The 60431-nt window shown below is 61.6% G+C and overlaps 2 protein-coding genes and 1 long non-coding RNA gene across 11 annotated transcripts; 1 reads left to right on the top strand and 2 right to left on the bottom strand.

Moving 5' to 3' along the window:
- Nucleotides 1-8948: 8948 nt before the first annotated feature.
- On the bottom strand, nt 8949-23174 carry LOC101177895. The gene is made up of 2 exons (XR_178687.2): nt 23074-23174; nt 8949-9401 (listed from the first exon to the last, which is right to left on the bottom strand). It is a non-coding gene; the product is annotated as an uncharacterized LOC101177895 (long non-coding RNA).
- On the top strand, nt 21607-35117 carry EGFL7 (EGF like domain multiple 7). 9 transcript variants are annotated; one of them, XM_030818214.1, is made up of 10 exons: nt 21607-22371; nt 27453-27546; nt 30996-31117; nt 31312-31428; nt 32375-32490; nt 32686-32781; nt 32941-33102; nt 33728-33792; nt 34399-34561; nt 34725-35117. In XM_030818214.1, the coding sequence occupies exons 3-10, from the start codon at nt 31038-31040 to the stop codon at nt 34745-34747; spliced, it is 822 nt and encodes a 273-aa protein (XP_030674074.1). In that variant the 5' UTR covers nt 21607-22371; nt 27453-27546; nt 30996-31037; the 3' UTR covers nt 34748-35117. The 9 variants fall into 9 exon arrangements, 4 of the variants coding, with proteins under 4 accessions (XP_030674074.1, XP_030674073.1, XP_030674075.1 ...); XM_030818213.1 differs by lacking the exon at nt 21607-22371 and adding an exon at nt 25691-25877; XR_004031477.1 differs by lacking the exon at nt 21607-22371 and adding exons at nt 25699-25877; nt 27211-27303 and having other exon boundaries at nt 32941-33792.
- A 453-nt stretch (nt 35118-35570) lies between these two features.
- Nucleotides 35571-49569, bottom strand: AGPAT2 (1-acylglycerol-3-phosphate O-acyltransferase 2). Its single transcript, XM_030818216.1, has 6 exons — nt 49282-49569; nt 39563-39696; nt 39095-39270; nt 38761-38856; nt 37170-37242; nt 35571-36347 (listed from the first exon to the last, which is right to left on the bottom strand). The coding sequence occupies exons 1-6, from the start codon at nt 49461-49463 to the stop codon at nt 36172-36174; spliced, it is 837 nt and encodes a 278-aa protein (XP_030674076.1). The 5' UTR covers nt 49464-49569; the 3' UTR covers nt 35571-36171.
- Nucleotides 49570-60431: the final 10862 nt, after the last annotated feature.

Below are 60431 nucleotides of genomic sequence, written 5' to 3' on the forward strand. Positions count from 1 at the left end.
TGTCCTGTGTCTTGGAAGCCAGGTGTCTGCATTTTGTCTGGTTTTGTTTTGCTTTTTGGCTGTTTCAGGAAGGAGGGTAAGTCCATAACATCCCACCTCAGCTGGACGGAGAAGCTTTTCCTAGAGTAATGGAAATATTCTCAGTGTGGTTTTGGATGGTGGCTCTGCAGGGTCTGCAGCGGACACACTCGCTGATCTCATACAATCCGGCGATTCTGCTGCAGACCCTGGGACTCGTGGGACTCCACCATCGCGGGAGCCAGTCCCTGTAATAAACCGCTTTCTCGGCTTGCACACCTCCTATTGGCTCTGCTTGTCTGCAGAGCTCTGACAAATACAATGAGGTCCCCAGAGGAGGGAAGGTGCTGGGCTGGGGCGGGGTGTGGGGAGCTGATGTTTTACGGGGACAGGGCTTCAGTTTGTGAAGATGGAGGCGTTCTGCAGATGAGCGGTGGGTGACACAGCACTGGGAATGTGCTTAGTGTCACTGAGCTGTGCGCTTAAAAATGGCCAAAATCGTAAGTTATGTGTATTATTTCCGTGATTTTACCACAGTAAGAAAACACTCAGCTGGGCATGTTGGCTCACGTCTGGAATCCCAGCACTTTGGGAGGCCAAGGCAGGCGGATCACCTGAGGTCAGGAGTTCAAGACCAGCCTGGCCAACGTGCTGAAACCTTATCTCTACTAAAAATACAAAAATTAGCCAGGCATGGTGGCAGGTGCCTGTAATCCCAGCTACTTGGAAGGCTGAGGTGGGAGAATCGCTTGATCCCAGGAGGCGGAGGTTGCAGTGAGCTGAGTTCGCGTCACTGCGCTCCAGCCTGGGCAACAGAGCGAGACTCTGTCTCAAAAAAAAAAAGAAAAGAAAGAGAGAGAGAGAGAGAAAGAGAGAAAGCAAGAAAGGAAAGACTCACTGCTCACTGGTCTGAACTCCTTGGCTCCTGGGGCTGGGCCGGGGTGGCTAGGGAGAGACCACACTGGGCCTCAGCCACATCTGGGGATCAGGAGGTCTCTCCACTGCAGCCGGAGCTGCCTGCTGAGGTTCGTGAAGTGGCGAGTGCCTAGTGGATGCTGCTGCAGAAGCGCCAAGTGTCACGGCAGCCGGCGAGATGGCTCCGTTCTCCTCATTCTCCCACAAGGCTGTGCATCTGGCTGCCTGAGCTATCCTGGACTTGAGCTCTGGCTGCAAGCGAGGTTGATAAAGGGCGTACTTAGCATGCCAGACTCCTCGGTATGAGAAGGGGCTCCAGGAAGGGGTGGGGCAGGTGCTGAGCGTGGAGTCCCTGCAGCTGCTCTGTGGCTCCAATGGCTGGGTGGGGAGACCAGGGCTTAGTGAAAGGACACACGCCAAGGTCAGAGTGCTGATAAGATGCAACCCCAGGATTTTTCCCCTGGAGCCAGGGGCTCAGCCACTGCCGCCCAGAGAGCAGCAGCAAGGGGGCTCAGCAGGTGATAATTTTCTGGAGAAAAGAAAGAAGTGGCCTGATTGGTTCCTCATGCCTAAGATTGGGCCTCCAGGCCCCTCAGCCTGGTGCCCTTGAGCATCGGTCCCTGCCTGACCTGGAACTGTCACTCACCCACCAGCTCCTGTCTGCTGGGCTGCACAGGCCTACCCCACACACCAGACAAGACCTCCTCTTTTCCCCATGTTTCCCGTGGATGTTTGCATACAAAGGCTCAATTCAGGGCCTATTAACTAAAAATTTTTAATGTTTATATTTTTATTTTTATTTTTGAGAAAAGGTCTCACTCTGTCACCCAGGCTGGAGTGCAGTGGCACAAACACGGCTCCCTGCAGCCTCCTCCTGGGCTCAAGTGATTCTCCCACCTCAGCCTCCCGAGTAGCTGGGACTACAGGCAGGTGCCAGCACACTGGCCAATGTTTCAATGTTTTTGTAGAGATGGGGTCTTGCTGTGTTGCCCAGGCTGGTCTCAAACTCCTGGGCTCAAGCGAGTCTCCCCCCTCAGCCTCCCAAAGTGCTAGGATTACAGGCATGAGTCACCACACCTGTCTGTGTTTTTTTAAATTTTAAAAGCAATGTGTGCACTTAGTTTAAAAGTTTCCCCAAGACATAGAGAAAATAGCAACTCCAACTCCAGAAGTGATCACTTAAAATTCTTTTTTTTTTTTTTTTTTTTTTTTTTTTTGAGACAGAGTCTCACTCTGTCGCCCAGGCTGGAGTGCAGTGGCGCAATCCCGACTTACTGCAAGCTCGGCCCCCTCCAGTTCATGCCATTCTCCTGCCTCAGCCCCCCAAGCAGCCGGGACCACAGGCGCCCGCCACCAAGCCCGGCTAATTTTTTGTATTTTTTAGTAGAGATGGGTTTTCACCGTGTTAGCCAGGATGGTCTCGATCTCCTGACCTCGTGATCCACCCGCCTTGGCTTCCCAAAGTGCTGGGATTACAGGCGTGAGCCACCACCGCGCCCGGCCCACTTAAAATTCTTTTAGCCAACTTAGCTCTTCTAGCTGGCGTTACCTCCCTATTTTGAAATAATATGCTCATCGTGCAGGTCCTTGAAGCTTCCTGTTGACTTCCTACCAGAGATGAGGATCTCACTTTCCCGTCTCTCCCAGCCAGTGCATGCACTTCTCCCCTCCCAGCTTAAAACAGACGATGGAGCCCAAATTCTTCACACAGGTAGTCAGCACTTGCATTAATATAACTCTGTAATTGTTCACTCTTGAGCCAAGTACTATATGATAAATGTATTTCCTTTTTACAACTTTTTGGTTTTCCTGGAATTCATAATTGCTTCCTTTTTCACTTGCTTAGTTAGAATATTGGTTAAGTTACTGAGGCAAAGAACCAAAACAACAGGAATCTAAACATGATAGAGTTGGTTTCTCACATGAAAGTCCCAAGGCTGATGGGCTTTCCTGCCACTCTCTTTTTTTTTTTTTTTTTTTTTTTTGAGATGGAGTCTTGCTCTGTCGCCCAGGCTGGAGTGCAGTGGCGCAATCTAGGCTTACTGCAAGCTCCGCCTCCCAGGTTCACGCCATTCTCCTGCCTCAGCCTCTCCGAGTAGCTGGGACTACAGGCGCCCGCCACCACGCCCAGCTAATTTTTTGTATTTTTAGTAGAGACGGGATTTCACCGTGGTCTCGATCTCCTGAACTCGTGATCCGCCCGCCTTGGCCTCCCAAAGTGCTGGGATTACAAGTGTGAGCCACTGTGCCTGGCTTTCCTGCCACTCTCAACACGCAGCTTCTGGCTCAGGACCCAAGGGGCTACTCCACCTCTCACCATCTCCCTGCCTGCAGGAGGGAGGGAAGGGTCAACAAGAGAGTGACCCTGGTGGGGCGCGGTGGCTCATGCTTGTAATCCCAGCACTTTGGGAGGCCGAGGCAGGTGGATCACAAGGTCAGGTGTTCGAGACCAGCCTGGCCAATATGGTGAAACCCCAACGCTATTAAAAATACAAAAATTAACCAGGTGTGGTGGCGGGCACCTGTAGTCCCAGCTACTCAGGAGGCTGAGGCAGGAGAATCACCTGAACTTGGGAGGTAGACCTTGCAGTGAGCTGAGATCACGCCACTGCACTCCAGCCTGGGCAACAAGAGTGAAACTCCGTCTCAAAAAGAAAAAAAAAAAAAAGGAATAAAAGAAAAAATAAATAAAAACCAACCACCTTCAATCTGATAATTCTGGGCAGAAAACTGAATATAGTTTGGACCAAATCTTCAAGAAAAATTCATATACACCAAATTAACTAGTTCTGTTAAAAGGCTGCTATAAAAATACACATCATCACGAGATATACAGAACTTTAGAATCCAGCTAAGAGTAGAGAAATACTGAATTTCTTAATTTATCTGGAGGGGGCTGTAAATCCAAAGGTAGAAGGGCATTTCAGCGTTCTGGCATGTTCAGAGATACTAGGGTATAGGACCTCTCATACACACAGAGAGCATTTTGAAGATGGCTATGGCCAGGACACCTCGGGGTGGGTTATCCCGGAGAATGACCCTTTCTTTTAATGGGAAGATCTGGAAGTGGCACCTCCCACTCCTGCTCTGGTCCCACTGGCCAGGACTTGGTCACAGGCTAAGTTAGAGGCTGCAAGGAGGCTGGGAAACATGGTCTTTAGCTGGAGAGCCTTGAGCCTGGTGAAACTCCTTTTACCGTGAAACGGGAGGGCACAGCTTGGGTAACAATCAGAGGTCGCCGCGGCACAGGTGGTCCTCACCCAAGCTCTCCCACGGAGCTGCAAGCCTCGTCCCCGTATTCTCACACGCATCAGGTCATCACTCCTTTCCATTGCTTTTCTTGAAGGCATCTCCTCGCCTCCTGGAGACCTTTGCCCCACCCGTCTCCTCTGGACTGGCCACTCTGGTCACTCTGAGAGCCTTCCTTCAGCTGTGACTCTGCCACTTCTTCTTTCAGTCATCACGGGAATGCCCCGTGTGGGTTTTCCACGTTCGAATCCCAGATATTCGGGAGCCGGCCCCTCCCCAGAAGATCGCAGGGACCCACTGCCCCTGCGGAATCCCTTGGCCAGCCCCAAAGCCGGCAAGCAAACCCTCGCCCCAAAGCGTCTGGCATTCCCTGGTCACCTCAGGACAGCCCAGCCTGCCACCCTCCCCAACATGCAGGCCCTGCCGCCGTGTGACTTGAAAGATTCAGGAGTCAGGGGGCCGGAGTCAGGGAGCCAGAGTCAGCGGCCAGGCTTTCCCTGGAGGCTGTGCCCAGAGCTCCCCAGAATGTGAAATGTGGTGGCAGCGGTGCCCGCTGGCTGCTTGCAGGACCCTGGCAGTGACCCCGCGGGCAGGGCCCCCCGGACGGCTCCCTGGGGAGGGCGCAGCCTTGCAGGTGGGGCCAGAGCACAGGGTCCCAGGGTCCCAGGCCCCACTTCCCAACCAAGCCAGGTCCTCTCTCTGCCCTTCTCCTCGAATCTTAAGCGCCTTTGGAGAGAAGCCACGCAGGGCGGGACGCACAGGCTGTCAGGGTGGGAGGGGTGCGTGTCCCACGCGCGGGGAGCCCGGCCCAAGGCTGGCAGCAGCAGGGAAGAGACCACTGGTCCAGGGCAGCTGCCGCGGGGAAACACCGCCTCGCTGTGGGCATTGGGGGAACTGCAGCCGCCGCCCCATCTGCTGGCTGTGGGTCGTGGGGGGAGCCCCATGCCAACGGCCACGGAGGCCAAGGACCCCCGGAACCCCTCAGCCTTTGTACCAGGAGAGGCTCCTCACACCCCCGGTGCCAGGGCCCTGGGAGCCCTTGAGACCAGGGTCCTCCCTGCTCAGACTCTTCCTCTGGCCTGGAGGGGACAGTGGGGGTGACGGGCACTGACCACCAGGCAGGCAGCAGCCGGGCGGAGCGTGGGGTGCGAGGACACAGAGGTGATCAGGTGCTGAGTCCCTCCCTGATGAGCTCAGCACGGAGGTGGGAGCCCCTGACCCTTTCCCAGGGCTCTGAGTCGGCCTTGGAGAGTGGCGTTGAGCCTGGCCAGAGGTCAGCAGATGGCGGGCGGCTGGTGCTGGGGCCCCGGCTCTGCAGAGGGTCAGGCCCCGGCACACCCGGGCATTTCCTGTGCAGCCCCAGATGGGTGAGGTCAGCTGAGAAGGGGAGAGGCCACAGGGGACTTCCTCCATCCTCTCAAATTAGCGGAGGCAGGGCCCCAGGCCAGGCCAGGGCCTAGGGCGGACGTGCTCTGGATGTGGCAGCCTCTCCTTTCCCACCCCCCAGGGAAAGGCCACTCAGCAACAGCCTCAGCCCCGGTTGATGGGTGGAAAACTGAGGCACGGCCAGATCCACAGATGACAATGGGTCCGGTCGGCGACTGCGGGTGGCCCTGCGCTCTCTGGCCTGCAGGTCACAGACTCCAGCCATGGCCAACAGAAAAAGACTCTCACGGCCTGGCTCACCCACTCTCAGTCAGGGATGCAAAGGTCCCTCCCACAGCAGGGCCAGGACCTGAACCACTGGGCTCAGGATGCTCCCTGGGAGGCAAGCGAGAGCCCTGTCACCACAGAACAGGTTAGAGGGGCACAAGCCCCTGTGGGCCTCTCCCATGCCCCCAACCCCCCACCCGCCGTGCTTCTGCAGAAGTGGGGGCCTGCAGGGGCTCTGGCACCTTCCCACAGCGGGTGTCATCAGGGCAGGAACACAGTCCCCACTGCCTACCCACGGGTTTCACGTGCTGGGGGCAGTCATCACCCCAACCTCAGCAAGCCAAGAGCACCGGATGTGGCCCCAGCACCCCGCCAGCAGCCATGTCCTCCCAGGGAGGGAGCATGACTTATGCCTGCTGGGAAGCCATCCCCAGACCCCAGCTCAGTCCTCCGGCAGATTCACTCCGAGGAAGGTAGCACCGGTGACCTGGCCGGTGCTAGGTCCCCAAGCCCTCCCGCCAGCGTTCTTCAAGTCTGCACGTCCGAGGGCGGGAGGGAGCATGGACCCCGGCAGCACCGCCCTGACTCGGTGGCCGCACATCCACCAGAGGGCAGCTGGGCCCAGTCCTGGCCATTCCCTTCAGAAGCCAGCACAGCAGGAGGGCCCCTTGTCAGCCAGAGCCTGGGTGGATGGCAGAGCCCCAGGGGCCGCCTCTGGACTGAGTTTGTGTCTGGCTCCTCACCTAGCTGGGGCCTGACCTTGAGAGGTCACTGTCGCCCTGGGCCTCAGTTTCCCCATCCGACAGGTGGGGAGAGTGTTAGCACCCACATCATGGCAGCCCCACAGAGCAGTGCAGCGTGAAGTACTCAGCTAACCCTCCAGACCCCAGAGGCCGGGCCTCCCACCCGGCTGCCCCTGCCCCATCCTGCACATCTGCCCCCACCTGGCTCCCCTCGCTCCCCTCGCTTCCCTCAGCGTCCTGTCCCGCTGGGTGGGGGCCTCCAGCGCCTCCGGGCTTCCAGGCAGGAAGGCGGCAGAGAGGAGCGTTTCCGCGCAGGCTGCTGTGCTGGGAGTGCAGCCCCTGATAAGGACACACATGGCCAGCTGCACGTCCGCCTTTTGTCCCTGGCTCCCGCCAGCCCTTCCTGCTCCGGCCTGTAGGGTGGGGACTGTGGGCCCAGCTGCAGCCCTCCCCCGAGCCCCCCTCCACTCTGCCCCTGGCTCCACAGCCCCTGGGGTCCTGGCTGCCCTGGGGGAGTTTGAGGCCCCCAGTAGCAGCTATGGCTGGGGCCCCGGACACACTGGGGGTGTGGGAGCTCTGGGAAATCAACCCCAGGGGCGCTGCTGAGGCTAAGAAGAAGCAGCAGCCCCAACCCAGCAGGGCCAGACGTTCTGCTGTCCCTCCCCCAGTTTTGGCTGCCGGGAGGGTCCCCACCGAGGGTCCCCCCACCCGACTCCTGCACAGGCCTAGCCACAGGCTCCCTCCCGGGCTGGACCGACCACTCTCCTGCTTGAGGTCCCAGAGAGGCGCTGGCCTGGCCCGGCCCATGTGCCCCACAGACACCCCTGGCTGCTCCTCTGGCATCTGTCTTAAAGTGCCAGCCCAGCGTGAGCCCAGCATCAGCGACCGAGGGGCATCCATCCTTACCCCCGACTGCCCATGGTGCCCACCCGGCAACCTCACAGCCCGTCTGCTGAGCTGGGCTGAGGGGAGGTTCCACCCATCCCAGAAGGAATCCACTCCCATCCCCTAAACTCCAGGAGCTGCCCTTGGCCGAGGAAGGACTGCAGAGGGCACGGGGCAGGCTGAGCCCAGGATGGCAGGGGCTGCACGGTGCCCGGGATGCCTAGCAGGAGACAGACTCGCAGTTCAGAAGGCTTCCTCTCCAGGACTGGGGGCCCCTCAGTGCTCACACCTCCCACTGGCTCCCAGCATCCCCTACAACATGGCCCACGTCTCAAGGGACTGGAAAGACCCCCCGCAGAGGCCATCGGCATGGACTAGAGTGCAACCCAGTGGGGCATCCACCGATGTGGTCAGACGCTCAGCCGAGATGGTGGGAAGCGTTCAGGTCTGAGGCATTTCTTCTTTTTCTTGAATAACACCTTTATGGCTGGCCGCGGTGGCTCGCGCCTGTAATCCCAGCACTGTGGGAGGCCAAGGCGGGCGGATCACCTGAGGTCAGGAGTTTGAGACCAGCCTGGCCAACATGGTGAAATGCTGTCTCTACTAAAAATACAAAAATTAGCTGGGTGTGGTGGCAGGCGCCTGTAATCCCAGCTACTAGGGAGGCTGAGACAGGAGAATTGCTTGAGCCCAGGAGGCAGAGGTTGCAGTGAGCTGAGATCGTGCCACTGCATTTCAGCCTGGGCGGCAGAGTGAGACTCCATCTTGAAAATAAAAATAACAGCTTTAGTAAGAAATCATTTATATACTATACAATTCACCCATTTAAAATGTACAATTCAGTCCGGGCTTGGTGGCTCACACCTGTAATCCCGGCACTTTGGGAGGCTGAGGTGGGTGGATCACCAGGTCAGGAGTTTGAGACCAGCCTGGCCAACATGGTGAAATCCCGTCTCTACTAAAAATACAAAAATTAGTCGGGCGTGGTGGCATGCACCTGTAATTCCAGCTACTCGGGAGGCTGAGGCAGGAGAATCACTTGAACCTGGGAAGCAGAGGTTGCAGTGAGTTGAGATCGTGCCACTGCACTCCAGGCTGGGCGACAGAGGGAGATTCCATCTCAAATAAATAAAATAAAATAAATAATAATAATAGGCAGGACGCAGTGGCTCACGCCTGTAATCCCAGCACTTTGGGAGGCCAAGGCAGACGAATCACCTGAGTTCAAGGCCAGCCTGACCAACATGCAGAAACCCCTATCTCTACTAAAAATACAAAATTGAACGGGCGTGGTAGCGAATGCCTGTAATCCCAGCTGCTAGGGAGGCTGAGGCAGGAGAATCACTTGAACCCCGGAGGTAGAGATTGCGGTGAGCCGAGATCGCGCCATTTCACTCCAGCCTGGGCGACAAGAGTGAAACTCTGTCTCAAAAGAAAAAAAGAAAGAAAATAGTAATAATAATAATAAAACGTACAATTCAGTGAGTTTGAGTAATAATTACATCATTCATTCTTTAAAATTATCAAATTATACGTAACATAATTTGCCATTTTTTCCATTTTTTTCCAGACAGAAGTAACTTTTAAAACATTGCTAGGGAAATCCTCTGACATCATCCGCAGAGGTGAAAAAGCACAGGCCTGACTCAGGTGGCCCCGAGTTCAAGTTCAGCCGCAGGCTCTTCACCAAGGTGCTGGTCTTCGCAGCAACCCCTTGCAGGAGGCTGCAAAGAGCAGCACGGTGCGCACGCACAGGGTCTGGTTGGCGTCTGGCCAGAGCGAGGGAACAGTAAGTGTGTCCTGGAGGCACTCGCCACGCACTCACACGCCATCTGTGGATTCGGAAGTGACTTCCCCCTCGGTTGATGAGGGTTCTCTGCGTCCGGAGAACACAGGACATCCACAGGAAAGTTCTCCCTCCTGCACTCCCGGCTGGCTCTGAAAATTATGAAATAAGTTGAATGCTCTGAGGGCTTAATTCCATCTGCCCAACTTTTGCATAAAACAAGGAAGTTGAGCCCGGTTTAGGGGAAGAATGTACGGAGCACCAGGGGGCAGGGTCTCCTCCGAAGTCTTTTGTTGGACCGAATTTCACTCTGTGGCTCAGGCTGGAGTGCAATGGCGTGATCTCGGCTCACCACAGCCTCCACCTTCCGAGTTGAAGCAATTCTTGTGCCTCAGCCTCCTGAGTAGCTGGAATTACAGGCATGGGCTACCATGCCCGGCTGATTTTTATATTTCTAGTAGAGATGGGGGTTTCACCATGTTGGCCAGGCTGGTCTCGAACTCGTGACCTCAGGTGATCCACCCACCTCAGCCTCCCAAATGCTGGGATTACAGGCATGAGCCACTGTGCCCGGCCTCTCCTCTGAAGTCTTATTGCCTACCATTTTTTTTTTTTTTTTTAACAATTTGGCATTGTATTTTATATTCTTTTCTTTCCCCAGTGCACTGACTACTTATTTTATTTATTTTTTTGTTATTGTTGTTTTTCAAGACAACATGTTGTTGTTTTTTAAGAGTCCCACTCTGTCACCCAGGCTGGAGTGCAGTGGGGCAATCTCGGCTCACTGCAACCTCTGCCTCCCAGGTTCAAGTGATTCTCCTGCCTCAGCCTCACGAGTAGCTGGGATTACAGGCATCCGCCACCACGCCCGGCTAATTTTTGTATTTTTAGTAGAGATGGGATTTTGCCATGTTGGTCAGGCTGGTCTTGAACTCTTGACCTCAAGGGATCCGCCTGCCTTGGCCTCCCAAAGTGCTGGGATTACAGGTGTGAGCCGCCGCTCCCTGCCTGTTTGTTTATTTTTTAATTGACAAACATGGTACATATTTATGGTGCATGGCACGTTATGGTCTGTGTGGATGTTCTGGAACGGCTCCGTCGAGCCAGTTCACACCCACATCACCTCCTGTGCTTGCCTTTGTGGTGATGAGGAAGACTCTCTTGGACATTTCAAGAACACCGTTGCCTTTATTCACTCAAGTCGCTGGGTGTCCCATAGATCTCACCGGCTCCTCAACTGAAACTCTGTGTCCCATAGATCTTGCACCGACTCCTCAACTGAAACTTTGTGGCCTTTAGCCAACATCTGCCCACCCCGCCCCCCGCAGCTGCTCCACTTTCTGCTTCTAAGCTCCACTATTTCACACTCCACATATGAGTGAGAGCATGTGGGATTTGTCTTTCTGTGCCTGGCCTATTTTATTTAAGATTGTGACCTTAGGCCATGTGCAGTGGCTCACGCCTTTAATCCCAGCACTTTGGGAGGCCAAGGCAGGAGGATCACCTGAGGTCAGGAGTTCGAGACCAGCCTGGCCAACATGGTGAAACCCCGTCTCTACTTAAAAAACACCAAAAAATTAGCCGCGTGTGGTGGCGGGCCCCTGTAGTCCCAGCTGCCCAGGAGGCTGAGGCAGGAGAATTGCTTGAACCAGGAGGCGGAGGTTGCAGTGAGCCGAGATTGTACCACTGCACTCCATCCTGGGTGACAGAGTGAGACTCTGGCTCAAAAATAAAAAGATCGTGACCTCCAAGTTCACACATGCGATCACAGTGACAGGTCTCCTTGCTGAAGGGTGAAAGTGCCCCGCTGTGTGTATCTGCCACACTTATTTATCCATGCGTGCGCTAACTTCGTTTCTTGGCTATCATGAACAGCGTGCGACGCCCGTGGCCTGCCGCGATCTCTTAGACACATCAATTTCATTTCCTTTGGGTCTATACCCAGAAGAGGGATTGCTGGGTTACATGCAATGTTTAATGTTTTCAGGAGCCTCCACATTACTGTGCCATTTCAGCCATTTTTAGGTGTCCCTCGGGGGAATTCTATTCACAATAGATGCAATCACCACCACTTTCTATGTCCAAAACATGTTCATGCTCCCAAATTGAAACTCCACGCCCCTCAGGTGTGTATCCCTTCTCCCCTCCTGCGGCCCTTGGTAACCACTAAGCTGCTTCCTGTCTCTATGGCCCGGCCCGCTGCTGACATCTCTTGTCAATGGAATCACTCAGGGCTCATCCAAGCCGCAGCTCCTGCCAGGGTGTCATTCCAATTTTTTTTTTTTTGAGACAGAGTCTCCCTCTGTTGCCCAGGCTGGAGCACAGTGGCATGATCTCGGCTCACTGCAACCTCCACCTCCCGGGTTCGAGCAATTCTCGTGCCTCAGCCTCCCAAGTAGCTGGGATTACAGGTGCGAGCCACCATGCCCGGCTAATTTTTGTATTTTTAGTAAAGACGGGGTTTCACCATGTTGGTCAGGCTGGTCTTGAACTCCTGACCTCAGGAGATCCGCCCGCCTCGGCTTCCCAAAGTGCTGGGACTACAGGTGTGAGCCACCGCGCCTGGCTTAGTGTTTTTTGTTTTTTTTGTTTGTTTGTTTTTTGCTTTTTTGTTTTGAGAGGGAGTCTTGCTCTGTCGCCCAGGCTGGAGTGTAGTGGCGCAATCTCAGCTCACTGCAACCTCTGCCTCCAGAGTTCAAGTGATTCTTCTGGCTCAGCCTGCTGAGTAGCTGGGACTCAAAGCACGCACCACCACACCCGGCTAATTTTTGTATTTTTAATGGAGATGGGGTTTCACCATGTTGGCCAGGCTGGTCTCAAACTCCTGACCTAAAATGATCCTCCCGCCTCAGCCTCCCAAAGTGCTGGGATTACAGACGTGAGCTACCGCCCCGGGCCTCATTCCTTTTTTTTTTTTTTAATACTTTTTTTCCCTTTTTTAATATTTGAGACAGGGTTTTGCCAAGTTGCACAGGCTAGTTTTGAACTCCCAAGCTTAAACAATCCACCCTCCTCAGCCTCCCAGAGTGCTGGCATTACAGATGTGAGCCACGGCCCCTAGCCAGAGCTTCATTCCTCTTTACCGCTGAGCAGTGTCTCACTGTACGGATGGGCCTTGGCTTGTCAATGCACTCATCCGCGGATGGGCATCCGGGCGTATCCACCTCTCGGCTCCTGTGAGCACGCTGCTGTGTGTACGTTGCACGTCTGTTTGAATCCCTGCTCTCGGGGAATGCACCTAGCAGTGGAGTTTTGGAGAGTGTGGTAATCCTACATTGAGTCTTGTGAGAACTGGGGAGACTCTTTCTTTGTTTGTTATTATTTTTAAAATTTTTTCCAAAATCTTCTCTCTGAAATTAAAATGTGTTCATATAAACTGTGGCCCTAGAGTTGGGTGTGGTGGCGTGTGCCTGTTATCCCGGCTACTCGAGAGGCTGAGGCACGAGAATCACTTGAACCGCAGAGGTGGAAGTTGCAGTGAGCTGAGATTGCGCCGCTGAACTCCAGCCTGGGTGACAGAGTGAGACCCTGTCTCAAAAAATAAATAAATAGGCCGGGCGCGGTGGCTCACGCTTGTAATCCCAGCACTTTGGGAGGCCGAGGCGGGCAGATCACGGGGTCAGGAGATCGAGACCACAGTGAAACCCCGTCTCTATTAAAAATACAAAAAATTAGCCGGGCGTGGTGGCGGGCGCCTGTAGTCCCAGCTACTCGGAGAGGCTGAGGCAGGAGAATGGCGTGAACCCGGGAGGCGGAGCTTGCAGTGAGCCGAGATTGCGCCACTGCACTCCAGCCTGGGTGACAGAGCAAGACTCCATCTCAAAAAAAAAAAAAAAATTAGCCAGGTGTAGTGGCGGGTGCCTGTAGTCCCAGCTACTTGGGAGGCTGAGGCAGGAGAATGGCGTGAACCCGGGAGGCGGAGCTTGCAGTGAGCCGAGATTGCGCCACTGCACTCCAGCCTGGGTGACAGAGCGAGACTCCATCTCAAAAAAAAAAAAAAAATTAAAAAAAAAAAATTAGCCGGGCGTGGTGGCGGGTGCCTGTAGTCCCAGCTACTTGGGAGGCTGAGGCAGGAGAATGGCGTGAACCCGGGAGGCAGAGCTTGCAATGAGCCGAGATCATGCCACTGCACTCCAGCCTGGGTGACAGAGCCAGACTCCATCTCTAAATGAATGAATGAATGAATGAATGAATGAATGAACCATGGCCCACTCAGACCGTGGACTCCTAGGAAGCAGTACCGAGTCACAGACACACACAGCACAGACCATCCCTAACCCATCGCAGCCACGTGCAGTGGCTCACGCCTATAATCCCAGCACTTTGGGAGGCCAAGGCAAGCGGATCACCTGAGGTCAGGAGATCGAGACTGTCCTGGCCAACATGGTGAAACCCCATCTCTACTAAAATTAGCCGGGCATGATGGTGTGCACCTGTAATCCCAGCTACTCAGGAGGCTGAGGCAGGAGAATCTCTTGAACCAGGGAGGCAGAGGTTGCAATGAGCCAAGATTGTGCCACTGCACTCCAGCCTGGCTATAGGGTAAGACTCAGTCTCAAAAAAAAAAGAAAAAAAAAAGCCATCGTGCTGGGCACAGGGCACTCACTGGGCACTCGGCTCCCACAACACAAATCTCCCAGGAGCAGCAGAGAGCACGTCGGGGCTGCCGGGGGCCAGGCAGAGTGTGAGGGGCCTCGGAGGGATGGGAAACGTCCTATCCATCCTTGGTGGTGAAGATTACACAGGGGTGCTCATTTGCCCAAATGCATTAAACTGTCTACGTAAAGAGGGAGCCTCTCAGAGGACTTTAGGGCAGAGACGTCTGTGCCCGATACTGTCCTGGCAGCCACGTGCCCTCATACACTTGCCCAGACCCTGACTGTGCTACACTGAGTGACCTCAGTTACACCTTGGGCCCCGGGTGACTGCGACATGTGAGCGCAGGTTCACCCACGTCACAGACGAACCGCCCCGGTGCGGGGAGAGCTGCGCACGTCGGGGCGGGGCTGTGGCGTGGGACCTCTGTACCTTCTCTCAATTTGGCTGTAAGCCTACAACTGCCCTAAAAATAAAGCCTCTTTATTTATTTTTTATTTATTTTTATGCAGCTCTCTTTTCCTTAAAGGCTCTAAAAATGTGTGATTCCACCTCCCTGAGACTGAGCGAAAGCGCCGCATCTGTCCCTGTCCTTCCCAGGGGCCGGCAGGGAGTGGGTGCCCGGCGGTGACTCAGCCCTGCAGCCTCCCAGCCCTTCCCCGTATGCGGGCAGGTGATGCGGATGCCTCCGTCCCTCGTGGGGTTTGTGGAGAGCGTTGATCAGCGCTGCCATCAGAACAGGACCTGTGCGAGGCCTCGCAGATGCCGGGAGCCGGGCGGTGCTCTCGGTGCCGCTTCTCATCAAATCCACCGGCTCTTGGAGAGGAAGTACATGTCACAGCCCAGCTCAAACAACAAGCAAGAAAATCACTCTTCATTTTGGAATTGTAAAATAAAATAGAAATTATCCTCAGGCTAGAGTGACCTTCCTGTCCTGCCCCAGCCACCCCCCACCTCCCAGCACCTGCCGGTAACAGCCCTGCACACACCCCCCAGACCCGCCGCCGAAACCCAGCCCACCGCCCCCGGGAGGGCTGCGGAAGAGGCCGGAGAGCGCATCCCCCTCTCTTGCTCCTGGGGTAGAGGCCTGTTGTGGGTTGGCTGGAATCAGCCCCCCTCCCCCATGTCCTGGGTCCCTGCAGCCCTGCGAGGCGGACGCCTAGCCACCCCTCATCCCAGGGAAGCCAGGGCCAGGGAAGGGCCCAGGAGGGGAGGGTTCGCCCTTCCTGCTGGATGTCGTTCCTTTAAAAATCCCTGCTGCTGGCCTGGCGGTGGCTCACGCCTGTAATCCCAGCGCTTTGGGAGGCTGAGGCAGGCAGATCACGAAGTCATGAGATCGAGACCATCCTGGCTAACACAGTGAAACCCCGTCTCTACTAAAAAATACAAAAAAATTAGCCAGGTGTGGTGGCGGGTGCCTGTAGTCCCAGTTACTCGGGAGGCTGAGGCAGGAGAATGGCGTGAACCCGGGAGGCGGAGCTTGCAGTGAGCCGAGATCGCGCCACTGCACTCCAGCCTGGGCGACAGAGCAAGACTCCATCTGAAAAAAAAAAAAAAAAAAAACCTGCTGCTGGAGTGGTGGGGGGAGCCGACCGGGGGTGCGGACTGTGGTGCCACTGTGGCCGCCGCCATCATTGTCACCATCATCAGCATCACCATCATCAGCTGCCATCCCTGAGCCCTCAGGCTTTGCTGGTGGCTGGGAGGGAGGCCGAGGCCGGCATGGCCTGCTGCCCTGACCTGCTTCCTGAACACTCCGGCCACCCAGGCCTGCGTGGAGTAGGGTCCACAGGCAGACAGATGGGCAGGCCCCTCAGGCAGAGCAGCCCTCCCCATCCCGGCAGTGTGGGGCCTGCAGGGCAGCCTGAGAGAGGAGTTTCCAGTCATTGTCCAGGCAGGGGTGGCTCAGGAAGCTGCAGTTCCCCCCGAGAGGCCTGATGGTGCTGGGCGGGTTTGCGGCATCGCGGCTGAGAGTCTAGCTGGTGTCACCTGGGCCAGGATGGTGGCCAGTGGCCGCAGCAAGGATACAGGCATGGGGGTGATCCCGCCTGATGCAGAGTCACTGCCAGGGCCTGGGGAGGGACCTGCCCCGTGTCCCCTCCCTGCCTGGGGAAGGGCCCCGACCACCTTCACACGGTCACCCTAGGGCACAAGTGGGGAGTGAAGGAGACGCCCCCCACAGCAGGACAGGGAGCTGGTGTGGAGACACGCAGGACAGGGTGCTGGGGTGAAGATTGCAAGGTGCTGAGGTGGGGAGGTGCAGAGTGCTGAGGGGGAGAGGTGCGGGGTGCTGGGGTGGAGGGGTGCGGGGTGCTGGGGTGGAGGGGTGCGGGGTGCTGGGGTGGAGGGGTGCGGGGTGTTGGGGTGGAGGGGTGCGGGGTGCTGTGGTGGAGGGGTGCGGGGTGCTGGGGTGGAGGGGTGCGGGGTGCTGGGGTGGAGGGGTGCGGGGAGCTGGGGTGGAGGGGTGCGGGGTGCTGGGGTGGAGGGGTGCGGGGTGCTGGGGTGGAGGGGTGCGGGGTGCTGGGGTGGAGGGGTGCGGGGTGCTGGGGTGGAGGGGTGCGGGGTGCTGGGGTGGAGGGGTGCGGGGTGCTGGGGTGGAGGGGTGCGGGGTGTTGGGGTGGAGGGGTGCGGGGTGCTGGGGTGGAGGGGTGCGGGGTGTTGGGGTGGAGGGATGCGGGGTGTTGGGGTGGAGGGGTGTGGGGTGCTGTGGTGGAGAGGGGCGGGGTGCTGGGGTGGAGGGGTGTGGGGTGGAGGGGTGTGGGGTGCTGGGGTGGAGGGGTGTGGGGTGCTGTGGTGGAGAGGGGCGGGGTGCTGGGGTGGAGGGGTGCGGGGTGTTGGGGTGGAGGGGTGTGGGGTGTTGGGGTGGAGGGGTGTGGGGTGCTGGGGTGGAGGGGTGTGGGATGCTGTGGTGGAGAGGGGCGGGGTGCTGGGGTGGAGGGGTGCGGGGTGTTAGGGTGGAGGGGTGCGGGGTGCTGGGGTGGAGGGGTGCGGGGTGCTGGGGTGGAGGGGTGCGGGGTGTTGGGGTGGAGGGGTGCGGGGTGTTGGGGTGGAGGGGTGCGGGGTGTTGGGGTGGAGGGATGCGGGGTGTTGGGGTGGAGGGGTGTGGGGTGCTGTGGTGGAGAGGTGCGGGGTGTTGGGGTGGAGAGCTGCGGGGTGTTGGGCTGGAGACGTGCAGGGCACTTTGGGGAGGCTGGAAGCCAAGGTTGAGGCCCAGCACCCGGCTCTCCTCTGGCCACTCAAATTCCAGCAGCAGGGACAGGAGGTGGGGAGGGCGGGAGCCAGGCCGACTCAGAACGACCCAGTTGCCCTTCTGCTCTGCCATGGGCCACTGTGGGGGTGGGCAGCATGAGGCCTGTCTGAACTGCAGCTCCCTCCTGGAGCAAATGGCCCCACTCCCCAGCGGGGTGCAGACGTCCTGGACGGAGTCTGGGCACAGCCTAAGGTTTAACAAGGAGGACAGAGGCCCGGAGAAGGTGGGGGCTTGCCTGAGTCCACCCAAGAAGCTGGGACCCATTTCCTGGACCCCAGGAGAACCCGGACACTCAGCCCAGGCCCGAGCACGGGTGTCTACCATGCTGCCTGCTGGCCCAGGCTGGTGGGCAGGGCCTGGCCCTCCTGGGCCTGGTCCAGTTGGGGGCTGGGTTCATTTGGGGGCGGGGGCAGGAGGAGGAGGCCTGGCTGGGGCTGCAGGTGCTTCCCAGGCATGGAGGACAAATGAGGATGTCCCAATGGGCGGGCAGCTGCCTGCCCCCTGCCCCATCTGCAAGGCCAGCACCCCCAGGAGGAGGACACAAGCCCCCCCGGGATCTGACCCCTGGCTGGAGTCTGCAGAGAGGGGCGTCTCGCCTTCCGTGGCCCCTTGGACAGAGTGGCAGAGGCCGGCACGGCTCTAGACCCCTGCCAAGCCTGCACCCCAGGCCCTGGCCCTGATGGCCCCTCAGAGAGAAACCGGGCAGCCGCCTCAGGGGCCGCGAGAGGATGGACTCTGGCCTGGGCCCCTGCCCCCATCTGCCGGCCCAGCCGGGGACACTGGCTCCTCAGCGCTGTCACTCCCATCCGGCCACCGGCCACTTAACCTCCTCACTCCACCTGCGGCCTCCTATCTGGGGAGGGCACAGGTCTGGCTCTGGGGTCAGACAGGCTGGGCTCCAATCCCCACTCTGCCTCTCACTGCTGGGGGGCCTCCGGCACCCCCAACAAAGTGCCCTACCTGCAGAGGGCCAAGGGACCTGCCCACAGGCTGTGCGAGGGCCCAGGAGAGCCTAGGGGTGCTGAAGCGGCACCTGGCCCAGGACACAGAAGGTCCCTCGAGTTCACCACTGCATCCTCCTGTGCGTGGGGTCCTGGCAGGACTCCGGACGTCTCTGCCCCTCCCCACCAGCTCCTCCAGCCTCCCTGGGGTTGGAGCAGGCGTGTGAGCAGAGAAGGTAAATGGAGCAGCCGCTGCGGAAAACGGTCCACAGCTCCTCCAATGATGAAGCACCCGAGGACCACACAACCCAGAAACCCCTGGACCAGGTGTGCACCCGAGAGGAGGGTTGCACGTCCTCATAGACACATGTACAGGCATGTTCGCGGCAGCACCATTCACAGCAGCCAAGAGGCACACACATCCCTAGTGTCCGTGGACAGATGAGTGGGGAGAAAGGACGTCTCTCCATGACATGAAATGTTCAGCTGTAAAGAGGCGCAAAGTTCCAGCACACATCACAACACAACTGGGCCGCAGACACATGCTAAGTGCAAGAAGTTGGACACAAAAGTCCACGCGTGGTGCGACCCATCTACGTGAAATGTCCAGACCAGGCGAATCCAGAGACTGGAGATAGGTTGGTGATGGCCAGGGCTGAGGACAGGGGCAGAGGGTGACGGCTAGGGGACGGAATCTTTAGGAGGTAGGAAAACGTTCTAAAATGCACTGTGGCAATGGTCGCACAGCCCTGCGGCTCCACAGAACCCGCTGAGCTGTGCACCTTAAATGGGTGGATTACTGTCTCAGTTACAGCTCAGTAAAGCTGTGACATTAAAAAGAAGCACCCTGGCTGGGTGCGGTGGCTCACCCCTGCCATCCCGACACTCTGGGAGGCTGAGGTGGGCAGATTGCTTGAAGTCAGGAGTTCGAGACCAGCCTGGCCAACATGGAGAAACTCCATCTCTACTAAAAGTACAAAAAATTAGCCGAGTGTGGTGGCACACACCTGTAATCCCAGCTACTTGGGAGGCTGGGGCTGAAGAATTGCTTGAACCTGGGAGGCAGAGGTTGCAGTGAGCTGAGACCACGCCATTGCACTCCAGCCTGGGCAACAAGAGCAAAACTCTGTCTCAAAAAAAAAAAAAAGAAAGAAAGAAGAAAAGAAAGAAAGAAGGAAAGAAGGAAAGAAAGAAAAGAAAAGAAAAGAAAAGAAAAGAAGCCCCGGCCGGCCCTCGGTTCTCTCCAAGCCTCGGCCTGGCCCCTCCCGGTGCACCTGCAGGAAATGAGACCCCCAACGCCGCACACCTGGCAGGGCTGGAGGGAGCACGGGCTGGTGGCAGCCTTGCCTCTCAGGCTGCTCCGGGCCAGGGTGACTTGGGAAAGCCAGGCTCAAGAGGTGAGGCGTTGCCTGGGGTCACTCGGCTGGCAGGAACGGCCAGGGCTGGCTGCAGGGGCCCACACTGCCCTCCCGCCTCCACCAGAACCCACTATGTTTATTCAGGGATGTGAGGGGGTGCCCAGGTCCAGCAGGCTTTAAGCCTAGCAGAGCCTGCAGCCACAACGAGACAGCCATGGGAGCTCGGCACCCTCAGTCCCCCAGACAGGGCTCTTCCCCTCTCTGGGCCTCAGTTTACCCATAGGTGAAAGGAGGGCACAGTTAGATGGTCCTAAGGCCCCAGGGACCCAGGCCAGCCTTGCCCTGCCCCCCAGCCCCAACAGTAGGGCATCTGAGCCTTTCATCAGGAAAAGGAGACTAAATTTATGCCTCAGGCCCCCTCTGCGCTTGGCGGGGCAGAGGTCAGGCTTCCGGCGGCCCCCACCCCTTGACGCAGTTCCCCTTCCCCTCTGGGGGACTCTGGGGGGCTCTATTGTTCTCGAGGGCTGGTTCCCAATCTCCCCGAACACTCACTTCCTGTTTCCTGGCTGAGAGGAAACAGAGATTCCTGACCAGGCAGATGCCTTTTTATCCCTTTCTCTCTTTACATATTTTAAGGGTATTAAATAATAGTAATAATATGACGGCAGCCTTGGTGCTGAGAAGCGTGGACTCGGGGACTGGAGGAAGCCCAGGGCCACCTGCATGGGGCTCTGTTGACCCTCCTTCAAGAATCTGCTGGAAGCTATGGACCCCTCCTCCCTCCCCACCAGGGAAGGGCCTGGGCACAAACTGTCTGCCCCGTGACTGGGAACAGGGAGACCCCGGGACCCTGCCCAGGACTCCCAAGACCCTCCACGCCCTGGTCTGACACGAGGGGAAACTGAGGCAGCGAAGCCTTCAGGGCACCTATGGTCCCTGACCCTATCGGAGCTCTATGACAACCCCTCAAGAGAGACAGGCATGAAGCCTCCAGGGAGGGACCCCCACACCCCTCCCAGAAGCCCACAGTCCCCAGAAGCACAGGCATCACCAGAGGAGGGGCCCCACCCACTAAGGGGGCTCCATCTGGGGCTCCCCCTGCTCAACAAGGCTTCCTCGAGAGTCAGACCACCAGTGCCCACCTCGTGAGCTGCCAGGCAGCACCCAGTGTCCATCTGGGGACCCCTCTCCCAAGCTCACTCCACCGTGGAGGCCTCTTCTCTCTCCTCCCCTCCAGACTCCCTGGGTGCTGCTGGGGACATCCACAGAACCTGCAGCTCATACGGCCCCCCCGAGGCCCACACTGCGCTCTCACCCCAGCCAGGTGTCTCCCCTGTGAAGCAAGTCTCTCCCTAGGGACGGATTCTGCTGTTTAAAAAATAAGATTTTCTTCACCTTCCTACATGAGCAAAAATAACAATACAGCAATACCACTGCAAACTCATCAGAATGGCTAAAATGAAAACGACAACAGCAAGTGCTGACAAGGGTGTGGGGCGGCCGAATGCTCCTGCACTGCTGGCAGGGGACCTGAGAACTGCTGGGCATTCCCTGGCTTCCTGCCCCTCCTGGGACTGGGGACCCCCCAGGGACAGCCTAAGGGAACTGTATTTATCTGCACGTCTGCCAGAAAATAACATGAAGATGTTTAAAGCTAAGCCCCCAGGCTGGTAAGAGCTCCAAGGCACAAGCAGTGTGTGCAGAACTGGGGGGAGTCTGTTCTCCCAGGGATGCTTCCATCACCTGCTACGAGCAGTGGGGCACGCCAGTCCCCTGGGGTGTGGCCAAGGGGCTGTGTCTCCTGCCCGGGCTGCCGGCCCCTCTCAGGTTCACTTTCCCATCTCTAAGCCCACATCTCGCTGCACGTCAAGTTTGCCAGGCCACCAATGGGTGACACGCCCGGCGCAGTGGGGAACTCCGCACCTTCTGCGCACCTGCTCCAAGTCACCCCTTCCAGGTCCGGGCCCCTGCCCTGTGGAGCGCGCACCCTGGCAGGGGCATGGAGCACAGGCAGGATTGGACTTTGTGCTGAGTGTGGTGGCGCCTCAGGAGGAGGTCACACAACCCGATGTCTCCCTCCGCGAAACTCCCTGATCACTGGGTGTGAAGGGCAGCGGCACCCAGCAAGGCCGAGGAGGGGCGACTGTTATCCAGGCAGGAAGAGGGGTGGACCGGACCAGGGTAGGGGCGATGTCGGGAGAAGGGGACACTCAGATGCAAAGCCAGTGGGGACGTGCCAAGAAGCCAGCCCACAAGGCCATGGGCACCTCCACGCCATCAGCTGGAGCAGTGGGCAGCCCCAGGAAGGGAGACGGGAGCAGTGAGGGGAAGGGCGAGGGGTCCCCCGGGCGACCCCCGAGGCTCAGAGCCCCGGACTCCAGTTCTGGGCCTCCGTTTTCCACCCTTGAACAAGCCGCTTCCACCTGTGAGCCAGCTGCCTCCTCTGAAAATGGAAGCCCCTCAACTCAGAGGGTGTCGCTCTGGTGCGCAGGTCACGGGCCGCAGCCGGCAGGCAGAGGAGAGAGGAAAGGCTGGGGACCCTCACTTCTCCCAGCCCAAACCCTCACTCAGGAGCAGACGGCTCCCTGCCCGCAGGCACCCCTGCCCGGCAGCTCCCTCCAGCCCCCGTCGGGTCCGGGATGTCCTCTGATGGGAAGGTTCCACCACATCCGTGGCTGACAGAGCCAGCCCGTCCGAGGCCGGGGGGCACTCGGGGTAAACAGGAAGCCCCATCCCTCCCGCACTCTGCTTCACTCCCTCCTCCTGCAGCCCGGCTCCCGCGGCCGCGCCTGGCGCCCCTCTGTCTCGCGCCACCTGAGATGCCCAGGCTGGCCTCTGCCAGGGGCTTAATCTGCTCTCTCCTGGGGCTTCAGAGGCCAAAAGCACCCTGGTGAGGGGTCCGGGAGGCCCGAGAGGGCCCGGAGGGCTCTGCCAGACCCCTCCACGCCTCTCTGCCCAGCCAGCACGCTCTGGGAAGGTAAGGCAGCCCTTCCCCTTATAACTAACCTCAGAACATTCCCAGGTGGCTGGAAGGCCACTGGGACAACCTGGCCCTACTGACAAGAGAGCCAGTGGGGAAACTGAGGCCTGTATGGGGCACAAAGCTGGGACCAGAGCTCCAGCTTCCTGCCCCTGCCAGGCCTCCACCTCTGGCGCCACCCCAGGCAGGGTGAAGCCCCAGGCTCCAGACCTTCCAGTGCCCAGATGAGGACAGGTGCAGGCCTTGGGGTGGCCGCCCTCTCCCACCACGTCTCCCCCTCTGTGCTGGGCCCCTGCCGTGAGGGGAGGAGGCCAGACGTGGGGCCCGGCCTGGCTTCCGTGGGGCTGGAGCCTGGGCAGGAGGCACTGCCGACTCCCAAAATGATTCCCTGCTGAAGGTCTGTGCCATGATTCCAAACACACGCCACCAGAGCGGCAGGGGCCGGGAAGGGGGCACCTCCGAAGACCGGAGGGTGAGGGAGGGGCCCGCCTGCCCCTTGCTGAGCCCCTGAGCCTTGGGCACAGAGTATGCTCCATCCATACCAGAACCGGGGGCAGCCCCAACCCCCTGGACCCCCAGTACCCTCTGGAGTCCAAGAGAGTATAGACAGAACCCACATCTGTCCCCTGCCAACCCCTCGCCCTCCTGTCCCTGCTGGGACCCCGACATTAGGGCAAGACCCCAGCCCACCTCCTGTACCTGCCCCTGAGGCTCCAGGAGCCCAAGAGAGTGGAATGCCCCTCTTGTGGTGGCTCCAGGCTACGGGATAGGGCAAAGCTGACACTCTGGGCCTGAGCCCAGGCCTCCTTCCCTTGGGGAGGGTCTAGTCTTGGCCTGGGGAGGGGCTGGGGGCAGGGCAGAACTTGTCAGGAAGGGGTTGCCATGAAGAACAAGTTGGCAGCAGGCTGTGCCCAGCCCCCCAGGCCGTCACCCAGGAGTCCAGTGCCAGGAGGACAGCCTGGGGAGGACCCAGACTCTGTGCTCGCACCCTGGCCTTGTAAGCACAGCAGTCAAGTCACCGGGAAGGCCCCCAGCGAGCCAAGCCTTAGGGACTCGTGCACTTGGCTACTTAGCTACTCCTGCCCAGAGCTGTCCCCTGGCCGGAAAGGTCTGATGACAGGGGCTGCTCCAGGTTGGGACATAGGACAAGCTGGGGTGGGGGACATGGGGCTCCCCAAGAAGAGGAAGGAAGGGTGAGGCAGCCTCCTGTGCCGAGCATCCCAGCCCTGCCCGGCCTCCAGGCTCACCTGGGCTGGTCACTTCTCCCTCTGGGCCTCAGTTTCTCCCTTTGTACACAGAAGGGGCTGGATCTAGCCCACCCCACGCTTGTGGGTCCTTCCACCTGGAGGCCAGGGCAGATCCAGGGGCATGCAGGTGGGGAAGGAGGGGGCAGGCCACAGGGATGCAGGCAGAGGGCAAGAGGGCACCTCCTGGGATGGGGGCACAAGCCTACTGGGCCCTTATACGGTGGAGTAGCTAAGTAGCCGAGTGCACAAGTCGCTAAGTCTTGGCCTGCTGGGGGCCTTCGCGGTGACTTGACTGCTGTGCTTACAGGCCAAGGGCGAAGGCAGAGTCTGGGTCCTCTCCAGGCTGTCCTCCTGGCACTGGGCTCCTGGGTGACAGCCTGGGGGGCTGGGCCCAGCCTGCTGCCAACTTGTTTTTCACTCTGCAACCCCCTCCTGACAGCTGGAGGGACAGGCTGGCCAGGGCAGGATGAGGCCCTGCGTGGGAGAGCCAGGGGGCCGAAGGAGGCACAGGGCGGCTGAGGGGGCAGCCAGTAGGGTAAGGGCCAGATCCCAGGGTGGCCTAGTGTGGAGGAGGTGGGGAAATGGGGTTCTGCCTATCCGCTCCAACCTCGGGGCAGGGTCACCTCTGGAAGGAGGCCCCTCCTGCTCAGACCAGCAGTGCCTGGGTGCCCGGAGCGCCCCCTTCAACCAGCTCATTGACCATGGAGCAGGTGCAGAAACAGGCCTGGAGAAGAGTGAGGGCCTGCCTGGCTGAGGCCCTGAGCCCTGACCACAGCCGGGCACCCAGAGCAGACCCTTCCTCTGGCCATGGGTAGAGGGGAGCTGGTCCCTGCTTGACGGGGAGGCACATCAAGTGTGGGTGAGGTTTTCCACCTGCCCTCCAAAGTCCAGTGGAGAATTTCCCCAGCTGCCCCAGCCTCCCTTGGCTCAAGTTGTCCAGCTGAGTGGGACTGGAGAGGTGGGGGCACACTGACCACCCAGGGCCAGGGAAATGGGGGTGTCCCAGGCATCAGGCCGTCAGGGGCTGACCCCAAAGCAGGGCTCACACCCCACAGACAGCGGGGTTGGGAGAGGCCCTGCTCTCCTGGGGTTCCAGGCATGTCCTCCAAAGCCACCCAGCTCCCTTCGGCACCGTGTCCCCTCCCACCCAGCCCACCATTGCCACAGTGGCTCGCTCGGCCTGAGGCTCCCACTGCCACCTGAACAGGGAAGCTGAGGGTCAGACCTGGGGGCTGGGATCCCGGGAATCTGACAGAGCACCCCCTGTGATCACCCACAGTGTCCCGCATCCCTCCCCACACCCCTGGCCGCAGCCTGCTGCCAGCCCAGAGCACCCCTGTGAAGTGGGGCTGAGGGCGTTGGGCCTGCTTGCCCATCTCCAGGGCAGGGGCTGACAGCCTCACTGGTAGCTCTCTTAGGGGAGAGAGCTTGGATTCCATGCCTGTCCCCTCCCGTCACCCCCTCACCATGGTGGACCTCGGGCCTCAGGGACCCACAGAACAGGCTGTTCTTGGACCACTCAGCCTGTCTTGCCACCCCGGTCCCTTCCAGCCGGGCCTCGCCACTCGCCACTCCTCACTGGTCAAAGCTCCAGTGTGGCTGGTCCCTGCCTTGGCCTGGGGCCCCTCCAGGCCCCCATGCTGTGTCACACACATCTGGGGGTGTCCTGGGGGAGGGCCCAGCATCCTGTGGCCCAAAGATGCAGCAGCTCCCTTCTGTCCAGCCACATGTGAGCGTGGCCTGTGGATCCACGGTCCTGGGAGGGCCCTGGGCTTGCGTCCTCCACCCCACACTCTCCCCGGGGTCTCCAGCAGGGTCCAGCCCTGGTTTCTGGCTGTTTTGGGGCTAGACTCTGATGGCCCAGGGGACGGCTTCCCCACCCCCGGGCAGTTTGTCCAGGCCCCCTCACACGGTGGCCCCCACCCGCCTCAGCCTCCTGTTTGTCCGACGACACGTCCCCGTTATCAGCGGAGAACACACACAGGAAGTCCGGCTGGGAAGGGCCCATCCCAGTCCCGATGACCTGGGACGGAGCATAAAAAGCCGCCCTTCCTCGCCCGGGGGGAGCCTCCCTGCACCAAGCCGGCCCCGCGCGGCTGCAACGGAGGCTCCTGTGGACAGGCCAGGCAGGTGGGCCTCAGGAGGTGTCTCCAGGCGGCCAGTGGGCCTGAGGCCCCAGCAAGGTCCAGGGTCCATCTCCAGTCCCAGGACACAGCAGCGGCCACCATGGCCACGCCTGGGCTCCTGCAGCATCAGGTATGGCAGGGGTGGCCTTGGAGGGGCAGGGAGCGGACAGGGCGGGCCCCCCGTGCCCCTCACTCCCGCTGACCGCTGCGCCTGCTGGCTGCTCTGCAATCTGCTCCGCAGCGAGGTCACAGGGGAGGGGTCCCAGTCTCCTCCCCTTCTGCACAGAGGAGGCCACTGAGGCCCCTTGGCCAAACTCCTGCTAGTGGGTGGCCCAGCATAGATCCCAATCCAGTCTGCTGACTCCAACACTTCACCCCCAGCCACCCTTCCCCTGAACCCCACCCTCTGGCCTTTCCCTCCCTCCGCAGAGCAGCCCCTGGGGTTGGCAGCAAAGTTCAGCTTGGCTGGGCCCGCTGCAAGGGGCTTGGTGCTACGCCCTGGGGTGTCCCAAGGGCTGGGGTCTCATCTTCTCCCTAGCAGTGGATGAGCAACCCAACAGGGGCCTGGGGAGGGGAATTGGCCCCGAGGGAGAGGAACCCCCAAAGCCAAATCTGTAGCCAGGATGAGCAGTGTGAATCCAGGGTGCGGGATGTGGGGCTCAGGCTTAGGGATGACTTGGTAGGGTGCGGTGGGCAAATGGGTGACTCTGTCGGCCCCCCTTGGACCCTGGAGAAGCCCTTGTTCTCCCTCTCCCCAGCCTCATGCAGAGAGGCTGAAGCCCCATCCCAAAGCCCCCAAAGCCATAGTGGGTCCTAGAAGGCCCCACTTTTTTTCTCATACGTCCACACCAACAAGCCTGTCTGAGAACCCCCACTTTCCAAATGGTGCCTAGCCAGGATGGGGGCAGTGAGGGCTGGCTCGGGGCAGCCCTGGAGCTGCCCTTTCTGCTCCATCGCCTCTTCCGGACTCAGGCAGGAGAGGTGGGGAGGCAGGTCAAAGGGTTAAGTGACGGCAGATCCAGAGATGAGGCCAGGGGCAGGGGACAGGGTGGGTGGCTCTCTCACCAGAGGCCCCCTAGGCCCCACTCTGAACACTTCACTGCCGGGGGGCTAGGTAAGAGCTGCCCTGCGTGGGCTCAGGGCGCCAGGAGGCCTAGGACTCCCCAGTGAGATGAGGAACGCCCCCTGACAGCAGCTGCTCTGGCTGTCCCTCGGACCATGTGCAGGGGCTTCTAGGGCCCCTGGTCCAGAGCAGTGGCCACTGGGTTGCAGGGTGGGGCGGCCTCATTTTGGGGGCTCCTCTCCAGGGACCTGGGCCCCTCCCTTCCTCCAGCTCCCATGCACCAAGGTAGGACCAAGCTGGTGGCCCTCTTGGACCCATCTGCAGGCCCCTTGCCCAGCACCCTGGGTTTCGTGGAGAGACCTGCAGCTCCACTCACAGCAGCCTTCCATCCCCACGCCAGGGAGTACAGGGCTGGAGGCAACAGCCCCATTTTACTGAGGCCAGGGGCTGCGGATCTGAGAGGACAATCAGCTCAGGACAGGATGGGGTCAGGGTAGGTGCAGGACGGGGGCCTGTAGGCCTAGTGCAGGCGGAGGTCCCACAGCAGCACTGAAGGCTGGACCCGGGCCCCTTCCCAGCCCCCAGACATCAGGGTGACCAGGATTGTGCATAGGCACTAACCCACACCTCCTCTCCAACCAGCAGCCCCCAGGACCGGGGAGGCACAGGTGGCCCCCACCACCCGGAGGAGCAGCTCCCGCCCCTGTCCGGGGGATGACGGATTCTCCTCCGCCAGGTGAGTCCCAGCAAACCCCTTGCTCCGAGGAAACACGTCTCACACAGGCGCCCACGCGGGCTATGACACAGGGCGCTGGCTCCGGCTGGGGTCTGAGGGGCTGATGAATTGGGCCGGCCCAAACCCCACGTGCCGCGCCCGCAGTAACAGCTCTAACAATTGTGGTGTGGCCATGACCTCACCGTCACTAGATCCCAGGGCTGTTTAGCCCCATCTTATAAATTTGGAAGTGGAGGCCTGGAGAGGAGAGGTGACCAGCCCAGGGACCTCTGGTGTGAGGAGACTCCCTGGGGGCCTGTGGATTCGCTGGGAGGAGTGTTCTGCGATGGCCCTGACTGTCCTGAACACAGCAGTGACCCAGTGACCCCGGTGAGGGTGCCTGACGCCTGAGAGAGGGCCAGGTGGGGGCCGGCGCAGGGGCCCTCAACCTAACACGCTAAGGTTAGGAGGCAGGCCTGGGCTCTGCCATGTGGTCTCGGAGGAGATCTGGGTCTCTGGGCCTGGGGTGGGGACGATCATGATGCCCACTGCCTGCGAGGCTGCAGGACCGAGCTCAGTGCTAACCTGCACCGGGTGCCTACCGCGCGGCCCCCCAGCAGCTGAGATGGGCGTCCTGGGGTGGTTTTCAGCCTGGGGGCTTGAGAGCTAGCAAAGGACCCGCAGCCGGATCAGTGTGGGCGCCCTGGGCGGCCTCTCCTGGCTCCTGGCGGCCGGGCTTGCTGGTGCGTCCCCAGCGACCGCACAGCGAGCGCCCTGCCGCGGGGACTCGGGCCCCAGGATTCCCGGAGGGGGGCTGGGGGGCCGCGGCTCAGAGGCGCGTTTGCGTCAGCCCGGGGTTCCAGCGGAGTCACTGCCCGCCCGGGGGCAGCTCGTCCGCCGCGGGGCCTCAGTTTCCCCGTCTGCGCAATGGGGACGGGGCGGGGCTCCGGCGGGGCCGCCAGGTGGGGCGGGGCCGGGGGCGGGGCGGGGCGGGGCTCGGGGCCCCCACGGCGCGGGCTCGGGCGGCAGTGGCGGCGGCGCGTGCGCGCCCCGGATCCGGCGGTGAGTGCGGAGCGAGCGGGGCGCGCCGGGGTCGGGGTCTGCTCGCCGCCCGGGCTGGGTCGAGGGCGGGACCCGCGGAGCCCCCCGGGGGCGGGGAACTTGGCCGCGCGCGCAGCTGGGGGCGGCTCTGGGACGAGGCAGCGCGACTGCGGGGGCCAGAGGCGGGGAGCGGGCCGGGGCGCCCGCGGCTGGGTCGGGCCGGGCCGGGAGAATGGGCCCAGCGGCCCCGGGAACCGGCTCCCCCTGCCGGCGGCGGGCGGGCGGAGCGGCGGGGAGGGCGGGGGGCGCCGCGGCCCCTCCTCCGACCCGGCGCGACCCAGCGCCTCGGGGCCCAGCCCCTGCTGCCTGCTCCGCCCCCCCGAACCCCGGAGCCGGCAGCGCGGCTGGGAGGGGGCGGCAGGCAGGTCAGTCTCGCTCCGCCTCTGCGCCCTCCCTGTGGGCCCCGAGGTCCCCAGCCCTGCTCCCGCCGCGAGGGGTCCGCCAGTGCCTGCGGCGCGCCAGGCCCCTCCCTCTGCGGACCTGGCCTCTCGCGGGTGGGGGCTGCGGGGCTGCTGCCGGGCAGGTGGGGAGGGAGCCCGTGGGCGCTGGGGGCACGGGGACCGGACTGCTGGTCCACCTGGGTCGCCCGGCACCCCTGGGTCGAGGCTGTGGCGCCCCCAGGGAAATGGGGCTTGCAGCACCAGCTCGCAGAGCGCCACGGGCTTCCTCTGGCCTCGGAAAAAGCATGACTTTCAAAAATTGAGTCTCCACTTAGCACCGCTTCCTTTCCAGGCGACTCTCAGGAAATGTGGGGGGTGCTGTGCGAATATATGTGGGGGGCATTGAGGTCTGGGAGATTCGCCTCCCCCCAGGCCCGCCCTGGCATCCCCCTGCCCACCCCAAGCCTCCAGGCCGCTGCCTTATCTCTTCCTTCCCGGGTCCTCCTCCTCAATGTCACCTGTCCCCCGACTTCGAGTCTTGCCTTGGGGTCACACCAGGCCCAGCCCCTAACAGTGTCCTTCATCCAGACCCCATCCCCAGAGTTAATCTCCAGCTAGCTCTGCCCCCTGGACAAACTCCTGCCCAAAAACTGCTGTGATGCCCCCCCTGCCCCCAAGCTAAGTCCCCACCCCTCAGCTGCCCAGGGCAGCCTCTGCCTAGTTGGCGGCCTCTGCCCTGCCCTCCTCTCTCCAGTGCACGGAGAACAGGAGGGCCAGGAAGGACCCCCCAGCCACCCTCCCCGCTGGGACCGGGTGATGCCGTGGCAGTGCCCGTGGGAAGCAGGTGTGGGATCGCGCTCCACACCCAGTGGGGCTGGCCAGCAGCGACTGAGGACAGTGTGACTATTTATAGGACTGGCTGTCAGAGCTGAGGAGGGGCCTCAGAGACCCTATTCTAGTGTGTGAGGAAACTGAATCCCAGAGAAGGGACAGCCTTACCCCAGCCTCTGCCCCCACCTGAAGCCTGGCCTTTCTCTGCCCAGGGCCCTGCAGTGCCTCGGAAGGAACCCACCCAGCCTTTGGGAAGCACCCTTGAGAGGCACTGGGTGGGACCCTGGAGCATGGCAGGGGCTCCTCAGCTCTCCAGATCCCTGGCTGCGCATAGGACAGAATCCCCACCCCCGGCATTGTCACAGACCATTAATTCTGGGCTCTCTCATGCTCTCAGGAAGCCTCACCCGGGCCCCTGGCTCCTGCTGCACAGCCAGGAGGGGGTTGGATTCAGGCTCCGGTGACACTGTCGGGGCTGCTCCTCACCCCCAGGTGTGCAGCTGGCACAGCCACTGTCCCAAGATCCCTGGAGGCTGATTGCACACATATCCCAGCCTGGGAGGGACCCCCTCTAAAATGAAGGCCGCCCCTCTGGTGGTCTTAGAATGTGTGCACCCCCGCACGGTTCCTGCTGGCTTGCAGCTGCTGGCCCACCCACTGGGGCCGGTTCCACACTCAGATGAGAAACCAAAACCCAGAAGGGCTGAGGCCGGCAAGTCGCTGGTGGGGCTGGATCCCAGCTCTGCCCACGAACACCCCATTTGCACAGACTGGGGTGCAAACTCACCCCTGCCCTGCTGTGAGGAGGGCCCTGGAACCAGGCAGGACAGGAGAAACTGGGCCCCCCGTTGTTGGAGCCTCGGGCAGATGCCCAGCAGGATCCACTCGATTCCTGCACCAAGAGCTCTGGACAGGGTCACCCCCCCTCCCCGTGGCCCCCAGGCTGTGGCCCCAGCTGTTTGTGCCTGGCAAGCATCCGGCTAGCTGGAAGAGGGGGCCAGCGGAGGAGAGAGTGGGCGCCACCGTGGGGCTGTCCCACCAGTGGAGGCTCCAGCGGAGATGAGCTGGGCAGGCCTCATGGAGCAAGTGCAAACTGCACCCGCGGCCTAGGGGCAGGGCATCTGCCGGGAGACTTAAGGGTCATGCTTTGTGCCCCAGGCCACCCAGAGGAGAAGGCCACCCCGCCTGGAGGCGCGGGCCATGAGGGGCTCTCAGGAGGTGCTGCTGACATGGCTTCTGGTGTTGGCAGTGGGCGGCACGGAGCACACCTACCGGCCGGGGTGAGCCAAGCCCTAGCCTGGGAGTGCTGGGGTGGGGGGACCGGGAGCCCTCAGCACCTCCTAGAGGCAGCCCTCAGCACCTGTGGGGGACTCCCTGGGGGCTTCTGCTGAAGGTCCTGCCCCGCCCACATGTTCCCATCATTCTTGGGTCCTGCTCTGGGACTCCTGGGCTGACCCCCTGTCCACCCCCGCAGCCGTAGGGTGTGTGCCGTCCGGGCTCACGGGGACCCTGTCTCCGAGTCGTTCGTGCAGCGTGTGTACCAGCCCTTCCTCACCACCTGCGACGGGCACCGGGCCTGCAGCACCTACCGGTGAGTGCCCCACCACACTGAGCCTACCCAGCCCCAGCCTCCCAAGGCCAATCCCCCAAGGTGCCCCCGTCTGCCACACGTCAGCATGTCAGGGGCGAGGCCCAAGATGGGAAACTGAGGCCAGAGCCATGAGAAGGCTGCCTGAGATGGGCGACCCAGGGTGGCCGGAGCCAAGGGGTTCCACGATCACCTCCAATGTCCTAATCTTTGCTCTTGCCCCGACACGTCTCAAAGGACAGCACCTCTAAGGGCATCCCCATGTTTAGAGGGGTCGCCCATCCTGTCTGCACCCCTCCACTTCCGGGGGACTAACCCCTCCCTGCCCTGGCATCCCTGGCTGCAGGGTCCCATATATACAGAATGGTGCCTGACTCCCCTGGTCCCACTGCACTGGGCACCCCCTCCACGTGACGGCCCCCAGCGGGCACAGATGAGACCCTGAAATGTCCTGTATGCCCACACAAGGGGCACACACCCCTAAGTCTCAGCCTCAGGCAGAGTCCTCCTTCCTGGGTGTGGGAGCTCCACCCCCTGCTGGGGGAGGGGCCTGGGAATTCAGACTCCTGGAGGTTTAAGAAGTACTCCGATGCCCAGGGCCCACACTCTGCTGTGACTCGCCGCAGGCCGGGCACACCCTCTTCTCTGGGCCTGGATGCCCCCACAGTAGGAGGCCAGATAGGTGGGGGCACACACAGGCCTGGCTACTGCCTCTGCTCCATGCGGAGTGTGGCTGGGCCTTCCTGCTGTGGCTTGAGTCCCGGCCAGCACCGGAAGGCCCAGGCAGGGAAACGGCTGTGCAGTGACCCCTCAGTGCCATCCCTTGAGGAGAAGACCCCTGGGGGCATGCTGGGGTGACCCTGTCCACTCTGAGAGGGGACTCTAGATGCCCAGCAGGTGACTAAGGGGGAGTAGGATGCCCCTCTGAGCTGTCCCACCCACCCCACAGAACCATCTATAGGACCGCCTACCGCCGCAGCCCGGGGCTGGCCCCTGCCAGGCCTCACTACGCGTGCTGCCCTGGCTGGAAGAGGACCAGCGGGTTTCCCGGGGCCTGTGGAGCAGGTGAGGGCTACGTCCCTCGGCGCCCGGTGTTAGTCAGGAGGGCGACTATTCCCCAGTCTTCCAGCAACACTCCTGCTGCTTTTCTTGAACCCCGAGCAAAGCACCACCTTGCCGCAGAGCACCCCCTCCCTAGCAGCTGCCCCACAGGGCGCTGGGGACCCAACTGAGCTGGTGACCAGCCTCCCCCACCCACAGCAATATGCCAGCCGCCATGCCGGAACGGAGGAAGCTGTGTCCAGCCTGGCCGCTGCCGCTGCCCTGCAGGATGGCAGGGTGAAACCTGCCAGTCAGGTGAGGCTGGCTCCACCCTGGGGGGCCCTGGAAGGGTCCTGGGCACCTCCTTGCATGTCCTGGGATTACTGTTGGCCCATGAGTGGGTGGTTGTGAAGGGAGCTGTGTGGGCAGGACCCCTCCCGCAGGCATGGCTGCCTGACACCCCGTTTCCTGCAGATGTGGATGAATGCAGTGCTAGGAGGGACAGCTGTCCCCAGGGCTGCGTCAACACTGCCGGCAGTTACTGGTGCCAGTGTTGGGAGGGGCACAGCCTGTCTGCAGACGGTACACTCTGCGTGCCCAAGGGAGGGCCCCCCAGGGTGGCCCCCAACCCGACAGGTAAACTCAGCCCTGGCTGTGCCTGGCCTGGGGAGGCGGGCAGGCAGTGGACATTGTCGTGTGTGGCTCTGTTAGGCATGGTGGGGGGCACTGGAATATGGGCGGAAGGCGGTGGGGGCTCCCTCTCCAGGGAGGGAGGATGGGGAGGGAGGATAGGTGGGTTCCCGAGAACTGGGGGCAAGTTGCCCGGAGCCTCATGTCAGCCAAGAAGGCGGAAGTGCCCCGTCCCGGGGTCCCGTCCGCGTCCAGCGCAGCATTCTGGAAGACGCCACGCCTCCGCTGGCGATGGGACATTATTACTTTTGGTACGCGCTGTGACACTTCAAACTCGTACCGTGAGTAATAATGCGCCGTCCACAGCACCGCATCGAAAGCGCCGCTGAGACCTCAGCCTTGACCTCCCTCAGCGTGGCCGGGACCCTGAGCATCTGTGCAGACCCATGCGCCCTGATGTACTTAGGTGGCACAGCCCTGAGACCTCTGGCCAGCGCCAGGCAGGCAGCGGGAGCGGCAGAGGCCTGGGCCTGAGTCTTCTGGCTCTGCCTCTCCCTGGGGACAGAAGGGAGCCTGGGGGTGTGGGTGGGGAGCCGGCCGTCCCTGACTCAGCGCCTGGCTCTGCCCCCAGGAGTGGACACTGCCATGAAGGAGGAAGTGCAGAGGCTGCAGTCCAGGGTGGACCTGCTGGAGGAGGTGAGGCGTGGGGTGGGGCAGGTCATCACGACAGCAGAGGCCCAGGCTGGGGAACAGGCTCTGTAGCCTCCTGGGATGTGGTCCCGACCCACGGACGGTTGGGGGTGGTCTGAAAAGGTCCTGGCCCTGGGGAGGCGGCTTCCTCGCTGCTGACCGCCGAGGGGTCCCTGGCCTGGATCCATGCCGGGCAGAGGCAGCCGGACACTGACCAGGACCCCCCAGGGCTGGAGGAACCAAGCTTGGCAGCCCCCCAGACCATACACAGAGCCTGGACCCAGACGAGACCTCCCCACCCCCCGCCACCTTTGTCCCCACCAGGACGAAGAGCTCTTGCCGGTCTTCCCACTGGCCAGAGGTCCAGCCGTCCCCCTAGTTCTCCTGCCAGGGACCCCAAGGCTGGGACCACCAGGCCAGCCTGATGCCCCAGGCACCCACTCTGCCGCAAGCTCTTCTGCCACGGCAGCCCCCTCTAGTGGACACTTGGAGCCCTGCCGCAGAGGCTGGGGCTGGAGGCTTGTGGAGCCCTTCCCAGCGGTCCTCCCTAGACCCTGGTGGAGCAGAGAGGGCGGGGGACGGCCCAGGGTCACTGCCCTTCTGCACCCGCAGAAGCTGCAGCTGGTGCTGGCCCCACTGCACAGCCTGGCCTCGCAGGCACTGGAGCACGGGCTCCCGGACCCCGGCAGCCTCCTGGTGCACTCCTTCCAGCAGCTGGGCCGCATCGACTCTCTGAGCGAGCAGATTTCCTTCCTGGAGGAGCAGCTGGGGTCCTGTGAGTGCCCCCCACCCTGCAGAGCCCTCCTCCCGGGTCTGGGCCTAGAGGGGCTACCCAGGCTTGGGGGTCGGGGGCGACCAAAGGCCAAGGGGTCAGATCTAGCTGGGCGGGGAGGCTGTGGGGAGCAGTGACCTCTGACCTTAGCCTCATCCAACCCTAGGCTCCTGCAAGAAAGACTCGTGACTGCCCGGCGCCCCAGGCTGGACTGAGCCCCTCACGCCACGCTGCAGCCCCCATGCCCCTGCCCAACATGCTGGGGGTCCAGAAACCACCTCGGGGGACTGAGCGGAAGGCCAGGCAGGGCCCTCCTCTTTCTCCCCTTCCTCAGGAGGCTCCCAGGGCCCTGGCATGGGGTAGGCTGGGGTCTTCTGTGTGAATCCACCCCTGGCTACCCCAACGGCATCCCAGGGCCAGGTGGGCCCTCAGCTGAGGGAAGGTACGAGCTCCCTGCTGGAGCCTGGGACCCATGGCACAGGCCAGGCAGCCTGGAGGCTGGGTGGGGCCTCAGTGGAGGCTGCTGCCTGACCCCCAGCACAATAAAAATGAAATGTGAGCTGCTGTGTCAGTGGATGGACTGGGGGCCTGGGAGGAGGGCGCTCACCTCCTGGCCACCCCTCCCAGCCCCACTGCCGGGTGCCGGCTGGCAAAAGGGGCCAGGTGGAGCGGGCAGTCGTGGGGTGGGGCGGGGGCTCCAAGGCGGAGGGGGTGGTTTCTGTGAGGCCACAGAGAGCTTTGTCTTGGGGACGTGTTGGCCCCAACCAGAGGCCAAAGAGCAAATCTCTGGCCTCCTTCCCAGTAGCCTGAGGATCCTGGCACACCTGCCCATTAGGCGACACCCCCACACATTGATGGAAGTAGTATAGGGTGATGGCCCACTCCTGGAAAGGGAACACGGGTGGGTGGCGGTCCCTGCACCCTGGGCCCCTAGGGAGGGCAGCTGGGAAGACAGCATCGGCTCCACCACCCTGGTCACCCTGCCCGCCCTGTGAGTGATCACAGCTCCCCAGCCACTTCCAAGAATGTGTTTATAAAAAAACAGCAATGGAGTACAATGCTGACCCCACAGAGTCCTCCAGGCCGGCAGGAGCAGCAGGCCCCAATTCTCGGCTCCCTGTGGCCCAGGGTGCGTGAGTCTGGGACTCCCGGCCCTCCAGGCCCCTCCTCTCCCTGAGAGCCTGATGCAGCTTGTGGGCTGGACCCTGGAGCCCAGCTACATCCTGGTGGGTCCCAGGCGGCTGAGCAGAGGGCTCGGACGGTGTGTGTCGGACCTCGGGATCCTCCCATCTGCTCCTGGGCCATCGGGGGCCTTGTGGCTCAGCCCACCTGTGGGCACAGCCGCAGGCCTCATCCTCACCATCCCAGCTCCCAGAGGCGCCGTGGGCACAAGTCCCTGCCCTTGAGCCTGGGGAGGGTCCAGCTGAGCCCCCTGCAGGGGATGCCAGGGGCCCGTGTCTGAGGCCAGTGACAGAAGCTTCCTGCTTCCTGGGCCGAGTGAGAGCCAGGGGAGCCGGACAGAGTGGTATTTGGAAGCCTGGGGGACCTCTGCCCATCCTCCAGCCATCGGCTTCCACCTGCCCTCCCCAGGTCCTGCCCTGCCGTGGTCTGGGCTACTGGGCCAGCTGCACGCCAGGCCCCGCAGTGGCCCCATTCTCCTGGGGGGTCTTGGAGATGTGCAGGAAGGTGGTCCTCATGGCCCGGTGGCAGGTGTCCACGAGTGCAGGGACGTCTGCCACAGTGAGGCCGCTGGTGGGGATGGCTTCCAGCACCTGCACTGTGACTGTTCCTGTGGGGGAAGCAACAGACCTCAGTGGCCTGTGGGGAGCTGGGGCCCACCTCAGCCTGCTGCCCTGGCCTCGCCTCTCCCCAGCCCCCCACAGCCCCTCCCTGAGAAGCCCCTGAGGCCGGGCTCTTCCCCTGGACTCCCTAGCCGTGGTGGGTTATTTTAATTGCAGTAACGTTGCTGCAGTGAAACCCATGGCTGCCTGGCCTTCACGCCGCAGTTTCGACAACTCTGCGCTCCCCTGTTACTGCCCCCAGAAAGCCCCACTTCCTGATCAGCCCCTACCTCACTGCCTGGCCTCTGCCCTCCATACGGGGCGAGGGGCTGGGGGAGAGATGGAGCTGGGTTCCCCCACTGCTCTCCAACTTTGACCCCACTGTCCCATCTGAGCACCAGGTGCCCATGTTCTGGGAACTGGCTGGAAGGGGCAGAGGCCACGAGGCCCGCGGCCTGTGCCCCTGGGCTGCCTGGGTTCCATCTACCCCATGTGGGCATCAGCCTGGATGCATGGGCTCAGAGGCCACCCTCCAGCCCTGAAGGAGGCCGCCTCAATGCCCCCAAGCTGGGTGTGAAGTCAGGCACCCAGCCTACCCTCTTGGAGCCTCAGTTTCCTCATCTGAAAAATGGGCCCAGCACCACCCATCTCACAGGACCAGGAGGCCATGACACCCACAGCTGGGACTCCAGCCTGAATCACTCATTTGCCACATGGTCACCGTGTGGCCGTGCCATGGGTGCCGGAAATGGGAACGATGGGGGGCCCGGGGCTCTGTGACCATAGGGTCAGGCGGGGCCTACACCCCAGGTGCACACATGTGGGGGTACCTGAAGTGAAGAACTTCTTCTTGGTGTTGTAGAAGGAGGAGAAGGAGGAGTACACCACGGGGACGATGGGCACCTGCAGGCAGGGAGATGCGCGGCTGAGGCAGCCCTGGGGACAGGCTGGGCACACCCCAGGCTGCATATGGTTGGGGAGCCCTGTCCTGCGGCCCACCCACCCCTGCCTTCGCTGCTGCCATGGGTCCTTGCGGCTGTCCTGCCCCTGGGACCTGGGATACCTGTCCTGCTCTGGTTGGCCCAAAGTTCCATCAGCTCATCCTGCAAATCTTTTACTCATCTCCTCTAGGAAGCCCTCCTGAGCTAGCACTTGTTTGTCTGGTTCACGCCTGTCCCCATACTGGGTGTGCAGCTAGCCGGGGGGGCAGGGCCCTATCCCGTTTAGGAGGAGGTTATGGCACTCTTCCCTGCCCACGCCTCCCTCCCAGTCCTCTCCATCTCAGGAAGCCAGCGAGGGAGGCAGCTCTAGCCAGGGGGAGGGGTGGAGCCTGCTGGTGTTCCTGGAAGTCAGTGGGGTCAAATCCAAGGGCAATTGGGGGTGATCATTAACCCGAGGCAGCCAGAGAACCTCCAGGGGGCCAGCCGGTAGGCTGGGGACTGGGGGCAGGGACGGAAAAGCCGTGGGTCTCCTGGCCGAAGCTGTGCTGCGGCCACCCCCAGCCACCCCCATCACAGCCGCCAGTCTCCCCTCTCCTCTCCCAGAGCCGATCCAGCCCTCACTCTGCCCCCAAAGGGAAGTGACGTCAGCCCCAGGCTGGGCAGGTGTGCCCTGCACCTGGGCAGGGCTGGGATCACAGCCCAAGGATGCCCGCCCAGCCCGGCGCCTCCAGGGCTCCCCAGCCTCACAGCCTTAGCTGGGAGCCTCCGGAAGGAGGGCCCCCTCCCCACCACCTTGCACAGGGCCAGGCACCGGGGGCCACTAGCGGCCAGCGTGAGGGAAGGAGCTGAGACCCCCGCCCTGAGTGAGAACCCACCCAGGTGGGTAAAAGCTCCTTCTCCTGACGCAACCCTTCCCAGCACAGCGGCAGAGGCAGGACAGGTGCTGGGGGATGGCTATACCCTGGCCTCTCCCAGACACCCCAGGACGCACTGCACCCCTGGAGGCTGGGGACCAGGAAGTCCAGAGTCTGCAAGTGCTGCTCACAATGAGCTCCACCCACCCCAAGCTCTGGCCCGACCCGACGCTACACCCAAAGCCTGGCTTCTCCAGCCCCACTGCCCATGCCCTGAAGCCCACCCCAGCCAGGCAGAAGCCCAGAATGAGCCTCCTGAGAGCTCGCCAGGCAGAGGCCAGCGGCCCGGCTCCCCACCCCTCTACCTGCCCAGCCTCACAGGCCAAGCAGAGTGCCCACCAAGGGCAGCTGGTCACTCTGGGCTCTGTGTGGGCGAAAGGCCCAAGGGGGCCGGTCAGGGGGCAAGTGTGGGAAGGGGCAAGGAGGCCCTGTCCCCAACTCCGTGGGAGGAGTCCCTTGCGTGCCAACGGTCCTCATCTTGGCTGGGTGGTCACCTCCTGCCTTAAGCCAGCCTGACCCCACCTCCCCAGCCTGCACCCACCCCGGGAGGGCTGGGCTCGGCCTACCTGTGCCTGGACCGCCAGGTAGAAGGCACCCTTCTTAAAAGGCAGCAGGTCCCCATTGTCGTTGCGAGTACCCTCGGGGTAGATCCACACTTTGAGCTGCAGGGAGAGAAGAGCCTGGGCTGACCTCACGCCCAGGCCGCCCCAGAAAGGCCACGCCCCCTCGCCTCCTAAGAAGCCCCACTTTGCAAAGCAGCTGGCGTGGGACCCCACCTGCAGAGCATGGATGATGTCGGGGTCTTGTTTTTTCTGCCAAAACCAAGTCACACGCTGGCCCCTGCCTGGCCCTGCCCAGGCCCCACCCCAACCCCGCCCGGCCCCGGCCCTGCACACTCACGTTCTCCCTGACCATGCGCTCGCCCAGGTCGGCCATCACTGTCATGGCAGTGCTGGAGCGCTGCCGGTTGATGAAGAAGACGCCCCCGAGGTACATGATGAGGCCCACGGGACCCAGGAAGAGCAGCTCCCGCTTGGCGATCTGCACGCAGCGCTCCGGAAGGACCTCCATGAGGCCTGGGAGACAGAGAGACAGAGACAGTGAGAGTGGGGGAGAGAGCGTGCGCTGGAAGACAGCTGCTGAGAACCCACAGGCCTGCCTGGCACCCTGCCTTCTCCCTGGCTACCTGGATGGGTCGTGTGGCCTCCGAGCCTCTGTGCCCGGCCCTGAGGGAGGTACTGAGGCCGAGCTTGCCCAGGCACAGGCAGCCCTGTGTCCTCGTCCCCAGGACCCAGCCCCAGCCCCACAGAGCCCCAGCTCAGCAAGCCCCACTCAAACCCCAGAAGCCGCCCTGGAGGCCCGGCCTACCCATCATGTCCAGGATGCTCTGGTGGTTGGAGACGATGACGCAGGGCCGGGCCTCCTGCAGCCTGTGCTGGTCCCGCACCTCGAAGCGGAGCCCGTAAAAGTACTTGAAGCTTCGCACGAACCAGCTGATGATGCTGCAGGGGAGGCCACCGTGAACACGGGTCCCGCAGATCCCGCAGCCAAGGTGGGGCGCGAAGGCCTGGGGGTGGGGTGTGGAGGAGGCTGGGGAGGGGCCCTCCTGGCACGGGGCAGGAGACCGGGAGACACAGGGGAGGGAGCCCCTGAAGCGGACAGAGTCCCGGGCCCGGCTCACCCACCTGGACGGCTGCCTTGCCTCCGTCTCCCCAGCAACAGGGGAAAACCCAGAGCCTCTGGAACTCGGATGCTAGGAGCGTGGGAAGGCACGCACTTCCAAATCCACATCCAGGGGCCCGCCCGGCCCTCATCCACCCCACAGGGGACCCAGCCGGAAAGGAACTGGCACTGGCTCTCACGTCCACCATGAAGGACCCACGTCGGGGAGAGCAGCCTCTGCACCCCAGCAGAGGAAACGGGGCCCCACACACCCTGGGGAAGGTCACTGGCCCCTCAAGGCAGGGCCACATCAGGAAGAAAGTGTCAGCGCCAGTGGAGACCTCTGACAGGACCTCCGAAAGGCTCTTCCAGAAAAGAGCCAAGACGGAGAGCCTCTCTCACCCCTACCCTACAGAATCAGGCCGGGTTCTCTTTCCCCATGAAGAGGCGGCGGGGGGCTCAGGGCTTGCCTGAGGTCACACCAGGAGCAGCAGCAGAGCCAGGGTCCGGGCCACCTGAGCCCCGGCCCCAGCAGCCCCCACTCTGGCAGGGGCCCAGCCCACTGGGGGCTGCCCTCGGAGCACCTGCAAATGTGAGGTAGCCTTGTCCAAGCAGCCCATCATGGTTGGGACCAGGGATGTCCAAGGGGCACCCAAAGACTCTGACGAGCTCCGAGTGTCCCAAGCCTCTGCCCTGCTGTGCTGCCAGGAAGCTCTGGGCACACCCCAGATAGGGCACCTGCCCATCACAGGGCAGCCGGCGGGGATGGAGCCAGGAGGACGGAGCTCCACTCCGAAGCTCTAGCAAGGGGTGGATGGCCAGGGGCAAGGCTGTGCCAGCGCTGACCGGGGGGTTCCCAGTGCTGCTCCCCTCTCCATGCAGACTAGTGCCCCCCACTATTTGATCCTCCAACAGTCCTAAGGGCCCCCCGCTTTGTACAGATGAGTCTGAGTAACTGCCCCAGGCCACAGAGCAGAAATTCAAAGCCGGGGCCTTCTCTCAAAGCCATACTGGTGGGGATTTTTGTTGTTTTAACAGGGTCTTGCTCTGTCACCCAGGCTGGAGTGCAGCATCACAATCTTGGCTCACTCCAGCCTTCACCTCCTGGGCTCCTCCCACCTCAGGCTCCTGACTAGCTGGGACCACAGACGTGCGCCACCACACCTGGCTAGTTTTTGTATTTTTGGTAGAGATGGGGTTTCACCATCTCTGGCCAGGCTGGTCTCGAACTCCTTCCTAGGCTCAAGCAATCTGCCCGCCTCGGCCTCCCAAAGTGCTGGGATTACAGGCCTGAGCCAACTCGCCCAGCCTTTAAAAAAAAAATTGTGGTAAAATACACGTAACATAAAATGTATCTCCTTGGCCTTTTCTGGGTGCACAGTTCATGGGCGCTGGGCACACTCAGTGTCCAGCAGCCTCTTCTCCCTCCATCTCCAGAACTCTCCACCTTCTCTGGCTGACGTCTGTTCCCAAGCGACACAAACCCCTGTCCCCTCCCCGGCCCTGGCGCTCTGCCCTTCCATGTGTGAGCCCAGGCCTGTGGCAGCACCACCTCGGGCGGATGGGGCAATGCTCAGGACCCCATGTTGCAGATGGGGAAACTGAGTCAAGGGGGGCCTAATGGCTATTTCTGAGGATGGGTCCAGCTGTCCGTCCCTGGTCTTGGAAGCCTGGGGCCTCCTCAGATCTGCCCTCCTCAGCCAGCTCTAGATACCTCCTCTCCAGGCCGCGCCGACCACCGTCCCCTCCCACCAAGAAGGCGCACCCGGGCTGGCAGCATCCGCACACTCATGGGAACTGCAGGGCTGTTTTGCCTCCATCCTCATCTGCACAATCCAGCTTCCCGGACCCCTGTGACGCTCCAAGAAGACGAGGAGGCAAAAGCCGGCAGTTCACCAACAGAAAACACAGATCTGTCTGGTGCTAGCAAGACGGTCGTGTCGCCAATCAAAGAAATGCAAATGGAAACAAGAGTCTGTCCTCATCCTTCCCCCTGGCACAGATTAAAACGCCTGATAACAGGAGGTGCCAACAGGGCGTTGGGAACAGGCCCAGAGGCTGGCAGGAGTGAGGAGTCGCACAGACAAGATGCTTCTGTGGAGGGCAGGTTGGCAGGCCCAGCCAGAGCCCTGAGGAAACCTGGCCCCTCTCCTCGCAGAATCTTCCAGGAATTCGCCCAACGGCTGGAGTGAGAAGTCTGCGGTGCTCAAGTGTGCGTGGAATTAGGAAAACCTGAAAATGCTTAAATGTCCCCCAGTAGGGAGAGAAAAAGGAAATTAGGGTCCATTTCACAGCCAGCTGGGGCGCAGGGAAAGAACAGGGCAGGTCCACACTCATCTCCTGTGAAGGACACGCGTACAATTTCTAGCAGCAGCCAAGACACACCTGCAATTCCAAAGCTAGCTGCCTGCAGAAGGCTCGGGCCACATCTGAAAGGGACATTGGTTCCCTCTGGTAGTGACATCGGCCAGTTCCATCTTTTACTTTTTTATTTTTGAGACAGGGTCTCACTCTGTCACCCAGACTGAAGTGCGGTGGTGCGATCTCAGCTCGCTGCAACCTCCACCTCCCGGGTTCAAGCCATTCTCCTGCCTCAGCCTCCCAAGTAGCTGGGATTACAAGCACAGGCCACCAGTCCTGGCTAGTTTTTGTATTTTTAGTAGAGATAGGGTTTCCCTATGTTAGCCAGGATGGTCTTGATCTCCTGACCTCATGATCCGCCCGCCTTGGCCTCCCAAAGTGCTGGGATTACTGGCGTGAGCCACCGCACCAGGCCAGCTAGTTTCTTAGTGTTGAAAAGTGCATCTTGGTGATGTAAGATGTTAACAAGGGAGGAAACTGGTGAGGCCATATGGGGTCCCCCGTAATATCTTTGCAACTTCTCTGTAAATCTAAAATTATTAAAAAATAAGATGTTCATTTATTTTTTATTTTTTTGAGACGGAGTCTGGCTGTCACCCAGGCTGGAGTGCAGTGGCATGATCTCAGCTCACTGCCATCACTGCCATCTCCACCTCCCGGCAAGCGATTCTCCTGCCTCAGCCTGGCAAGTAGCTGGGACTACAGGCGCCCGCCACCACGCCCGGCTAATTTTTGTATTTTTGGTAGAGACGGGGTTTCACCATGTTGGCCAGGCTGGTCTCAAACTCCTGACCTCGTGATCCACCCGCGTCGGCCTCCCAAAGTGCTGAGATGACAGGAAGGAGCCAGCGCGCTGAGCCCTCCCCTGTTTTGACTGTGGTATAACACCCATCACCTAAACAATATAATTGTACCCGTTTCTCAGCGCACGGTTCCGTGGCACTCGGCGCATCCACTGCTGTGCGGCCAGCACCGCCCTCCAGCTCCAAAACTTCTCCCTTTTTGTTTGTATCTAAGCCGCTTAGGGGATGGGTCGTGCACTGATACTTCTCTCAACTGTGAAAGACACGGGGTACAAACCCCCCGCCCAGCAGGCAGCGCTGAGCAAGCACTCTGTCCTGCCACCCACCACCGGCCCCTGGTCCTCAGGCCAGACAGATGGACAGACGGAGGCTGCCCCAGGCCAGCGGGAGGCTGTGGCTCTCTACAACTCTGCAGCCCACGGTGTGGCTGGGGGAGAAAGGTATACCCTGGGGGCAGAAGAAAGTCGAAGTTGATGTCCTCAAAGGGACAAAGGGCCATCTGCACCAGCCACGTGGGGCCACCGCACTTCCCCATCTAGTGTCCCGTACATAGCTCAGAGCTTTCTGAAAGCTGGTGGGAAAGTATAGACTCTCACTTTACAAGCGGTTCCTGGATGGGCACAGTGGCTCACGCCTGTAATCCCAGGACTTTGGGAGGCCGAGGCATGCGGATCACCTGAGGTCAGGAGTTCGAGACCAGTCTGGCCAACATGGTGAGATCCCGTCTCTATTAACAATACAAAAATTAGCCAGACGTGGTGGCAGGTGCCTGTAATCCCAGCTACTTGGGAGGCTGAGGAGGGAGAATCACCTGAACCAGGGAGGCGGAGGTTGCGGTGAGCCGAGATGGCGCCATTGTACTCCAGCCTGGGTGACAGAGCAAGACTCCAACTCACACACACAAAAAAAGTGTTTCCTCAGAGAGGAAGGGACTGAACTAAGCCCTGCAGAGACTCCTGCAGCCGAGGACACCCCCGGGAGCCCAGGCAGAGAAAAATCGCCTTCTAAGCACAGAGGCCCCCTGCACCTCCCGTGTGCAAAGCCTCGAGACAAGGGCTCTACATGAGTCACCTCCTTTTGTTCTGACAGTAACCCCCCAGGGTAGGTACGATCATAACCCCCCCCTTCAGATGAGGAATGCGAGGTTCAAGGTTCAGCAAAGTTAAGTGACTTCCCCAAAGCCACACAGCAGGGAAGCCAGAACAGGCCTGAGCCCCTCCTCAGAACCCTGCTTCTGAGCTGGCGGAATCGTGCTGGGGCGGCGAGGGCCCCCAGTAGGACTCTAGGAGCTCATCCTGAGGCTCCCTCCCTCCCCTGGGCTCCGCAGTCCCCTCAACCCCTCAGCAGGGCTGGGAGCTTGCTCCGGCCTCCCCCCGCAGGAAGCTCAGAGTGGCCAGAGCAGCCGCTGTCCCCAGGCTTCTCCCACCAGCTTGCCCAGCCCAGGTCCTGTCCTGTGCCAAACAACCTGCCTCACCCAAACTCCCCTCCCATCAACCACAGGGGGACGAGGGGCTGCCCTGTCCTTTCCCCAAAGCCTGGGGCAGGTGTCGCTGTACCAGACCAGGACACAGTCACACGGACCCCAAATCCAGGTCCTGGGCTCCTTGCCTCCCCGGGGTACCCCAGCAGGGGCAAAGCCAAAGTCGCCGGAAGCCTGGAGCTCGGGGAGCCCTGCTGGCCACTGCCAGGCGGGTGACTTGTGCTAGCTTTGCCCAGCAAGGCAGGAGGCCCAGGAAGCAGCCCAGTGCCCAAAACTAAGAGAGGCTGAGCCCAGACCGGGCCCTTCTGGTGGCATCGGAGCAGTGGGCTCCTGCTGAGGGAAAGCCCAGGTCCTGCCTGGTCTTTTTCAGGAGCCCTCAGACTGGAGCCCACTGGCCTTGAGCGAAGCGCCGTGAGAGACCCGTCTGGGGTCGTAGGAACCCAGCCTCCTCAGACCGCCTGAGCTCAGCCCCCAGACACCTAGGCTGTTCCCACACTCAGGCTCTGGGGCCTGACAGGGATTTGGATCCCATTTCTCTTCCTCCCAGCTATGGCCTCAGGCAATGCACTTGACTTCCCAGGCTCATTTGGAAGGGTGTGTGGGCTTACGTTCATCCCCGGGGCACCCTCGGGCCAGGGCGGGACCTCCACCAGCAGTGGCTGTGATGAGGATGACATGGGGGGAAAAGAATCCAAAATGGGTGGGGCCAGGCACGGTGGCTCACGCCTGTGACCCCAGCACTTTGGGAGGCTGAGGCAGGCGATCACTTGAGCCCAGGGGTTTGAGACCAACCTGGGCAATAGAGAGAGACCTTGTCTCAAAAAAAAAAAAAAAATCCAAAGTAAATCAAAGCGAAAGGCCCCTCAATGTGCCTAAGCCCCCAGTCCCACCAGCACCTGGCTCGGGGAGGTGGTTCTAGGTCAGGGCCCAGCCAGGCTGTCCTCGTGGAAGGCCACTCGCTGACCCTTGCCCTGGTCCTGGGCTGGGACAATCCCAGGAGACCCAGCAGCTCTCTGAGCCAGGACTTGCCCATCCTCAGCTGCGTGAGCTCATTCAGGGCAGCCCCCTCCCCTACTGCTGGGGCTCAATGGGGCCACCGGGGACAGGGACCCCAATGAGGAATCTGGTGTTTTCCGACAAGTGTCATCCGAGCTGCAGCACAAGGCGGAACAGGTCCGTAGGGATGCGGGGTCCAGCCCACACAAACACCTGGATGTGGGGGGGTCCCCGATGACTCCTCAAAGGGGATGTGTGGGAGTGCAGGTGTGGCAGGCTGGAAGGAGTGGGGCCAGGGAAGCCCTCCCATTCCTCAGTCAGGACAGCTCCAATTCCTGGGCCTGCAGAGACACCTGGAGAGCTCTGGAGGACCAAGGTCACGGTCTCCCTTGGGACTAAGACCCCAGTGCTGTGGTGACACAGGGCATCTGTCATCACTGATGGCATCTGTCATCACTGGACATCTGTCAGGGGACCCAGGACCATGCACTGGCCGGCAAATCTGGGTCAAACCTTGCCCGACATCCCAAGTCCCCTGCGCGTTCTCCCCACACTGCGCGTGTGGTGTGGGCACGTGCTCCACGGGACAGGAGACTGCCCTGCAGCCAGGAGCTGTCACGACCACAAGGTCCCAGCCTCCAGATACCAGCAGAGCGTGGGGTTCAATTCGGGGAGCATCCTTAAGAGGAAGGGCACCCCTTTTCTGTCTGGGACGCTGAAAATGGTGGGAATAGAGGTCAAAGGAGCCGGAAACTAACTGCTGTTTCCCTAGGCTGCCCTTCTGGTCTCCTTTGCTGTATGAAAAAGTAAACTTCTCTGTGGATTAAGCTGCTATCTTGAGGGTTTTGTGATCCTGTAGCTGAACCCAGCTGTAGGACACAGAGCCGCTCTGGGCTTTGCTTTCCTCTGTCGAATGGATGTACCAGGGCATAGGCCCCTGGTGAGGAAACGTGCCCTGCAGCTCCACCCTAACTGTGCACACAGGGAAGGGCTCGGGGGCACCCCCTGCCTGGAAGGGGTCCGTGGTCTCAGCCCCAAGCCCGGTGGGAACAAAGGCTGCCTCGGCGGTTCTAGTCCCATCACTGTCCCTCACGCTCAGAACTACGGCGTAGACGGTGGGGGTCTCTTGGGTGCCGCCTGGAGCCCCGTGGGGAGGGGCTGGGCCTCAGCCAGGGCAGCCACTGCTCAGCGGCAAGATGGAGCACCGCTCCCAGAGCTCAGGCCTCCCGCAGGGTGCCCCAGCAGTCCCAAGCGCTGGGCTGGGAACAGGGGGAAAGGGAAAAGCAGGGACTCTGGAGTCACTGTCAGTGGGTTCGAACCCCCGTTCCACCCCATCCTGGCTTGGGGACCCTGCCCCAGTTTCAAGTTGCTTATCTCAGCCTCAGTGTCCTTATTTATAACACGGAGCACACGCGAATCCCTGTTCCCGAGGCTGGAGGCACCCGTGGCGCACGGCAGGAACAGAGGCCGAGTATCCCCTCCTTCCCTTCCAGCTCCCGGGTCCCTTCCCTGGAGTGACAAAACGCCTCCTCTTCATCTGCCTTTCTCACCCCTCCCGACGGCCCCCACGGAATGAACGCGCGTTCGCAACAACCCCACTCTCAGCCACTGCTGGGAGTCTTGGGAGTGAGTCATCAGGGACCCTGGGGCCTGGGGAGCAGGTGCAGAGGTGTGGGGGAAGGTAGCCGTGGAGCCCCAGGCCTCTCCTCCAGACTGCCCTGCCCTCTGGCCCTCCCTTCTCTTCAGGGACCAAAGCAGGAACAAAGCACCTGCTGTTAGCAGCCAGTGTCCCGGAAGCCACTACTCCACAGGCCTGAGCCTGGGTGCTGCCCTGGAGAGGTGAGGGCGGCAGGAGGGTCCCATCCAAGCACCATCAGAGGCCCCATCAGAGGCCCCAGGTCCCAAGGACGCCCGGGTTAGCCACAATCTCCAGGCTGAGATGAGGACAGGGCCAAGTGGGGCAGCAGGGCCAGTGCCAGCCAGCCCAGCCTGCCAGGTCCATAGAAAGGGCAGCAGGTGAACTGTGATTTGGCTCCTGGGAAACAGCCATGAAGTCCAGGCAGAGGCCCCTGCAGAACAAGCCAGGCTTTCTCACACGAGGTGGCCGCCGATGAAGAGGCCCGTGGCCTGTGGCCTGGCTCAGTTGTGGGGTCTGCTCCAGGGTCTCCTAGGTCAGGTGCACCATCACTTCTGCTGAAAGAACAGGACTCTGTCCCCTGTCTGCACCCCAGGATGCGCCTGGCACAGGATGCCCTGCTGGCATCAGAACCACACAAGCCATTTCCTCAGGGTGGAGGGCACCCCCCCCCAAGGAACCCACAGACTGGCCCCTCCTCAGCTGGGAAAGCTGCACCCTCGCCCCTACTCTGAAGCACCCCAGGGACTGGGGGGGGTCCTCACAGAGACCCCTGCCTACAGGGGATACCAGGGCCAGAACCACAGGTGAGGCCTTCAGAGATTCCAGCACAGGTGCCCAGAGCCCAGGCCCCAGGAACTCCCTGTTTCTGCAAACTGCCTTCCTCCCTGAAGGGTGCTCCACTGGGGATGTCAGCGCCAGTCACCACCTGGGCCAGCCGTGGAGTGTGCACTCCCCGGGACCCCGGCCTGGGCCACCTGGCCCCCGTCACCACCGGTCACACACGTTTGGCTGAGCAGCCACCAGGCCCTTCTCAGACTCTCCATGCTCACCATCAGCCCCAGGATCCTTCTTCATATTCCTGGAGCTTCTGGGGCTCCGTGGGAAGCCATGGCTGGGCAGGGGGGGTCCATGAGTGTAGGCCCGTTCCAGCAGCCTCAGTGCCCTCCCAGGACTGGCAAGGACAGCGAGTGCGGGGAGCTAGCAAACCCTCACCCACTGCCCCTGGAACCACGGGGAAGGGGGCCTCTGGGGCCACAATGCCCTCACCCCAGGCCATTGCAAAAGCCACTGGCTGGGCAATCCAAACAGGGCAGAGAGAAATGTAGCAACAGCCTGGGGACGGCTAACAGGGAGAGGGGGCAGGCAAGAGCCTTCTCCGGCAGCCACCCCGCCCAGGAGCAGGCAGCCCCCGCCATCTTTGGCAGCCCACTCTGACCTCCGGCCCCGAATCCCAGCCTGGCAAAACCAAGCTCCCACCTTCTGGAAGGCGTCCAGGGGAACCCGTCAGCCCCGCCAAACCCTAGTCCTAACTCTTCCTTCCCTTCGCTTGGAAGCTGGACCCCTGGAGCGGGAGGCCGGGGCGCCCTCCCCAGCACAGAAGCAGGTCCCCTCTGGGTCCCCCACCTCCCTGCGAAGAGGAAGGGGAGAGAGGGGAACCCGCCCCACAGGTGCGCCCATCACCGGGCGGGCAGGCAGGAGGGCGTCGGAGGGAGGCCGAGGGGCGCCCCCACACCGCCGTGCGCCCCGATCAATGGCCCTGGGGCAAGTCCCCGCCGCCCTGGCCTCCGTTTCCCCGCTCAGGAAGCAGGGCTGAGCCTCTCCCAGCGCGGCCCGGCCCCCTTTCTCTCCGAAAGCCGCTCCGCCCCCGGAACCCCACGCCGGGCTGCAGGGACGCGGCGGAGGCCGAAACCGGTGTAGACGCCCGGGGCCAGGGTGCGGGGTGGGGTGCTGAGCACTGTGACGCCGGCTCCGGGACCCCCTGACTCCACGACCCCCTCCCGTGCTCGCCGCCGGCCCAGGCGCGCTCTCCCCGGAGCCCCGGAGCCCCGGAGCGGGGCGGGCCGGGCGGGGCAGGAAGGAGGGAAACCCAGAAGAAAGTTAGGGAAGCGGAAGCGGCGCGGCCCCTCCCGGCGGCCCCCGGCCTTGCCTCATATTCTCCACCGTCCGACCGCCGTGGCGCAGCAGGCAGACGAGCGAGGCCACGGCGGACACCGCGAAGCACAGCGCGCAGTACAGGGCGACCTTGGCGTAGAACTCCGCCGCGCGGCTCAGCTGCACCAGCAGCAGCAGCAACAGCAGCGCCGCGGCCAGACACGGCCACAGCTCCATGGCCCGGCCCGGCGCCCGACGGCGCGGCCAGATCGCTCTCGCTCTTGCTGCGGCTTCTCCCCCGCGCGCTCAGGCCCCTTATTGCGAGGGCGGCGGGCCGGGGCGGGGCGGGGCGCGGGGTGGGGGAGGAGCGTGCGGCAGGGAAGGGCTAGGTGCGGCGCCCCGCCCCGACACTGTCCCCAACCACGCCCCAACAAGGTCCCCTCACCAGGCCCCGCCCCGACACGGCCCCTCAGCCCCGCCCCGCCACTGTCCCCAACCCCCCCCCAACCTGTCCCCCCATTCCCGCCCTGGGTCACCCGGCCCGGCCCTCGGTAAGCCTTCTGCCAGGTTACCGAGGCTCTGGTGCTCTGCTCCCACCCTCCCGGTCCCAGGGGGCCCATCATGGCTTGCCGGTGGCTCTGGCTCTGGCGCTGCCCCCAACGGTCTGGGCCTCCTGCCCCGCCCGGTGCCCCCTCCCCCCGCTGCCCGGGCAGCCACAGGCTCCTGCGCGCAGAACCACAGCTCCCCAAGGGCGTAAAACCAGCGGGGATGCGCCCGTGCCAGGCCGGTGGCCACGCAAAGGGCCGCTGGAACCGCCCCCGAGTGACCAGTGGCCACCTGAGAGAAAGCCTGGCTCTTAGGGTGTCCTTGGGCCCCTGTGGGGAGACTCTTGGGGGCGCACAGGCAAACTAGGGCATGTGTCTGGGCGGGGCTGGGATGCCCCACCCTGGGTGTCGGAAGTAGCCTTGTCACCAGGGACGCTCCGGGGGCAGGCGAGGTGGGTGTCAGGTGGCGGCGTTCACATCCACTTGGCAGCACGGCCAGCGTGGCAGGGCAAGGTGCAGCTGGGACAAGGGCAGCAGTCACCTGGCCCAGCCCCCACCCGGCGTCCCACCTCAGGGAGCAGGTGGAGATTGAAAAGCAGTTTATTCCTGGGGTCCCTCCTCATAGGGACTCTTGGGTTTGCTGCAGTTGCGGGAGTGCTGGCCGCCCTGTGCTCTAAGGGGTCAGCAGGGGATTACGGCCCCTCTTTTTTCAGATGCAGAGTTGAGCTGTTAAAACATTCCCCTGAACAATGTAACCACCCCCCAAACTGTACTGAGACAATGACAAATACAGAAACTGCTCTTCAAATGAATGGGGAACTGCAGTCCTGAAGGACGTGGGGTCTCGCTGCCTGGGCTCAGCAGCCCCTGCCCAGGCGGTACCAGCTTTTCTTGAAAGTGGAGATGCATCCTTTTGCCTTAGGCCTGTGGGCGTCTTACAGCGAAGCCCAGGAGAGCATTCTCCAGCCCAGTCTCCTTCTAGATCCATTTGGGCTTCATCTGGAATCAGCTTGGAGGGCCTGGCTTGACCTCTTTCCACTCTTGGAGCCAGAACTGCACACCCCGCAGCCGGGAGGTCTGAGAGCTGCACTGCTGTGCCTCTGGGAGGCTGAGAGGTGGCTGCTGATGGCTGCGGGATTTTCATCTTCCAGGACAGATGTGGTGGGTGCATGCTGCAGCCAGGAGTGCTGCTGCCAGGAGCTGGGGGATGTGGGGGTGTGGGCTGGGGTCCAGGTGGACTTCCTGGAGGAGTGGGGCTTCACAGCACCTTCAGCTGGAGGCTCTGTGCACCCAGGTCCCAAGCAGGTTGTACCCTGGCTGTGGAATCCAGTGCTCATAACCCTCAGGCCTGTCCAGGGGCTTTACGTGCCAGCCCCCTTCTTGTCCTTTACCTCCCAGCCCACCGACCTTTCCAGGGTGGCCACCATCTTCCTGCACCCCCAGGTGACTGTGTGTGTGTTGGAAACCTCTCCCTCCTCTCCTCCCCCCGGAATGGAGCCCGTGGGGCCTCTTCTGTTTTGTGCACCGTGTGTGACCAGCACTCAGGCCAATATATCTGGCGCAGAGCAGGTGCTCAGCACACACTTTCTCTAGTAGCAAAGGCATCCCCATTTTACAGAGGGAAAACTGAGGCTCTCAAGGATTAACACCAGACAGCTGGGACGTGACAGGGGAAAAGAGGCTGACTCTGACCCAGAAGGCTCCTGCCAGGGCTGGCAGGAGCAGCACCAGGGCAGCACGCGGTGACCCTGTTGCCTCCCCAGACAAGGTGGGGTTTTGCCCACTCCTCTCCTGAAGAGGGTGTGACCCAGTTTCACCTCCTCCCTCTTCTCTGCACCTTGCAGAAGGGTTGAGAGAAACGTCCACTTTTCCTCCGACAAGATCCCAGAGGAGGCGGCCCGGGGACTCAGGGAGTGATGAGGAAGTACTTTGTATTTTAATATAATGCCACATTTGGAAAGCTAACACATTATTTGTTTCTAGAAGTAAAGCTCCAGAGAATCTTATGGGCTGGCAGAGTCGCCAAGAAAAGAGATTTTCTTCTTTTTTTTTTTTTTTTTTTTTTTTTTGAGATGGAGTCTCGCTCTGTCACCCAGGCTGGAGTTTGCAGTGGCGTGATCTCGGCTCACTGCAAGCTCCGCCCCCTGGGTTCAAGCGATTCTCCTACCTCAACCTCTTGAGTAGCTGAGATTACAGGCGCCCAACACCACACCCAGCTAATTTTTGTATTTTTAATAGAGACTGGGTTTTGTCATGTTGGCCAGGCTGGTTTCAAACTCTTGACCTCAAGTGATCTGCCCGCTTCGGCGTCCCGAAGTGCTGGGATTACAGATGTGAGCCACCGCGCCCAGCCTCAAAAAGAGATTTTCTCTAAAATGAGTGCTTCTCACCCAGGGAGGGCTGGCTTGGGCTCTGCTGGGTTTATCCCAAGAGTGTGGTGAGGGACTGGGAGCCTGGTTCTGTTGTGTAGGGATGGCCAGCGCCCTCTCTGACCCTTGAGACGCCCTCAGCTACTGGGGCAGGGGGTGCTGGGCCGGTGGTGGCCGTGCAGCTGTACCCACCCAAGGACAGCTGAGAGTCCTCCTGGGCATTTGCTGGGACCCGGCCAGACAGCGCATGACACCAGGTGACAGTGAGAGCTGAGTTGGCACCAGCTCCTGAGGCCCGGGGAGCCCACAGCTCAGGGAGCGAGTGAGGACGGAAGGACCAGCCAAGCCTCTCCAATTCCAAGAAGCAGAGATGAAGCCAGCGCTGTGTGGCCCAGGAAGGACTGGCAGGGGCAGGGCAGCCAGGCTTTGAAGACCAGTCCATCTGGCTTTAAAACCTCAAGGCACCAGAGCCTCGGTTTCCTCATCTGTAAAGTGGAGACGCGACGCTCGATGTGCCCAGCGTGTGACAGGAGGCAGCTTCCGGGCTGGCGGGGCACATGGGCCTGACTAGGCCTCTCCCCAAAGACCTGCCCCGGAGACACACCGGGACGAGAGCCAGGGAAGGGGAGGGCTTCTCGGCAGCTGGAGACACTGGGACGTGTGGCCAGGGGGCAGCCACGGCACAGCTGGGCCTCGGGCTGGTCCCTTCAGGGGCTCCCTCCTTCCAGGGAGGACATCAGAGCCTGGCCTGGAAGCTGGACGGGGAGGCTGGGCTATGCTGGGACCTCAGCCTGCACAGAGTGGCTGAGGTCCAAGCTGGGCATGCCTGGGGCTCTCGGGCAGAGCGTACCCTGGCCAACGGGTTGTCCGACCTCCTGGTGGGTGTGCTGGGCTCAATGCCATTCCCACCACCTGTAAATAAAGCAGTCTGTGAATCTTTCATGGGCTTGTGCTTAAAAATAGATGAGGTGAGCCCTCTGGGCTGGCTGCCCGGGCCTCTGCAGCAGGCGGGGCGGTCCACAGTCTCCCCAGGGAGTCAGGGAGGGCGGGTGAGGGCCCCAAGGGGCGCTGGTCAGGGCACGTGGGACCTTGGGACATATGGCCCCGGATGTGGGAGCCAACAGGAGGTCACGCCCTTCGATGTCCCATCCGGAGCTCTTAGGTCACAGGCTGGGGTGGGAGTGAGGGGCAGAGCGCACCCCACAGGGTCCTTCTGCCAGGGGGATGTCTGGGCTGGGAGACAGAGGACAGAGGTGGATGGAGAGGACAGGGGCGGGGAGGCATCAGGAGACAGAAGGGAGGAGACAGCCCAGGGAGGAAGGGCCCACACTGCAGTAGCCCTTCCCTGCCCAGAGCAGCTGTGCCCTATGCACGGCCTCTCGCACCCAGGACACCTGTGTCTAAGTGGCGCATCTGAGGAGCAGGGAGCCGGGGCAAGTCGGGCTCCGTGGCAGGAAGCACCAGAGCAGACGCAGAGCTTTGGCCTCTGACACGGCCACAGCTGGAGCTCACACAGGACGGCGGAGGCCCAGAGGGTGGCGTGTGCCTGGGTCCCAGTCCAAGAGGGGTGTGGTGCAGGGCTGAAGAGCCCAGGGTCAGGGTCAGGCAGCCCAACCCAGCCAGGAGACCCTGGGTGACCTTGGATCAGCCCTGCCTCTCTAGGCCTCAGTTTCCCTTTCGTGCAGGGGGCATGTGATGATTCAGTGGGACCGAGGCTTGGGACGGCCCAGGCCAGCCCAAGCAAGGCAGGGATGAAGGCCCAGCCAGCAGCCTCGGCCTCACCCCATGGCTTTTTACTCACTGCTGAGGGCGGCGTCCAATGAGGCCCAGGGCCTCCAAGCCCCCTCCTCTCGTATCTTGCCTAGGGCACAGGAGGGAGGCAAGTGCCCCAGAGAATGGGCGCTTCAGGAGCCCCCTCCACTGCCAAGGCCGCCCCACCCGCCACAGCGGGCGCTGCTTCCTGAGCCCCTCCAAGGGCCTCCCGACTGTGGGCGGGGCTCAGAGCAGCTGATCCCACTGGGGCAGAGGAGCGGAGGTCCCAACCCCAGCAAGCGGGGACAGGGGGGCCTGGGCTGCAGTGAGCCCCTCCTTCACCCTTCCCCCGAATACCTCCAGAGCACCTATTTCCCCAATTTCCCCACCGGCGGTGGTGTCCAGGGGCTTGGCTCTTGCAGGGTGGCCCTGGCTCTGGCCCTGCGCCCTGCCCATGACGCCATCAGAAGGGCCTTTGGCAGCACCCGTCCAAGCCTTAGCAAACCCAACTGGGGGCTCAGACCCGCCCCCCAATTTCAGGAGCGACTTCACCTTTCCACAGGATCATCCTCTTGGCAAGATGAGGCTGAGGCCAGGGGGTTAGGGGCTCAGCATCGCCATCAAAGCCGAGGCCTGAGTGCCACAGGCCGTCACCTCTTCCGCCAAATGAGAGAAACAGCAAGACCTCAAGGAAGGGCCGTCGGGTCCCAGGCGAGGCTGCAGTTTCCTTTGGTGAAGTGTCCGAGGGCCGGCTCTGGCGCCTGCAGGGGCTCCCGACGCTGGGTCCTTCTCAGGCTGAGCGCTGCACTCCCACGGCCACCCGGCTGGTGCACCCAGTTTCCAGGGAGTCCAGGCAGCCCCCCGTGGACCTGGTGTCCATGTCCTCCTCTGAACCATGCCAGGCCTGGGCCGTGGGAATCTGTGCTGCCGTGTGGGGCAGGAGCCTGTGTCCTGGGGCCGTGCCAGGCCTGGGCTCCTGTGGGCAGAGGCAGGCGGGCTTCCCTCCCCACCCGACTGCCCACCCATGGGTTCGCTTCCAGCACGCACCCTCTTCTCTGCCCCTGGCCCACGGCAGGCGCCCCATGGCAGGCGAGCCATTGGTGAGTGAATGAGTGACTGAAGGAGGGAGGAATCCGCCCTTCCGATCCCAGTGGCAGCGTGGACTGTGCAGAGCCTGGAGCCCTCAGTTGTCAGGGGCCACCTGGGAAGCGGCGCACCGAGAGCCTCTGGAAGTCCTGGGAAGGAGTGGCCTTCGGGGAGGGTGGGCGGGCTTCAGCCAGGGCCAGGGGCGGCCTCCGAGATCCAGACACGACAATGACCGGGCCCCAGTGAGGCAGGAGAAGAGGGTCTGGAGCCTGGGAACCTAAGGCTGTTTCACGCTGACTCCCTAGAACAAAATCAAATGGAAACACATCAGCTACGACAGGAAATAACCTCTCCGTTTACACACGGCAGATACCAAGTAACCAGTGGAAACCTCTGGGGCATATTTAGACCCCAGGCAGTTCCCTAACAGGGCTCCCGAGCCTCTGTGCTCAGCCCCGCTCCCACTGTGGAGTGCGTGTTCAGGTTCAACACATCTCTGCCTTGGATGCGTCCTTCTTCCGTTGCTTCGTGCATTTTGTCCAATTCTCTGTTCATGATGCCAAGAACCTGGACACCCTCTGCTGGACATGAGGCTGTGCTGACCTGCCCTCAGCTCGGCCAGTGTCTGCCCCACACACTCCATTTTCTTCTTTTCCATCCCAGTGGGTTGGAGTGTCTGAGCCCAAGTTGAATTCCAGGTGGAGTTGTGACTTAAATGTAATCAAGGAGACTCCAGCAGGAGTCCAGAGGCCACAGTGAGGGCGGGTGCACGGCAGGCAGGGAGAGGGGAGGGCAGGACCTGGGTAAGGAGGGAGCCAGAGGAGCTGCCCCGGGCGCCTAGCCCGGCTGTGCAGGTTGTGCACTGCACAAGCCTAGAGGGTGTCAGCAACACTAACTACACCTGCAGCGGTGCCTTCCAGAGCAGAGGACACAGGGCTCTGGCCTTTGACCTGTACCACGCCCCTCACCACCCCAAGGCCTCAGCACAAGAGCCCTGAGTGCAGGTGAGTGGGTCAGGTCCTCTTGTCTCTGGGTAAGAGGTGAGCCCAGCTCCCACCCTCCCCACCCTGCTGCACCCTGCCTGAGTCACAGCCCCGCCTGAGTCACAGCCTCGGGCAGGTGTGGCAGACGGTGGCCATCCCTGCCGAGCTAGCTACAGCCCTGCCTGCTCCCGGGAGCCGCCTTCCAAGAGCCTGCAAGTCACCTGTGCTGCCCCTGGCAGGGTTGCCAGATTTACCAAACAAAACAAAAACCCAGGGCTCAGGTTAGATCTGCACTTCAGATAGGCAAGGAAGAATATTTTGGCATAAACATGTCCCCTGTAATATGGGGACATACTTACACTAAAAAATGTTATTTGTTGTTTATCTGAAACTCAGATCTAACTGGGTGTCCTGTATTTCAGCTGGCGACCCCTTCCCCAGCCTAGGGCCAAGTCCGGCAAGGCCACCCCTGGATTCTCCCCAAGGCCTCTGCGAAGGGCTGGGCAGCACTGCTCTCTGGTGGACAGGCCCCGGGGTGGGGTGGGGTGGAGTGGAGGCGGCGCCAGGCCACAGGGCAGAGGGACGGAGGGAGGACGGGGGACATGTGGCCCCAGACGCGGGAGCCCACAGGAGGTCACACCTTTGGATCTACCATCCTTGGTCCTTAAAGCGTCCCCAGGGGCACTTGCCACTTGCTGTGCTCCAACCTTCCACACAATCCCAGAGTCCTCCTATGAGTGCTGGGCCGGGGGGGGGAGGGGGGGGAGGGGAACCACCCCAGGAATCCAGGGCCCCTCCAAAACTCAGCAGCGCCAGGCAGGAGCCTCCCAGCCCCACCCACGGCGTGCGTCCTCTGAGCAGTGGGTGCCCCCAGGCCGCTAGTGGGAACCAGCATGGAGGGGCCCTGAGACTGCGGCTCGGCCTGCATGACTGGAGCTGCACAGGCGCCTCCAGGCGTTTGGGGTGCACTAAAGTTCTTCCCCTCTGCAAGTCCACCCACCCCAGTTTCTGGGCTTGGGGAATTAGTTTTCCCTGCCTCCCTCCCTCCCTTCTCTTCCTTTCTCCTTCCCTATTCCTTCGTGTTTCTAGGTGTCTTTCATCCGAATCCCCAGCGCCCCCAGTTTGCCGCTGCTCTATGGCCAGGACCCTCCGCACAGGGCACGATGGAACCTGGGGGCCCTGGGCCCTTTGCCTTCAGGGGCTCCTTCCTTGATAAAAATACATTGAAAATTACATTTTACGAGTGTGTTGGTATAAAGACAGATACAATCTTCCACTCTAAAAATTCATTTCCAGCCGGGCGGGGTGGCTTATACCTGTAATCCCAGCACTTTGGGAGGCCAAGGCGGGCAGATCATGAGGTCAGCAGTTCGAGACCTGCCTGGCCACGTGGTGAAACCCCGTCTCTACCAAAAATACAAAAATTAGCCGGGCGTGATGGCGGGTGCCTGTAATCCCAGCTACTTGGGAGGCTGAGGCAGGAGAATCGCTTGAGCCTGGGAAGCGGAGGTTGCAGTGAGCCGAGATCGTGTCATTGCACTCCAGCCTGGGCAACAGAGCAAGACTGTCTCAGAAAAACAAAAACCAAAACTAAAACCCTTTCTTTAAATGGTGTTAACCTCTCCCTGTTGTTGCTCAGTCACCTGTACAAATAAAGGCAGACACATTCTCTTGCCAGCACACTGCACTGCCCAGTACTGTGGGGCCTGGCTGAGCACAGTGCCAGGGCCCTGGGCCTGCCTCCTCCCCAGCCTCCCAGAGAACCCTGCTGAGAGCACCTGGCCGCAGCCCTGGGGCAACGGCAGGTGGCTCTGTTTTCACGCCACCTTCTTAATAAGCAGGCAGAAGCCAGGCGGGCCAGGAGAATGTGTCCTGGCTGGCAAGACAGATGGTCAAGAAGCCTGGCAGGAGCCCAGCGTCTGCCTGGTGAGACCACAGCCGGTCAGGAGCCCGTCCCCACAGGCCCAGGGTCATGGCAGGCTGCACCCCCTAGGGGAAGCCTGCCTTCAGGGAGCTCAGTCTTGTGGAGGAGCCCCACACGTCCCCCAGGCAGGCTCTGGGGTCCTGATCTGTCTGAGCTTTAGGTGAACCCCCCTTCCTTCTGTGCATCCAGCTCCATCTCCTAGGCGCCCCTTCTGTCGAGGAGGGCTGAGCGACCCCACAGAGGCGGGCACAGCAGGGCCAGGATCTGCTCAGGGACCCCCCGTGCCAGCTGCACGCACGGCTCTTGGCAGGGCTGGTGAACACGTTCCCCGGAGGAATTTGCACACCGCGGGCTCACACGGCCAGTGCCGACGTGCACTGCTCCCCTTACGTGACGTGGGACGGTGACAGGTGTTCGGCCGCCTGCTGTCTTTGCACGTCTATGTGCCCTGAGTGTCTCCGGCCAGGGCCACCTGGCACCAGCTGCTGTCTGTGCCACAGTACTGGTTTTTTTTTTTTTTTTTTTTTGTATTTTTAGTAGAGACGGGGTTTCACCGTGTTAGCCAGGATGGTCTCGATCTCCTGACCTCGTGATCTGCCCGCCTCGGCCTCCCAAAGTGCTGGGATTACAGGCGTGAGCCACCGCGACCCGCCTCACAGTACTGGTTTTAACCAGCCCTGTGGAGGGGCCCTGGGTGCCCAGGAAACCACACACCAACACTCCCACCAAGGGCTGTGGGTTGCACAGACCAAGCCCAGAAGACCGTGGGAGGGCAGGAGGTGACAGATGCTGGGAGCTGAGGGTCCCTGGGGCCCCCTGGGGCCTTGCCACCACACACCCTGTAGGACACACTAGGTCTAGACAGGTAGGCTATGATTAAAACACAATAGGAGACCTAGAGATTCAACCTGGTGCAGAACTTCCCTGGGCGACACCAGACCCTGCAATACAGGCCCTTAGCAGATTCTCACCGCAGCCCCGACAGCAGGGTGGGCTCCAGGCTGTGCAGGTGAACAGCTGGGGTGTCAAGAGGAGGAGCTGCCCTCAAAGTCATGTGGTTGAGGCGATGCAGCCAGGACTGGGATCTGCGAGGCCAGTCCAGGACTCAGCTCTCCACCACTGCCTGCACCTCTACCCACCCAGCCTGGCGGAGCCTGGGGGGCCTGCGGCGCAAATGAGGCCCAAAGATGTTTTTATTTAGATTGCAAGATTCCTCCCCCTCCTCCTTCCCCCTCCCCCTCCCTCCTTCCCCCTCCCCCTTCCCCCTCCCCCCCCCCCTCCCCCTCCCTCCCCTTCCCCCTCCCCCTCCCCCTTCCCCTCCCCCTCCCCCTTCCCCCCCCCCCCCCCCCCCCCCCCCCCCCCTCCCTCCCCTTCCCCTCCCCCTCCTCCTTCCCCCTCCCCCTCCCCCTCCTCCCTCCCCTCCTCCTTCCCCCTCCCCTCCTCCTTCCCCCTCCCCCTCCTCCTTCCCCTCCCCCTCCTCCTTCCCCTCCCCTCCTCCTTCCCCCTCCCCCTCTTCCTTCCCCCTCCTGTCCTCCCTCTCTTTTCTCCTCTTCCCTCTCCCTTCTCCTCCTTCCTCCATCCCTATCACAACACCCTTGCTGGTCTTGCAGGAGCTTCTAGAGGGAGGAAAAGAAGGTCACAGCTCCACTGAGGGACCCTGATCAGGCCAAAGGCCAGCCAGGCTCAGGGGGAGGCCGAAGGGACCCTGGACTGGGAGTGTCAGGAGCTGCAGGGTCAGCGGCCTGAGCCCAAGGGGCCCTTCGTAGCAGAGCTGAGCAAGCCCCAGGGTGTGTGTGTGCACGCGTGTGTGTTTGCATGTGTGTGTGCATGTGCGTGTCAGTGAGCTCTCCGGAAGGAGTGTGTGTGCATGAGTGGGCATGATGGAGCTCGCCCTTGCGTGCGCCTGCGTGTGTGAGCGTGTGCGTGCGTGCATGTGCATGCCTCCACCCCTGTGCTGAGGTATGGAATCAGCGGTGGTCAGCATGGGGACAGAGACAGGCAAGGTGGGTCCTACCAGAGGGGGCTTGGGGGCTAGTGGGGAGCCCAGCAGGAAGGGGTGTCTGCATGACCTGTTGGATCAGGAGGGCCTCCATGAAAGGGAGGTCATAGGAGCTTGTCCCCCGGGGGTGGATTGCTCACGGGGCCATCAGGTGGGTGGTTGGAATTCCTGGCATAGGGAATAGCATTGGCTCCAAGGCAAGGCAGGACCAGACGAATTCTGGAACCGAAAGAAGACAGGACCAGAGGAGGGTGGGTAGGGGGCCAGTGAGGCTGGGGTCCCAGGGAAGGGCAGTCTGTTCCCCCGAGGTTGTGCCTGGGGAGTGAGGGAAGCAGCCCCCCGAAGGGCCGCTGCCCCAGAGTCCAGTCAGCGCTGCCACCAGGGAGTCCCACGAGACGGGGGTGGGCTGCGTCTCTGCCTCAGCTACCCCCAGGGGTACCCTGCTCTCTGGAGCAGAGTATGATGGAAAGCCACCCGTTCAAAGTCTCTGACCCACAAATGTCACCTGCAGGAATCTGTCCCCAGTTAATAATTAAGGAACGGGACA

The sequence above is a fragment of the Nomascus leucogenys genome, chromosome 8, assembly GCF_006542625.1.
Source record: "Nomascus leucogenys isolate Asia chromosome 8, Asia_NLE_v1, whole genome shotgun sequence".
NCBI lineage: Eukaryota > Metazoa > Chordata > Mammalia > Primates > Hylobatidae > Nomascus > Nomascus leucogenys.

Coding starts and splice junctions, on each gene's coding strand:
- AGPAT2 (XM_030818216.1), bottom strand. CDS start 49,463: ATGGAGCTGTGGCCGTGTCTGGCCGCGGCGCTGCTGTTGCTGCTGCTG. Junction 39,697..49,281: donor CGGACGGTGGAGAATATGAG/GCAAGGCCGGGG, acceptor CCTCCCCTGCAG/CATCATCAGCTGGTTCGTGC. Junction 39,271..39,562: donor GAGCATCCTGGACATGATGG/GTAGGCCGGGCC, acceptor TCTGTCTCCCAG/GCCTCATGGAGGTCCTTCCG.
- EGFL7 (XM_030818212.1), top strand. CDS start 30,225: ATGCTCTCAGGAAGCCTCACCCGGGCCCCTGGCTCCTGCTGCACAGCC. Junction 30,330..30,995: donor GGGCTGCTCCTCACCCCCAG/GTGTGCAGCTGG, acceptor TTTGTGCCCCAG/GCCACCCAGAGGAGAAGGCC. Junction 33,793..34,398: donor GGGTGGACCTGCTGGAGGAG/GTGAGGCGTGGG, acceptor CTGCACCCGCAG/AAGCTGCAGCTGGTGCTGGC.